Genomic DNA, 71860 nt, shown 5'->3' with positions numbered 1-71860 from the left:
ACCAGGTGGGAGGAGACAAGAGCTATCATTCTCACAACACACACACACGCACACACACACACACACACACACACTAGTACAGTACTATAATGTGTAACATTGAACACTGTATATAAATTATATATAAAAAATCTATATTGAAAAATCTGCAATACATTATATAATATAATGTATATAATGTATTTCAGATTTTTCTATATAGCTTTTTATATATAATGATTATACTGTATTGCAGATTTTTCACATGAACCACTTGTATTGTATTTTCTACCAAAGAAAAATGAGATCTTAAGTTTTGCAGTTTTGAGAAAAACATTTTTTTGACAAAACATTTTGTGCATGTTTCAGTCATAACAGTGATAAAAAGCATAAATGCCAAAATATTTCATCACAATTGTTTGGGTTATAGGAGTGTGACTTTTTGGTGAATTTTTCAAAAAGCTACCTCCACTTCCCACGTATATTAACTATAAATAAAAAAAAGGTCAACATGAATGTGATCACAATTAAATTAAAGTAAACATTTTTGGCTGTTATCATCATACATTATATTTCTGTAGCAGCATTTTCCATCATTTATGTATTTATTTATTTATACACACTATATACAAATTTTGAGCCCTTGTATTGATACCTCATTCCCATGAACGGAGCTCGGCTTAATTTAATCAGTTCCACTCCGCATGCTTCAGCAGCACAAAACAGGCGTTCAAGTAATCCAGTGATCTCTTAACTTTTGTCTCTATGCGTATATTACAGACTAATGAGTGACAGTAGAAAGGGCCAGAGCAAAACACCTCTTCCTAACCTAAAAGTACAGTACCTGTAATTAAATTTTTTAATCCAATTAGAGTAATGAACAGTAGTCTCGATCCCGCACAGAGTCAGACACGGTGCATGAGATTAAGTTCTTACCAATGAGCCCGATGTTGCCGTGGTGTCCCAGTTTCCTGGGTCTCTCAGTTATTTATGGCATGACTTCCAAGGCATGATGTCACACACTATTAACTAACTGGCGTGACTCTGGTTCACCAAGAGCGTCCTAAAGCTGGGATCACATTATCTGGAATGGAAGAAAAGTGCTGTACAGTAGATGATGCTTGCTCCTGTTAACTGTGATCCTGATCTGGACCCTGGTTTGTTTAGGATGTTTTGTAAGTTTTCACCTTAACAGCTAACAAATCGAAACACAGGAATTGAAATTAGTATTGCAGCGTCTGAAAAATTAGCTATTGGCATTTTTTTGGGAAAATTGTTTGTGTAGTCAGGCTGACTAACTATATGCCATTATATGCTCTGACTAACACGTTATTATTTCTGTAGGAATTTAACATATTAGTAACAGCATATAATGTATGGCAGATCATGTATAATGTATGTAATATATGACCCCTTTTTACTATATACTGTAGATTATATTCAGTGTATAAAATGTACTGCAGAATTTTTTATTAGAGGTTTTTTTAAATATATAATGGATATAATGCATGGCACATTTTCCTATATAAATTATATACAATATATATAATCTCTATTGCAGATTTTTCTATATAGATTTTTTGTATATAATGTGTATAATGTATTGCAGTTTTCTTTATAGATTTTTTATATAATGTATATATTGTATTGCAGTTTTCTATATTAATTTTAATGTATTGCAGATTTTTCTATATAGATTTTTTGTATATAATGCATATAATGTATTGCAAATTTGTCTGTATAGATTTTTTTATATATAATGTGTATAATATGTTGCAGTGAAGAGTTTTCTTTATAGATTTTTTATATAATGTATGTAATGTATCGCAGATTTTCTTCTACAGTATATAGATTTTTTTATATATAATGAATATAATATATTGCAGATTTTTCTATATAAATTCTATATTAAAATATGTTATAATTTATTCAATGTATTGCAGATTCTTCTATACAGAGTTTTTTATATATATAATAAACATAATGTAATGCAGATTTTTCTACATAGTTTTTTATATATAATGTATATGTACTGCAGATTTTTCTAGATTGATTTTTTATCATATATAGACAGTGTTGGGGGACTTTACGTTTTAAAGTAACTAATTACATTACAGAATTACTGTCATTAAAAAGCAATAAGTTACATTACAGCGTTACATTTTAATAAAAGTAACATTCTTCCATTGCAGAAATTTAAAACTCAAAAACTACCAAAATTGTCTGAATAACGGATTTCCTTTTTTAAAAATATAACTAAGTAACTGACTTAAATGTCAGACCTACAGTAACACATTAGATTACTCGTTACATTAACAAAGTAATCCAAGTACTATAATGTGTTACATCCAACACTGTATATAAATTATACTGTATATAAAAAATCTATATAGAAAAATCTGAAATGCATTATATAATATAATGTATATAATGTATTCCAGATTTCTATTCTATATATTTTTATATATAATGATTATACTGTATTGCAGATTTTTCACATGAACCACTTGTATTGTATTTTCTACCAAAGAAAAGGAGATTTTAAGTTTTGCAGTTTTGATAAAAGCATTTTTTGAGAGAACATTTTGTGCATGTTTCAGTTATAAGAGTGTTAAAAAGCACAAATGGCAAAATATTTTGTCACAATTGTTTGGGTTATAAAAGTGTGACTTTTTTGTGAATTTCTCAAAAAGCTACCTCCACTTCCCACAGTTTTGGCACAATAGATAAATCAGCCTGCAGTGTGTGTGTGTGTATATGTGTGTGTGTGGTCATTTAACTATGCAGTTTCTTATCAGTATCAAGATAATTGGTTGAGTTATAATAAGAAAAAAACACAGCAAACCTATGCTTTGATTGTAATTTTTTGTTCAGCAAATGTTTTGTATTATGTCAAACAGAAAGTGCCGGCAAATTAGATCAAAGAAAAAAAGTGATCTGATGAGTTTTGTTACACACATTCTTTTAATTAGAAAGATTGTTGAAGATGATGAAAAATATAAATAACAGACAGCTTCAGCATTGTCAGCCTTCTCCTCTACCAGTTTCAGTTCAACCCTAGTACATGACAACACCTCGCTGTTATACAGTAGTACAGGTACTGTAAGCATTAGCTTCGCAAACACACTGTGTGCATCTCACGTCTCTTCACACAAATCGCTCATTCCTACTTTTTTTCATATAAGTGTTATAACGTCATTTCTCTGCTTTACCACAGTGCTTACACTACAGTGTCCAGCATAGTTTTGTTACAGTAAGTATATACCATGGTGATGAGTGTCCAAATTCATATTCACTATTTCATCATGGACATTAAGCAACACATACCTGTTATTTATTACTTCTGGAGTGACTTCAAAGGTACCAAATGCTGCCAATAGCTGCTATAATGAAAATGAGATTTTGTTTCATGTTAAGGTATAACCTGAAATTCTTTTGTATATAGGAAGTACCTGCTGTGTTATAAAAGGAATAAAACACTATAGGGTGCGGTCTTAGAGAAAAACGATCGACTCCAGTCGGGTAACAGTAACACAGTTTTATTCCTTACTTACATATACATTCATTATTTATTCAATAATCTTCTTGAGTGGTGATTTTCTAAACTGTGTGACAATGTAAAGGATGAATATCTGTTTTCAAAGCTAGCGAGATTAGAGCCTAACATGAGGAGGCTAGCATGCTCCCTGCCATCTGATTACTGGGTATAATCCTGAACCTGTGTACCTGTGTCAGTCCAGTAAAACCCTGCTAACAGAATTAAAATAAGAAGTTTCCATCTGAGCCAGGTTTAGCAAAGCCACCGCCGGGCTAGCTGCCCATTGACGCAAGACCAGACACGGGGATCTGAGACAGGATTGGAGCTGGATAAGGAGGCTATAAAAGTAAGTAGGAATAAGAAAGAATGGTAAAGAAGTGCTGAAATGAAAAGTCCAGCTTAATGAAACCAGACTTGAATGGAAGATGAGCTTCTTTCGTAGAGCAATTCAAGGATCCCTACTTTACTCCTACTCCTAGTTTTACTCTTTAGCTCCTACTTCTAAAATCCAATCAAGCTGAAGAATCAGTTATTTGAGATCGGATTTCTATCGAATCTATCACATCAGGTCGATTCTTCTGCAAATCCATGGAGGCAAAGGTGCAGGCCTCGTCCGGAGCAGAGGGCTTACTACCACGGAGAGTGATTCAGGTCCCATTGCGAGGAGCTTCTACTCAGTTTGTAGGTAGCACCATTGTCATCCTCTCTACATACACAGTGGCTACACTAGCAATGAATTGTGGGAAGAAACTTCAGGAGAAAAAAATCAAACTGGTCAGCTAAGTGACTCCAGGACTGTTATTCATGGAGAGTCTTGTCTTGTCCATTTTTTCCCCTTTAATGTAAAGTTTTCTGTAGAATGTCAATGCTTGCTTTTGGTGAATATATTTATCATTGCAGTGGTGATGGTGTATTATGAATCAGTGTTTAACACCAACAGTGTTTAACGTTCCTTAACTGTTTAAAATGGAGTTGTTGGTTTTTTAAGCTGAGAATCCTCAAACTAGATAACCTCTTTGAAAACATGCGGGGGTTTAATTTGTTTTTGTAATAAGTCAGAATTGGCTTTATTTTCTTGATTAATTTTGGGACAACATATTCCCATAGATTACATTTAAGCACTTGGCAGACAGCCTTACACAGAGCAACTTACATTTTGATCTCATTATACATCTAAGCAGTTGAGAGCTAAGCATCTTGCTCAAGGGCCCAACAGAGACACCTTGGTGATTATGGGAATTAAACCTGGGACCTTCTGAACCATAGTCCAACACCTTAATCACTGAGCTACCCCAGAACCCATGAGTAGTCCTGAATGAGTTCTGTGTATGATCTGAGTTCTGGCTCCCAAGTGGTGCAACAAAACAGTGTTCACCCATCATGTGAAAATCACAAGTTCACAGTTCCCTAGGGAGTCCTAGAGATGGCATGCTTACTCTGACACACTGACGCTAGCCATTCATGAGCATAGTGATTTCCTCCATAAGTGTGTTTCACTGCATGTTGCATCATTGGCAATTACTATTGTATTTATTCCTATTTTACGACTGTGTTGGGTCCTCCGGTCGACATTTACACACTATGGGCAATTTGGAAAACCTGCTTTTGGACTGTTGAAGGAAACCAGTATACCTGAAGGAAGCCCACCAACCGGGGAGAACATATCAACTCCATGCACACAGAGCTGAGGCGGGAACCGAACCCGGACCCTGCAGGTTCAAGGCGTCCGTGTGAACCGTAAAGCCATCATGCCACCAAATAAAGACCTATATACAATCTACAATCCATCCAAAATAATGGACATGATGTAAAAAATGGAGCTTTCATTTGGTTTGCTGGAATAAGTTGTGTTTTACTAAAACAAACAATGAATGTGGTATGTTCTTTAATAACATTCAAGATTGTGGGGCACTGGAGATTTTACACATAAAGAATTATTATATATATTATTAAATGACAACAACAAGAACAGTCAATTGTTACTTTAAGTCATTAATCTCAGCTGTTCAGGAACAGTTTCACAGGTGCTGTGTTTATGAAGAGAAGAAGGACAAGCTGGTTTTGAACGTGGCTTTTGGCACAAGACTTATGATGTACAGTAGCCTATACATGTTTAATTATTATTTCTTTGTTTATTTATATGCATGACAATCTGCAGAAACAGGACGCACCCACACAACAGTGTTAGTGGTTTAGAATTACATTTAAAAAACCAACACACTAAAATTAAATTAAATTAAATTAAATTAAATACTCATTATTTATTTTCCAAAGCCACAGGGAGCCGCAGCAGAGGGAAGAAAGAACCAAACGCGGTTCTGGAGCCGCGGGTTGTCGACCCCTGGTTTAGAGGCTGTATGGAAATTGCCAGTTGAAACCAAAAAGGAGTCATCTGTAAAGACTCTTCACCATTAGTGTGTGCTTAGATCATAAGTTTTTGCCTAATTTTAAGGCATGGAATAATGTGTATTTTTGATGTAATGGATATATGTATTATCTATGCTAAGGAGCATGCTTTATGACATCTCTAAAAGTATTAAGTTTTGAAAAAGACCCATGCTATGGTCCATTCACATACTCTACAGGACAATTTGAGAACACCATTTAGCTAACTCTGCATGTCTTGGGACCATGGGAGGAAACCCACCAGGAACAGGGAGAACATGCAAACAGCCCCGAGGCGGGAATCGAACCCTCAACCCTGAAGGTGCAAGTGCTAACCACTGCACCACATCTTATCTTGTACTTATTATTCATTTGTAAATTATATAGTAATAAAAAATGTAAAAAGTAAAGTTTTGCCTTAATAATAATAATAATAATATATTTTTTTTATTAACAGTTTAATTTAACATTGAATAAAAAGAGAGAGAGAGAAGGAAACTTGAGGGCTTTTATTTTTATTGTCGCTGGCTTCACAGTCTACCGGAAGTGTGAAGCCGGTAGTCATGGCGCCTCTCTTTGGCGCATCATATTAGCCGTGAAAACAACTAACAAATTTAGATGTTTAATCTTGTGTTATTTTTTTCTCTTTTGACCTGAAAGGAGACGTGTATTAAGTGAGTATTCAGGTCGCTTACAGACTTCCGGTTTTAAACAGTGACTCAGTCGGGAAACGCTTTTATAACGTAGCGTCGCGAGCGTTTAGCTAAATAACGAGCTCGCGCATAATGGGGCTGTATCCTGCCTAGCTGTGTACTTCAAGTATCGGTGCACTACGTAGGGGATAAACAAACGGCATCATGTGCACTACCTAGTGCGGGTTGAGTTATTTGGGATACGGGCCGTGAAAGTGTATTAAATATGAATGTAGTGGGGCTCTTTCTTACTTTGTCATAAACAGTCATTTGTTTTAAGTCATTCATTTTATTTATATGTTAATTATCTATGTTTTGAACAATTCACGCTTTTTAGGATGTTCTTGGCGCTAGGGTTTCGCACTATGTGCTCTAGTTGAGCTAAGAATAAAATGTACAGTGGTGTGAAAAACTATTTGCCCCCTTCCTGATTTCTTATTCTTTTGCATGTTTGTCACACAAAATGTTTCTGATCATCAAACACATTTAACTATTAGTCAAAGATAACATAATTGAACACAAAATGCATTTTTTAAATTTGGGTTTACGGTATTAAGGGAGAAAAAAAACTCCAAATTTACATGGCCCTGTGTGAAAAAGTGATTGCCCCTCTTGTTAAAGAATAACTTAACTGTGGTTTATCACATCTGAGTTCAATTTCTGTAGTCACCCCCAGGCCTGATTACTGCCACACCTGTTTCAATCAAGAAATCACTTAAATAGGAGCTACCTGACACAGAGAAGTAGACCAAAAGCATCTCGAAAGCTAGACATCATGCCAAGATCCAAAGAAATTCAGGAACAAATGAGAACAAAAGTAATTGAGATCTATCAGTCTGGTAAAGGATATAAAGCCATTTCTAAAGCTTTGGGACTCCAGCGAACCACAGTGAGAGCCATTATCCACAAATGGCAAAAACATGGAACAGTGGTGAACCTTCCCAGGAATGGCCGGCCGACCAAAATTACCCCAAACAAAAGCCCCCAGGACAACATCTAAAGAACTGCAGGCCTCACTTGCCTCAATTAAGGTCAGTGTTCACGACTCCACGATAAGAAAGAGACTGGGCAGAAACGGCTTTCCAAGGCGCAAACCATTTCTAAGCAAAAAGAACATCTCAATGATTGCCAAGACTTTTGGGAAAATACCTTGTGGACCGACGAGACAAAAGTTGAACTTTTTGGAAGGTGCGTGTCCCGTTACATCTGGCGTAAAAGTAACACAGCATTTCAGAAAAAGAACATCATACCAACAGTAAAATATGGTGGTGGTAGTGTGATGGTCTGGGGTTGTTTTGCGGCTTCAGGACCTGGAAGGCTTGCTGTGATAGATGGAACCATGAATTCTACTGTCTACCAAAAAATCCTGAAGGAGAATGTCCGGCCATCTGTTCGTCAACTCAAGCTGAAGCGATCTTGGGTGCTGCAGCAGGACAATGACCCAAAACACACCAGCAAATCCACCTCTGAATGGCTGAAGAAAAACAAAATGAAGACTTTGGAGTGGCCTAGTCAAAGTCCTGACCTGAATCCTATTGAGATGTTGTGGCATGACCTTAAAAAGGCAGTTCATGCTAGAAAACCCTCAAATAAAGCGGAATTACAACAATTCTGCAAAGATGAGTGGGCCAAAATTCCTCCAGAGCGCTGTAAAAGACTCGTTGCAAGTTATCGCAAACGCTTGATTGCAGTTATTGCTGCTAAGGGTGGCCCAACCAGTTATTATGTTCAGGGGGCAATTACTTTTTCACACAGGGCCATGTAGGTTTGGATTTTTTCTCTCCCTAAATAATAAAAACCATCATTTAAAAACTGCATTTTGTGTTTACTTGTGTTATCTTTGACTAATAGTTAAATGTGTTTGATGATCAGAAACATTTTGTGTGACAAACATGCAAAAGAATAAGAAATCAGGAAGGGGGCAAATAGTTTTTCACACCACTGTATAACGGTAGACCTAAGTCACTAACTAATTGAATTGAGTCTAAACAGTGTCAGTGTGTCAGGTGATCATCCTGCTAGATGTGTAGGAGATGGGTACAAAGGGTGATTATAATAAGTGTGTATGATTTTATTTTTTTCTCTCCATAGGTGATGAAGCGAGGCCGGACGGAGCAGATCCAGCACGCAGTGTCCCAGTACCTCAAGAGACGGCAGTATGCGGACGTGGACGGTTCACTGAAGGGGGTCAAGCTGTCTCAATCTGCCGAGGAGATGGCAGCCAACCTCATGGGTACTGTACCGTACTGTACATGTGTAGAGTTCCTAATCTAACCGGTAAAAATCCTGCAAAAGGAGTGCAGCTCCTTTAAAAATGGGTTTGGTCCAAACACACTGACTCGTCCTGACTGCACAGACATCGCACCTCTTCCAGAAGACCCGGGAGCCTCCCGCGTACTGATAAGCGCCTTCACAATGCCCGCAAATCATATACGGTATCCAAGAAATATCCCAGACCCCGCCCACTAAGACAAGTGATAAGCACTCAATCTTATAAATAGTGATTCGCCACACTGGCTCCAAAATCGATTTTTAAATAAATAAAAAAAAAATTATAATACAGATGAACCGGGCGATCAGCCAGTGTCCAGAATTGCAAACTCGTACTCAGACCCACTCATTACACACTTTTACACTAGTCTTAAAACACCACAAGCGCTAATTCGTCAGAAATCGAATGCGTTAGAAGCCCCATGTTAGTAGCCGCATGTCTGAGGCGGTTTCTTTATAATCCTACAGGTGGTACACTGTGAACTATTTACACATCTTTATCTCGTGTGGTAGGAGTGAATTATTTGTTTAGAAATAATACTAATTATTGCGGATGACAGATACGCGCTGCTTAGTTAAATATTAAACTCTTGTATTTGATGTTAGTTTGGATTGTTTAAATGCTCCAAAAGTGAGAAAACTAATGTTATAAGGAACAGGCTGCATGTAATTACTCATTAAACCCTTTTTTAAAAGGTTTCAAATTGTAACAAAATCGCGGAGAAATTTAATACTGAATCAGGATCGTTATGAAATAATGATTGTTATACAATCGCAATTTTAATCGAGGTATTTTGATAATATCATATGCGCGCGGGGCGGGGGGGTTGTGAGGCTTGGTGGTGTGATTGCAGATTCACGTCCCTAATGAGCACACAACAAATCCTTTTTGTTGCTCACTGAGGTAAAAAAAAATTTTCTTATTTTTTTTATATAAACTTAACTGTATACATCATCAAAGGGTTGTATCGTAATACCTAATATACTGTAGAGAGAGAAAGCAAAACTAAATAAAAGTAAAAACACTTTTACTTTTACGTGTGGTTGTTGAGGTTCACTTACAGATCACGCCAGATCACTTTTAGAATCACAGGTGACACTTTTGAATGCAACATTAGAAGCAAATCTAATGCTTCTTTTTTGTTTAGTTTTTTTAAAAATGATAACTTCATGCATTTTAAATAATTAGTTTGTCTCTTTCTCTCTCCAGTTCAGACAGAGTCCAGCTGTGGGAACGTGGTTTCTGCTGCTCCGTGCCAGTTGGACCCTCAGCAGTACGAGACTCAGTTCTCCAGGTTACGGAGCTTCCTGCTGGGTGAGTTAAAGAAAACATGGAAAAAAAGACATAAAAGTTAGCAGTCATTACATCTTAAACTGCACAGCTGGTGTTCGTCAGAGAAGTCAGTCAGAAACTGAAGAAATGTTTCTACTATCAGTAGATGATTGAGTTAATGCCGGAGGTTCACGTTTGTTTTTGTTTGTTTGTTTGTTTGTTTGTGTCAGATGCGGAGGTGCCGTTGGCGCGTGAGGTGAGCGCCGTACTCTTCCCTCTGTTCCTCTACCTGCACCTGGACATGGCACGCTGCGGCCTGAAGGGCGCCGTCGACTACTTCTTCAGCCGCTTCCACTCCTTCTTCCAGCAGGACGCCGAGCAGAGGGCCGTCATCGAGCATCTCCGGGGAGTTGTCTCGCCTCAGGTCAGTCGTCATCGCCAACACCACGGCATGCTCGGCGCGGGGTCTCCGCAGCCCCGGTCCCTGATGTTCTGTATGGTTGCCATGACGACATACACCTGATACAGACAAAACGGCAGCGTGATTACATGAGTCGGTCACCATGTCTTACTGTGATCCTGTCGCCATGACGCTGACCGGTTTTAGTGGACATCTGCAGAATCGGATAAATAAAAATTAAAAAATTTAATATCAAAGTCATTGTTAATATAAAACTGGGTCTAAAATTCATTTAAAGAAATAAATTGCATTTCAGTAACGGGTCACTAATTCACCCTAATTCCTCATCGTGTAGGACGTGGCCTCCAACTCCAAACTGTGCTCTCTGTTGGAGCACAAGTACGTGGTTCACCTGACAGACGAGGCATACATGTACCTGCTGCGGTACCTCCAGAGTGAAGACAACAGCGCCCTCTGCAGGGTGCTCAGCACACACCTACAGGTCATCAACAGTTGTACCAGTTCTATGCCATTCAAATATATTATTATTATTTATTGACGAAAGGCGCTGTTCTCTATAGGTGGAGGTTTCTGCTGCGCGTCGCTCGGACTACCAGCTCTACGGGGGGGCGAGTCTCGCTACAGGAAACTCCACCTCCACGTCCTGTTCCAGCAGCTGGTTGGGCATGGACGGCACGGACAGGGCAGAGTCCGTGGACGTTGCTGCAGGGTTACCGCCTCAAAACGAGGCTGCCCTGGAGGCGCTTCAGGACTGTATCCGGCGTGTGCGTGAGGGTCCTCCGTCCCTCACCACGGTCGGCTTTTACGCCTTCGAGAACACGGAGCAGCTGCTGAACGCCGCCGAGGTGTCGCCTGACAGCCGCCTGCTCGCCGCCGCCTTCGACAACTCCGCGCTCAAGCTGTGGAGCCTCCGAGCCAGGAAGCTGAAGGCGGGGCCCTGTAGAGCCAACGTGTCCAGGATACGCCTCGCCTGTGACCTGGTGGAGGAGGAGGTGAGCGACAGCGCCGGAATCAGTTTCCCTAAAGGTGTGTGTTTTTGCGTTTAATCTGACGCTCATTGTCATTCCAGACGGAGGAGGAGGAGCTGGGCAGCGAGATGAAGACGCTGCGCGGTCACAGTGGCCCGGTGTATGGCGCGGCGTTCTTACACGACTCCTCCGGTCTGCTGTCGTGCTCGGAGGATTGCACCGTGCGCTATTGGGAGCTGCGCGGTTTCAGCAACGCTGCCGTGTACCGAGGCCACGCCTACCCTGTATGGGACATCGCGGTGAGCCCGTGCGGTCTCTACTTCTGTACAGCGTCACGTGACACCACGGCACGTCTCTGGACTCCGGCGCGCGCTCACCCGCTCCGACTCTACGCCGGACACCTCGCCGACGTCGACTGCGTGCGCTTCCACCCGAACTCGAGCTACGTCGCCACGGGCTCGACCGACAGGACGGTCCGGCTGTGGAGCACGCAACACGGCGGCTCGGTGCGTCTACTAACAGGACACCGGGGACCCGTACTGGCCCTCGCTTTCTCACCCGATGGCAGGTCTGACACCACATACCTCATAACAATAATAATAATAATAATAACAACATAGGATTAAGAATAAACAATAATCCGTCTTTACCCGCTCAGGTACCTGGTGTCTGCAGGCGAGGACCAGCGGTTGCGGTTGTGGGACTTGGCGGCAGGGGGCGTCCTGAAGGAGCTGCGTGGACACACGGGTGCCGTCACCAGCCTCGCGTTCAGCCCGGACAGCTCTCTCATCGCCTCGGCCGCCCTGGATAACTCGGTACGCGTCTGGGACGTGAGGAACGCCCACGGAAGCGGGGCTGCGCCAGCGGACGGCTCCAGCTCGGAACTCGTCGGAGTTTACACGGGCGAGACGAGCAGCGTCCTAAATGTCCAGTTCACCGCCTGCAACCTGCTGCTGGTCACCGGCACGGCGCAGGAGAAACAGGAGCAGTGAAGGCGTGTGTGAGACTCGTGTTGTATCTGTGGACAGAGTGAATCTGATTCTCCATCGACACCCTGATGCACTAAAATCCGCCCACTACGTCTAACGGCAGTGTTTATTTTGTGTTTTGTTTTTTAAGTGAACTGATTTGAGTTTATATCAACCAAGCAGCTATTTCTAAATTGTCATACAAAGCTCTGAATTTCACAAGACGATGGTGTGTTTATGTCTCGGTGTCTGTTAGTGTTTTTGTTTAAAATTTTTATATCTATTTTTTTGTATCAATGTACAGGGCTTAGTGGTTTCGCGTTTAAGAAAATGAAAATGTTTGTTTGTTTTTTTTTATTTTATAAGTTTGTTATTAGGGCATGTTTTTGTAACACCTGCTACGAGGTGAGATTTTTTTTTTTTTTTTGTTCATGACTGCACATCTCAGAATGAAGAATAAACTCTGAGGTAAAGGTGAAGCGTTTAAGTATGTTCGTGTATGAGTCATATATTTGCCTTTTTAAATTTTTTTTCTTCCATCTTGCTCCATCATGAACGTGCACATGGTCGGTCACAAATCATGGGTTTGATTCCCACCTAGGGGTTTGTGTGCATTGAGTTTGCCTCTTCTCCCTGTGCTTGGTGGGTTTCCTCCCACAGTCCAAAGACATGCAGATTAGGCACATCGTAGTGTGTGTATGTGTGTCCTGCGTAGAATTAACACCCCATCCATGGTGTAATTCTCCTGGGGTAGGCTCCAGGCGCTGTACAAGAATAAGCGGTATAGAAGATGAACAAATTCATTTGTAATGTTCTTAAGCGCCCTCTGTTGTACATGAGGTGAATTGCAATGCAAACTGAACATCTTCGCTTTATGTTCACCTTTTAATGCAAATCCACCGAACACTTCTTTCTCACTAGGTGGGGGGGGGCGGAGCTAGAATGGAGGGGAAAATGCTCCGGTACTAATATTTTAACGTGATGCTTGCATGTGTGTGTATACACTAATTAATGTTACGATTGATGTCGCTCTCTCTCTTTGTCGATGCTGTATGAAAATACCAAAATACCTAATCCAGTAAATCTTAAATTAAATTAAAACCAGTATCAGTGACATAAAAGTGCAGAGAAAGTGTTGAGAACTTTGGTTCTGCGAGTACCGAGCCCTGAGGTTTTTGCCCACGCTCAGGATGTTCGATTGGGTCAAGGCGCAACATTTGAAACATTGGGACTTTGCACAAGGAACTCCCAGGAGCACACGGCAGAACCCGGCCTGAACAGAGCTAAATAAAGCTGAGAGAAGAGCTGGGAAAAAAAATCCCGTCACTTTAAACCACCTCACCTTGAGCCCTATATTACTAGATGTCTGTCAGATGATTTCCGTCAGCTATTTATTAAAGGGGAAGCTGGTAAGAAAGTTAAACGCAGTCGAGTGTATAAGAAGGTGAAGATGTCTCGCTGTTCTTACAATGCGTGCTGCATGCTCTGCATTCCTGGCGGCCTTTGAGTGATAGTGAAGAGGGTGTGAGAGGAAAAACACGTCTGACATGTGGCGGTGAAACCGATTCTGACAGTAATCTCAAAAATCTCTAAAAGATGCTGTTTTATGCTGGGACTGTGTATAGTATGAATCCTGCGCTGGGTGTAACACTGTTTGGAGGTGTTGAATGTTTGTGAAACTTTGTACTTTTTTTTTTATACACCAGTTTGATTCTTATAATGACTAAAGATGTAAATATGTATAGAAAGCTGAATGTTCCTGGTGTCTGATTGATTTAAAAAATACAGCACTAAATAATAATGGAAATGTGAGGGCATGGAGCAAAACAAACATTTGTTTTTTTTTGTTTATGCTGATAGTAGGAGTTAAGATAGCAGGTTTGGGAAATATTTTGAACATTAAAATGAAGATTATTTTAGGGTTACACCCAAACTGTGAGTGGGCATCAGTGGTGACTCAGTGGTAGGTTTCTCGCCTGCCTTGCAAAAGGCCTGGGTTCGATTCCCAGCCAGTGCCCAAACCCCAGCAACTGGATGCAGTGCTGGTCCCAAACCTGGGTATAATGGGAGGGTTGTATCAGGAAGGGCATTCGGTGTAAAACCTGTGCCAAGTTGTTGTGTGGATCAGATGATCCGCTGGGGCGACCCCTCGGCAAGTCAACGGTTATTGTCACTTCAACCATACACAGTTGAGTACAGAGTGAAAAGAAAAGACATTCCTCCAGGACCAAGCTGCTAAAATAAATTAACAAAACTATCTAAGAACTATACAAAAGACAACATAAAGTGCACGTGCAAATGCGCAAACAAGAACACAAATGTATGGTTGTCAAAATGTTGCCGTAACGTTATAGGTCTGAGTTTGTTTTCATCATTAGAACTACTTTGATGTAACAAAATGTTAGATCTTTGATGTGCTTTGATGTGTCGGGCCATCTTTGACCACATGACTCTACAAGTCCAAAACTATGCTGCAAATGCAAAATTCGAAACACCTAAACAACATACGTCTGATTATAGGTTTGTTTCAGCAACCAAGCTGATGGACTGAGCAGGACTTGAAGTTCTTACCTTATCGCTGCATGCTTACCACTGGACCTCTCGAAAACATGTTGCTGAGAACAAAATCAAAAGAACAAACGCCATAAAATAACTGCCCCATGTCAAAACGTACTAGATGGCTGCAATTTCTTGCAGTTCTTTGGAAGTGGACATGAAGATGCACCTCAGCGGAGAGAAAATGAAACAGAATGGTTATAACATATCAACATTAAGAGATGCGTGACATGAGATGCACTCACTGGTGGCAGGAAACTGTTGTATCCGTCCCAATCTCGGATCAGAAATTCTAAACCCTTTTGGGAACTTACGGGATCATGAATTTGATTGGAAGTTGTGTTAGTGGATATTAATCAAATGCTCCAAATAAACTTAAGGTTGTGTTTGGGTCACTCATTTAACATCATCTTAACATCATTTTTATCAAAGTCATTCTCTCTCACTCGTTCTCTAGACCACCTATTCTGTACTGGGTGGCTCACAGGTGGCTTGGAGCCTATCCCAGGAGACTCGGAGGACTAGAGGCATACACCTTGGATGGAATGCAATCCATCCCCAAGCACACAAAAACTCACTTACACATCTTCTATACCGCTTTATCCTATATTCAGGGCTGCAGGGGGCCTGGAGCCTATACCAGGAGACTTAGGGCACGAGGCAGGGTACACCCTGGACAAGGTGCCAATCCATGACAGGGCACATACACACCCAATCACAATACGGGCAATTTGGGAATGCCAGTTACCCTAATAATAATTAGAACTTTATTAATCCCAGAGGGAAATTTCTGCATGTCTTTGGACTGTGGGAGGAAACCGGAGTACCCAGAGGGAACCCACCAAGCACGGGGAGAACATGCAAACTCCATGCACACAGACCACGCAGTGGGAATCGAACTCTCGACCCTGAAGGTGCAAGGCAATAGTGCAACCTCTAGACCATCATGTCACCCAAAGACTTTTTAACTTTTAAAAACAACTTTGTCCCAATGGTGTCACCATATGACAACATTCATCCAATTTTAGAGTTCCTCCGAACCCGTCCTTGCACAAACTAAGAAAACCCCTAATAGAACCCTGATAGCAGAAATGCCAGCAGTGTGAGCTTGGTGTACATGTTCTGGCTCTGACGGCTCCTCAACCTCAGCTACATCACTCCAGCTTTGCCGCTTATGACTAGGAGACTAAAAAATACCAGAATTATCAAAACAGGAAACAGTCAGCTAGATGACAAATCCGATCAGATACTGTTTCGGCGTTTCTGGTGTGTCTCTCAGATCATGTGCATTCCCGTGACACTCTATTTAAATCCATCTCAGCCAGTTTTAAACCAATGAATAAAGGTCTACGACTCAGTTATGAGCAGAAAATAAATAATAATAGTCCTTGTTTTTGTAGTTTCTTCATGTGTAATTGATGTTTTTCCAACTTTACAGCATTCCACATGCGTTATAGTAGCTCTCACACCTCTCACAGCGGGAGTGTCCACAGGTGTGGCGACTTTCGCAGAGGACGTCAAACCAGTTTCGTCTCTAGAAGATTGAACAACCTGCTAAGCCTGTCCACACACACACACACACACACACACATGCGCACACTCATACAAACAGCTGGGTGTCAGTCAGTCAGCAGGGTGAGCTTGTGACAGTCGTATTGTGCCTTGCTAGGCCCTTGTTTTACGTTTTCTGTTCGCGAGAGTCTGTGTGTATCCTGCAGCAGGTGTGAGGATGCCTTCTGCTTCCACTCTGTTCGGCGCCTCGGGCAACAAGATCCAGGCCGAGAGCACGCAGGCTGATGGCAAGACCTACGAGCAGCTGAGGCAGGAGTGCCTGCAGAGGAAAAAGCTGTTTGAGGATCCTGATTTCCCCGCCAAGGACTCTGCTCTCTTCTACAGCCAGAGCGTCCCCGTCGACTTTGAATGGAAGAGACCCGGGGTACGTACACAACCATAGTGTAGAGAACAGAAAGCGGAGTGTAAACTCAAGAGAGGATTGTCAAGAGCACACAAATCCTATACTTGAGTAAATGTAGAGATTCCCTATGGCAAATATTACTAAAGTAGAAGTAGAAAAACATTTACATGTACACTTGAGGAAAAGTAAAGAAAAAAGTAGTCACCTTTACATTTACTTAAGTATGTAAAGTACAATGGCTTACAGTAGGGGTTTTTATGGTTAACCTTCAACCCCCTTCACTTCTCACTTCTGGACATGCTGTTTTCAGCAGTCTCTGCAACAAGTTCTGCGTATTATTTCAACCACTTTCGCCATGCAGCAATGAAGTAGATGTACAGATATTTCTTGGACAATGTAGTGGAGTAAAAGTAAAATGTCCCCTCTAATAAATCTACTCAATCGAAGTACAAAAAGGTGAAAGATGCACTTAGTTACCCCCCACCTCTATTAAAACGTGTGCAATTAGGTAATGATATTAACTGCTTTTGAGAAAAAATCAGCGTTCTTCTGGCACAGTGTTAAGGCTTTGGGGTTAAATCTGAAAAACTGTGCCAGAGAGGTGACGCTGGACATCCTGGGCCTTGAGAGGAAAGATTAAGCCTAAGCATGACCTACTGTATATCCAGCTCCAAAGGGACACTTATACCTCAACAGTTGATTACTCAATCAAGTAATCGTCTATATTCCTTGATAAATAAGAAACGAATCAAGTTTAGAACAAAGTAATCAACTTATTATGGGACAACAACCCTTATTACTCATAGCACTGGCTTTTAAAAGTGGGGTCCAGAGACCCTATAGGAAAATACTCCAAACATATTGAGGGAGTTTGTACAGGGATGGTGCAAATCACAATCCACCATTTCAGTATAATCTCATTCTAAGAAGCTTGGTTATAACGGCTGTACCGGACCAGGTCTGCAGGTCTCAGCCGTACACCAGCATAAATATAGCTTTGGATATAATGGACCAATAGTAAGGTCCCTTAGGTTGCTGGAGGATGTAATTTTATTCGGTTATAATGGAACATTAGCAGTGTCATGTACTATTTTTTGAACTCTATTATCTATCCTTAGAACTAAGAGGTGACAAATGCCTAATGTTAACAAGTCTTGCGGAGACGTAACAATGACCCTGAATGTGCAGTTTTATCAGAGAAAAAATATCAGCTCGAGGTGTCATGCAATGTGTGTTGAATATTGTAAGTAGGCCAAGATTTGCTGTAAACACCACCAACTCCAGACAGTCAGATAAATTGAGATACTTTAGTATACCTACCAAAGTGCAGTATAATTTTAAAGAATAATGTAGGTACTGTATTTCTTTGTGTGTGATATGACCAACTCTGGTTGTAGCGGACTTCACAGACTACCGTACCAAACCCCTTGATGTCTGTTATCTTGAGATTATACCATACCAACGTTATACCGGGTTTTACATTCATCCAGTGCTTGTCCTGTGTATGGTCTCAGAAGTGCCTGCAGCCCATTCCAGGGAACTCGGGGCACAAGGCAGGGGACACAGGTTGGGGTGTCGACCCATGACAAGGCACACATACTTGCACAACCAATCACACACTACGGGCAATCTGAAAGCGCCAATCAATCTACTATGCATGTCTTCGGACAGTGGGAGGAAAGTCACCAAACATAGAGAGTAATTTATTGAACTCACAGACTGCTATGATTGCCTTGCGTTACTGTGATTGACCGTGGAAAGAGAGAAAGAGTATGCCCATCCTACTTAAAGTCACAGCAAATTACTCTTACCCCCTAGCTGCAAAGACCTGTGACACCATCAGTATTCCGTCTCACAATCTACAGAAAATTCGGTGGACGCCAATCTGCTGGAATGCTGCTTGTTCAGCATGCTGATAGGGTGAACGTCTGCTTTAAAGGAATAGATGGAATAGTTTTAGCAGACATACAGATATGCAAACATTAGACTTGAAATGTCTTACTGGTTAAAAATTTGAGTGAATTTAACTCAAGGGTCGTGGTGGATTTATGGGAAGACTCGGAGTAAAGCAAGGACATGTCCTGAACTTATCCAGTGCAGGGTCACAGCGGGCGTAAAGCCTATCCCAGAAGAGTTAGGTGTACAAGGCGGGGTACACCCTGGACAGGGTGCCAATCCATTGTGGGAAAAAAACACATATACACTATAGGCAAATTGGGAACGCCAATTAACCTAGTCTGCATGTCTTTGGACTGTTAGAGGAAACCAGAATATGCAAAGGAAACCCAACAAGCATGGGGGAGAACGTGCAAACTCTGTGCACACAAACCTGAGGTGAGAATCGAACCCGGACCCTGAAGGTACAAGTTAGCAGTGCGATTTACTACGCCACCATGCATCCAATGCGAAACCAAACAGTTTTTTGAATTGAATTCTTAATGGATGTGTAAACTAAGAAAATTAACCTGGTTTAACAACATAAAAACAACAAACATTTCTCTTTCACCTCCTCCATCTGTCACTGTTACAACAGGTTTTTCTGGTTCAGTCAAATGGTTGTAGAAGAAAAAAAAACAAATATATACGCAGTGCAGATTGAATAAAAGAAATGGGTACAATTGTTTTACTGCGACAGGCTGCAAAGTGCCTAAATATACCATTAATAAACTGGTTGTTTATGTAACAACCTTGCAGGAACCTGATTTCTCCTCTCATCTGTTCCAATCGCTCAGCATTCAGCATCACCAGTGTACTAATAACCGGCCTGATCATCTCTCATCATCTGCACATTTCTCACTGGTTAGATTTTTTTTTTTAAATGCTGGAATGGGTTATCAGGATCAGGCGAAGTGATCAGGACCACAGCTGTCTCACTAGTAGCATGGGTAGCTCAACAGCAAAAAGTTACACACACTGGGTGTGATGAGCACAATGAGCAGTTCTCAGTAATGTTTTGCAAATACTTCCTTGGATCTCATTCAGCAGACTGGTTGGAGGCGGAAAAAAAGGGCATGTTTATTTAAAGGTAATACTTCGCACGCCCTAGCATGCTAACATGGCATATTGGAAAGAGTGCTACCAAGAATTCAGATTTAAAATACTGTGCAGCTACTTTGAGCATGGTTTAAACTTTTGGTGTAAAGTTCATCCCTTCAGCATGTTAGGGCAAGGTTTCATTTGTAATGTTAACATTTAACATATTACTATACATTTTTTAAACAACATATTCGTCAGTGGGGATGGTTAGAGCCATCATTAAATATATATATATATATATATATATATATATATATATATATATTATTATTATTATTATTATTTTTGAAAATGTATTTAAAGATGTGTAACTCAGGTCTTATTCGGGATTAATGCACGTTTGTCTTACTTTACTTGTGAGGACCTTGCAATTAATGCAGGGTCCCTGCAAGTATAGTAAGACCATAAACCATAACAATCAATGGAACTAATTAATGTTGTGCTACACATAGCGATAATTATAACCCTTAGCAAAATAAAAGTAATTTTTTTTATTGTTTAATAGAAAAGACTTAAAAGGCATTTTTCTTTGTGGGGACCAGCCAAATGGGGACCAGGCAAATAGGGACCAGGCAAATGGGGACCAGGCAAATAGGGACCAGGCAAATGGGGACCAGGCAAAAAAATCTGATATTCCTTTACTTTTAAAGACAGCAGGTGCTCAACAAGATAACAAACATGTACACACACACACACACACACACACACACACACACACACACACACACACACATTCCTTTAGACTGTAATAATTTTAAATACTCACACTAGTTGAACTGCATTTTTTACTTGGGCGTTCACCTGTGGAGGAGTATAAGTGTGTGTGTGTGTGTGTGTGTGTGTGTAAAACGTTTTTTTTTCAATATTATTTTTACTTGCAAAAATTACAAATGTGACCACACCTTAATGTCACTCCCAGCCTCACTTACTTTAACAGCATTCCAGTGTCATATACATTTATTTCCTTCTTATTGCACCTCATCTCTTTCCCTCTCTCTCTCTCTCTTTATGATGTAGCAAATCTGCAAAGATCCCAAGTTCATTGTTGGAGGAGCGGACAGGACAGACATATGTCAAGGACAGCTAGGTGAGCATTGGATGAATAAGTATTTAATTGCTTATGTGTTTCTTTTATTACACAGTTTTTCTTGGAAGTGCATCTCCCTTAGTTTTGCTACCTCATAATGCTGCAGTGTTCTGTGTCAATGTATACAGGAAATGTTCAAAGCCTTTTTGTTCTTTTTCAGTGTTAATGAGGAACAGTGTTGTACACTACGCTACATTTTTCCCCTAATGTGTCATATGTGCCATGCATACAGTAAATATTTGCACATTCAAACATGTCCAACTTTTGTAGTGTTATAACCTGGAACGTAAATAGACCGGATTGGGATAATACTCTACCCCTTGCTTCTTCTGATCTGAAGTCATTAAATGCATCGTTTCAAACCATCATTAGGAGGCAGCGTAACACAATTGGAGAAAAGCGCTATCCACCCCTTCCCCTTGCCTGAGCTCAAAGACACCTATGATTGGCTAGTGTTGCTACTGTTGACATAGGAGTACTCTCTCAGAGCTTTGCAATAAATTATAACTTTGATATTGACCCTATTGTGTGTGTGTGTGTGTGTGTGTGTGTATGTGTAGGAGACTGCTGGTTGTTAGCAGCCATCGCCTCACTGACGCTACACAAAGACATCCTGTCGAGGGTCGTACCACCTGACCAGAGTTTTGATCTCGGCTACGCCGGCATCTTTCACTTCCAGGTGACTCCCAATAGCTCCGAGGTTTAAAATGATGTTACATTTAACCCTTTAATAAATAAATGACTGAATAAACTGGTGTGTTTATATGTGTTATAGTTCTGGCAGCATAACCGATGGCTGGACGTGGTTATAGACGACAGACTGCCATGCGTGAGGAACAGTCTGGTGTATCTCCATTCTGCCGAAAACAACGAGTTCTGGAGCGCACTCCTAGAGAAGGCCTATGCCAAGTACGACTTTTTTTTTGTTTTTAAACCACTTACACTACCTTTATTAGTTTATTTTTCACTTCCTAGTTTGCACTAATGTATTAGTTTAGCCTATTTCCACTGGGCTAACACATCATTAGCTTTCTTTTACTGCTCTTGATTTGATGTACTAGTTAGCTTTTCAAGTTATGGTTTGCTTGCTTGGTTAATTTATACCCTTTTTATTTTTTCGCTACAAGACCAATCACTAGTTGCACTGAATTTGTCTTTCCTGATAATCTGCTTTTGCCAAACAGACAAGGTTTCTATCTATAGGCTAGCTTTCTTTACTTAGCGGAACTCACCAGATTAGCTTTATTTCTCTGACTGCTAGCTAGACTTAAGCTAGGTTATCTTTTGCCTGCTAGTTGCCTGCTTTCTTTTTCTAGCCATGCTTTCTTCCCTATGAGGTAGTAAAATAGCCCCGCGCTGGGGATTGGTGGCTGAAACTGTTAAGGCTGTGGGTTATTGGGTTACTGATTGCACGGTCAAGGGTTCGAGCCCTGCCACTGCCAAGCCCTTGAGCAAGGCCTTTAACCCTATCTGCTTCAGGGGACCTGTATTCTGGCTGACCCTTCACTTTGACCTCTGCTACCTAAATGGGATATATATATATATATATATATAAAAAAAAACTAATTTCACTGTCATGTGACAAAAGCTTTTGTCTTTAATATTATACAATATGTCTGTGTTGCAGATTGAACGGGAGCTACGAGGCTCTGAAGGGAGGCAGCACCCTAGAGGCCATGGAGGACTTCAGTGGTGGAGTCGGGGAAGTGTTTGAAACCAAGTCTGCTCCAGCAGACCTTTTTGTCATCCTAAAGAAGGCTCTGGACAGAGGCTCAATGATGGGCTGCTCCATAGATGTAAGAATAGGAAGAAAAAAAATCCGAAATTAATGTTTTCCCATATTCCCCCCAACACCCATGAGTTTTTTTCATCTGATATTTTCAATGGTACTTAGACCACTTTATCTTGACATTATTCTGGTCAATGTTTATCTATCACAGTGTAACTGCAGCTGCAGTAATTACAACAGTTAGTTCTGTCTGAGTAATCGGATTGGACAACGAGCTTTTGACAAGTAGTGATATAGAGCATGACAGCACTGGGACGTTTAACCACAGTACCAGTCAAAAGTTTGGACACACCTTCTAATCCAATGCTTTTTGTTTTGTAATTTATTTTCTAAATTCCAGAACAATACTTGAGATTTAAAAACTATGAAATAACATATTTGCAATTAGGTTATTAAATAACAATAACGACAATTGTTATTCTAAGACACAAAGGCCAGCTGTTCTGAAATAGTTGTCAGATGCATTCAGCATTGTTTAACATTGTAGAAAGAAAAAAAAAAGAAATCAGGAAAGATCACGAAATTAGGTGTCCCCAAATTTTTTGATTGGAGTATATATATTTTTTATTTCATTGTTTTTTTTTTACTATTCTACAACCAATTCAGATGAGTGAAAGTAGGTCGGTATGATTCTGGTTAATTAAACTCTCTTGGATAAAGCGGTTCAACAAAGGTTCTTTGGACAGGTCAGAATTTTCGCTCCCTAATGTGGTTCTACTTAATAAGGAAACACTTCTTTATAGGGTTAGGCAACGAATAAGAAACACTTATTACTGTAAGCAATTCTTTATTCATTTTCCATGCATATTTCTTTCCCTCTAGATCACAAGCTCAGCTGAATCAGAAGCTCAGACAACCACAGGCCTGGTCAAAGGTCATGCCTACTCCATCACCGGCCTGGCAGAGGTAATTTCACCAGCTCTCATTCGAACCATCTGAATATGTAGTTAACATCCTTTACATAAGGGCTGACAAACTATCCACAAAAAAATCGATTTTGTGCAGTTTCTTAATCCATTGGTGTGTCTCTGATCCTCTGCAGGTGAACTACAGAGGGTCAAAAGTGCGACTGATCCGTGTCAGAAACCCTTGGGGTCAGGTGGAGTGGAATGGCCCCTGGAGCGATAAGTATGATTATGATTTCAGCATAAAGCATAGACTTAATCCATCCATTTAGGAACCTGTGTAGTCCAACTAGGGATCCTGGAGGCCAATTGTGACCTCTGTATTAATTCCCATCTTTACAACCGTAGTAGGACCTCCGGTCAACAATCACACAAGTTACAGGCAATTTGGGAACACCAATTATCATAATCTGCATATCTTTGGATAATAACCAGGATCTGTAGGAAACCCACCAAGCACGGGGAGAACAAGCAAACTCCATGCATACAGACTGTTTCAAGACACAGCCAGTCATCTTTAAACAGTGAACAGAGTAGATGAATAGTGTAATGCTATGGAGGCGGCCATGTTGGCCAACCACAATAAGTTTATTCATCAGGGCAGTTTGGTACTGTATCCTTCCACCTCTTAGACCTGGACTCCCATTGGTTGAAGGTGGAATTATACTGCTAAGATTATATAGGTGATAATACCGTATAGTTCCGGTTGAAGCAAATGACTTCTCTTACTTCATTGTTGACTTTATTGTTGATGTCAAACACTCTCTGATCAGGTTTTTATTGCTTTAATATCTGCAATCCTAGTATCTCTTCTAACTTCACAGTTATGCACAGTACATAATGGAATTGATTTCTAAATCAATCTTACATTTCCAATGTTCTTTCGTTCCTTTGCAGTTCCAGAGAGTGGAGTGTTGTGGATAAAGCAGATAGAGTCAGACTGCTTGAAAACGCCACAGATGATGGGGAGTTCTGGTATGAGCTTTGCTTTGATTCTGCATTTTCCTCTTGGAAAAGCTAAATTTTGTATAATTAATGGTTTCCAGTCATTCATTAAAGGTTCTTACATTCTAGCTGTGACTCAGCGGCTAAAAGGTTGATCTGCTGGTTTGTGGGTTGTGACTTCCATCAGAAATTTTACTATGTTATAGGGTAAAAAAACATATTATACCCTAGTATCACCATCGTACTTCAGACATGGCCATGGTAGGCACCATAGGACTTTATAGAGTATCAGGGTATGTACTGTAGAATATAGTATGCTTGTATACAGTAGTACATACTGTACTGGATTATAAAAGTCAGAACGTACTACTAGCAGTACCATCTTTCTCTAATGTAATATTAGGAGTTCCAACCTACACTATGGCATTTAATTAATGTTGCATATATGCAATGGTGTAATATACTATATAAATTTGTCAGTATCCTGGTACAGTACATAGAACCATGTACCATACAGCATAGAGTAGATGTACCATTGTACCAAATAAGTATCATGGTTGGAACATGTACCCTAGTGTGGTGCTATCTCAATTAATTGTATGTAACTCACTTTGCATAAAAGCCACACGAATATATACTGTAAATGTAGCACAGAACCCATTCTGGTAAATGACCCCCAAAAGAAGCAACTGAATCCGTAAGACTATAGAGTGTAAGGAACTGGTTTCCCAAACAAGGTTTGGTCAAATGGAGTCTCTTGTTGTGGGCCAGTGTTGACTACACCGGTTGTTGTGTTGCAGGATGGAGTTTGAGGATTTCAAGTCAAACTACGACAGGGTGGAGCTGTGTAACCTGACTCCAGACTCTCTGTCAGATGACACCAAGAAGAAGTGGAACGTGAACGTTCTGGAGGGTAGCTGGATTCGGGGCTCCACTGCTGGAGGCTGCAGGAACTTCATTGGTAAGCACAAAGTTTTAAAAAAGCTAGGCCTAAAAACTTTTAAGGCAGTGCCTGATAAAAGAAGTAACACAACAGACACTGAGTGCTAGCATGTGGTTACTGGACATACAGCAGTTTTACCCATAATGATGCCCAAAGTATCTTTCATTTCTGAGTTTCCAAACCCAAGAAGTCATTCACCGGTTTGTCTCCACAATCATCTCTGCAATTGTTGATTGTTTACACAGTCTTAGAAAATAATATCAATATCAATATTTAACCTAGAAGAAGGGTTCCTTCGTTTGAAACAGTAAAACTATTACTATTACTATTTGGGTCAGTAAATTGGGTTTAAAATAGTTGGGTATTAATAAATGGGTTAATAATAGTTCTTGCAAGAACAGTATTGTGTCAAGTGCATTTGCAAAATCCGTCAAGCACCATAATGAAACTGGCTCTCATGAAGACCTTCCCAGGAGGGCGAGACCAAAACCTACCTCTGCCGCAGACGAGAAGTTCATTAAGCATTTCACTGCATATCGTACTATGTATGACTGTGTATGTGACAAATAAAATTTGAATTTAGAGTTATTAGCCTGAAAAACACCTCAGATTAGAGGCGTTATGAAGTCTTTACAGAGCAGAAGTAGTAGACACATCTCACCATTAACTGTTCAAAGGAGATTAATGCATTTTTTGGACGCCTTCAGCATTCTTTTACAGTGTAGAAAGAAATAAAAATCAGGAACCATCATTAGAGTTAGAAAGTGACCCCAAACTTTTGAATGGTACTGTAGCTGCCCCTGTTATTTCTTCTTTGGATACTGTACTGTATATGAAGCCAACAAAGTGCGGCATGGTGATGTAGTGGTTAGCACTGTGGACCTGCACCTACAGGGTCGGGGGTTCGAGTCCCACCTCAGGTCTGTGTTTGTGGAGTTTGCATGCTCTTCTAATGCTCGGTGGGTTCTCTTCAGGTACTTCAGTTTCCTCCCACAGTCCAAAGTCATGCAGGTTATGCCAACTGGCATTTCCAAATGGCCCGGAGTGTGTGAATGACTATTAGGAGTCGAGCCGGCAACCTGACCCAATAAGTAACCGTCACAGAAAAGACGGATAGATCTCTAGGGTGGGGGGGATCCATCGCCCGATATACCAGATGACACACAAAGCTAGCAAAGACACTTTAGCTGCATCTGGCACAATAACATTCAGAGTGTGACAGTTGCAGAGAGCATGCAGGGCCTTTTTGCTCAATCACAAAGTTTTTGCCTGAACTGTTTGTCTTATCATGTTGCTAAAATTGTTGAAGCTTTTGCAAGTTTTTTTTTTCCAGAAGCATATTCAACAGTCTAGTTTCTGTGATGTCTGATGTAGAGGAGCCAGCACTTGGTGGATCATTTCTGATTCAGAAAGTGTTAGTGAGCACACAGCCTCTTTCGGTGAACGCCGGATTGAAATCACACATTTGTTGTCTCCGCAGACACCTTCTGGACGAACCCACAATTCAAGATAAAGCTGGAAGATGTGAACCACACAAATCAGTGTGGTGTCATCGTGGCCCTCATGCAGAAGAACCGGCGCAAACTGCGCTCTGAGGGGCTTGACCTGGAGACCATCGGTTTCGCTGTCTATCAGGTCAGAGGGTGTGAGAGTCTGGATAAACAACTGTAGAGGTTGGAAGTGAGTTTTAAGCTCTGTTTTTCCTCCAGTGCCAGGATAACGAGGACCATGCAGAAAAAGATTTCTTCCGCTTTAACCCTTCGAAAGCACGGAGCCGCACCTACATCAACACACGTGAAGTGTCCGAGCGTTTTTTCCTCCCTCCGGGCAGCTACCTGGTGGTTCCCACCATCTTCCAGCCCCACAAGGAGGCTGACTTTCTGGTGCGGGTCTTCTCCGAGACCAAGGCTGGAGCACTGTACGTACGCTGTCACTCTGTGTTATTAAATCTACTTGTATAAAAAAGGCAATGCATTCAGCCAGTGTACAAATAAAATGCATACTCTGAAGGGTGTTCAAGTTAAACAGACTTTTGAGAACTTAGTTATGAGAGTAAAAATCCCCTGCTACACTTATGCACCTATAGCAGTGTTTCATTAGTGGAGGGTTCAAACAGAAGAAGTCCCATGGGAATTTTACACTAAACCTACTGTAGAAGCTTATATCTGTGTTCCATAAGGCATATGGACTAAATGCTCTGTCTGTGAACAGGGAGATGGGCAACACTGTCCAGGCTGACCTACCTGATGTGAGTGACCTTTTTTAACCTTAAACTTTTCTTAACTCATTTTTTATCCACACTTTACACGTGATCATACTACAAAGGTGATCTAGAGGGCCGAGTTTTTACTTTTTTACTGTCCTTGTAATAAGATCATTCTTTAAGTACAGTACATGTCACATTAAATATTATAAATAAATAAAAAACTTTAACATTTTTAAATTTGTAGCCACCGGAGCCGTCCAAACCCGAAGAGGAGACAAAGGAGGAAAAAGGCCTGAGGAAGCTGTTTGAACAGATCGCTGGCTCTGTAAGACAACAAAGTTCTAACAAAGATGCTTACTTAAGGTCTAAATCCTGTATAATCCTGTTAAGCAAGCTTTAATGTGCAAAAGTGCAATAACAGATTTAGTGACACCAATAAAACTTGACCAATAAAAACGTGACACTAATGAAAATGACAAAAAAAGAAAGATTAAAAAAAGTGTGACGTGAGATAAATCATCCAATAATGCAGCTCAGCCACTGCAGCTCATCTGCTCCCATAGACCAACACTAACTTTTTCTCCTTTCATAGGGTGCCATTACTTTTGTCTTAACTGCTGTGACTTGTTTACTACAATGTTTGATTGAAGTTCTCGCTCTGTGCATATAGGACCAGGCCATCAGCGCCCAGGAGCTGCAGGGCCTCCTAAACGGAGTGCTGAGCAGGAGTGAGTCTGTCTTTATTCACACTAATGCACAACACAACCTGGCATGATTCATCCTGCTTCTTCTTCTAAGCTTGGTTTGTTATCATTTATAACAGGGAAAGAGATCAAATTTGACGGTGTCAGTCTGAGCACATGCCACAGTATCATCAACCTGATGGACGTATCCTCTAACGCTGGTTCCTGGGACATGAAGTGCAAACGCAAAACGCTGATACTGTTAATCGTTTATGGGAATGCTATGATAAATATTATTAGGCTAAGTTAGATGATGCTGGTTATTTCCTTGTTTATTCCTCGGATGTTATGTGTTAAGTATCTGATGTGGAAGATGTTGAGATTTTGTCAGATATTCCTTAACCAGGAGGAAAGGTGGATGGTTCAGGAATGATTGAGTTTCAGGAGTTTAAGGTCTTCTGGGAAAAGATGAAGAAATGGATGGTAAGAATCTGAAATGTTTTTGTTTCAAATTTCAAGGAGAAGCTAATTTCTTTCCAGAAATCTCCAAATGATATGCCTTACTTTATATAGTATATGTTATATTTAAAGTATAAATTTTATGTCTAAAGGAGGATAAATGTCATGTTTAAAGAGAGATCAATTTTATGTTTAAATGAGGATACATTTTATGTCTAAAGAATAATGTCAAAAGAATAAGTGTTATGTCTAAAGAAGGAAAATGTTATGTTATATACATTTAATGTTATTATGTAATACATTTCAATCTATAGGAAACTAATTCCTATATTTATTAAATTTATTAATATATTTGAAAAAAAAAGAATTTTATATATATATATATATATATATAGTCAAACTCAATATATTATAAAGTATATTGTTGAATATAAAATTACATACATTAAGATATACATTTAAATATATATTTTAATATATGAAAAGCGGCAATTGCTTATGTATTTTGAATATATTGTTATTAATACAATATATTATTCTGTATATTGTGAATATGTTTTTGAATATGAATATCTTTTTCTCTGTTAATTATAAGTTAGTATCAGTAAGTGTAGCAACAAGAAATATTAACATTATAAAATCTTTTCAGTTTACCAGTATATCAGAACAATAAATCATATTTAATATACTGACAGTTACTATATAGAGGGAAATATACTTTCTTTGCATAAATGTTATGTCTAAAAGTTAAACTTAAATGATTTATGGTCAAAGCCAACTTAAATTACACTGTGCTAAAAGCAGCACGATATATAGCTACTAAGGCCTTGTTCAGACTGCCAGACGTTTTTATCCGACGTTTATCCGATCAAGAAAGGCATCAGCTTGGAAGCAGGTTACTTTTATTTAGTCTTTGACAATCGATCCTACAAATCAGATTCGATTGCAGTCTGTACAAAGTTTACTCAAGCTCATTTAACAGGAAGACATGACAAGTTGCACTCAAAGTCAGTAACAGTTATAAGGCTTATTTTTACCCTCAATTATTTGCCTGGCAAATTAACCCCATGCTGATATCTAAAAGTTGAAATTTACTGATGTTAAATTCTATTATTAAATTTTCTTAATAAGGCCAAGTAAGATGATTGGCTGGGTGGGGGTGGGGGTAGGGGGCACTAAATATCTATAAAACACCTTGTCTTAGACATTTCATTTGGCTTACACTGTTTTAATGCTTTCATTTAACTTTATTGAATAAAATTCTAGGTAGCTAACAGTCAGGGGAAAGTTTTGAATATTTTAATATTCAAACCTTACAAATTCCTGCCACCTCTTTTACAGATGTTGTTCCTGTCGTTCGATACAGACCGGAGTGGAACCATGTCTACTTATGAGCTTCGGTCTGCTCTCAAATCAGTAGGTGAGCACACAGTCTGTTGAGAGTTTATCGCAAAAATATGCTACATTAATAATAATAAAAATAATAATAATGAGAAGAAGAAGAAGAATGAGAACCACTTTAGTTGGTTATTGCTGCTATATTGTTGAATGGAAATAATGGATTTTTGCTGCTTTAGCCAGTATTGACGTAAAATATTATTGTAATTGTTATTACATAAGATTTAACTTATTTTATTCAGTGGAAGTGTGTGACAGTATAACGGTACGCAATAGCCACGGTTTGGTACATGCTTTAGTTTTACAGACATGGTTCGCTATGTTTTTGTTTACAGTGACTTAAAAAATTACATTTGTATAGATGTATTATAAATGATACTTATATTCATGTGCAAACTTATACACTATATGGAAAAAGTAGTCCGTTAATTATTGAATTCAGGTGTTTCAATTAGGCCACCTATCACCAGTAAAGGGCAGTCTTAATGCTTTAGCATACCAAGACATCTTGGACAATGCTATGCTTCCAACTTTGTGGCAACCTTTTGGGGAAGAGCCCTTTCCAATTCCAACATGACTGTCCTGCAGTACACAAAGCAACGACTATTGTCAAGAACTAACCTGAGATGACCAGAAGACGTAGCTTTAGCGGTTAGCCCTTTGTAGCGTGAATGGTAAACCCAAACGCGGATGAAACACGAGTAGGCAGGATAATCACGCTTTTAGTCTAAGGACTCTCACAGATGGGGAGTAAGGGAAAGACACAATCTAACCCGCGTCCTATAAATACACACTCGATCAGGAATTGAAACCAAAAAGGTGAGTACTCACAGTTAGAAGCAGGAATCAGACGTGGCATCGGCAAAACTCAATGACTGAGCGAGGTGCTATGGTTTGTTTACCTCTTTTATACTTCCTGGTTTGCGACCGCTTAACTTCCGGGTCCTAGTGCCGGTCGCGTTCCGAGTGTGCATGACAGTACCCCCCTGTCCAGGACCGGCTCCAGACGGTCCTGAGGTGGAGGATACCCTGTGACGGTAGTCCCGGATGAGCTCAGGATCGAGGATGAACCGTGCTGGGACCCAAGATCGCTCCTCGGGGTCGTAGCCTTCCCAATCGACCAGGTACTGGGTGCCCCTGCCCCGAGGTCGCGAATCGAGGATTCGTCGCACGGTGTAAGCGGGACCGCCGTCAATGATTCGGGGAGGAGGAGCAGGGGGGGTGGGTGGAACCAGAGGTGAAGTGATGAAGGGTTTTAGCTGTGATGTATGGAAGACTGGGTGGATCCGGAGCGCCGCAGGCAGCTGGAGCCGGTAGGTGACAGGGTTAATCCGTAACGTGATGCGGTATGGTCCGATGAACCTTGGTGATAGTTTTCTTGATTCGGTGTGCAGATGGAGGTTTTTAGTTGATAGCCATACCTTGTCACCTACGTGGTACAACCGTCCCGGTGGGTGTCGGCGGCGATGCTGGGCGACGTAGCTGGTGTTGGCTCGCTGGATGGCGCGATTCGCTTGATTCCATATCTGCCGACACCTACGGACCAACTGTTGGGCCGATGGTACGTCAACCTCCGGTTCTTGATGGTCGAACATGGGAGGATGGAAACCATGGCACACCTCAAATGGGCTTAGGTTGGTGGCTGAGGAGACGTGTAGGTTGTGGGACAGTTCGGCCCATTTGAGGTAGCGGGCCCAGGAGCGCTGGTGATCGGACACGAAACATCTCAGGTAGCGCTCCAGTTGTTGGTTGGTCCGTTCCGTCTGACCATTAGTCTGGGGATGGTAACCGGACGACAGACTACAGGTGGAATTGATCAGACGGCAGAAGGCCTTCCAGAACCGGGCTGTGAACTGGGGCCCTCTGTCCGAGACGATGTCCTTTGGGAACCCATGCAGTCGGACTACGTGTTCCAAAATCAATTCTGCGGTGTCTTTAGCTGATGGGAGTCCGGCTAGGGCCACCAGGTGCACGGCCTTGGAGAACCGATCAACGATGGTTAAAATGGTGTCCTTACCTTCTGAAACCGGCAGGCCCGTGATGAAATCCAGGGCGATGTGCGTCCAGGGCCGTCGAGGAACTGGGAGTGGTTGGAGTTCTCCTGGAGTTGGTTGGTTTGTGTCTTTTGCCCTGGCGCACACCGGGCACGCCTGAACGAACTCGCGGACGTCTCTCCTCAAGGAGGGCCACCAGAACGCTCGTTGGATAAATGATAAGGTTCGTCGCGCCCCAGAATGTCCGGCGATGGTGGACGAATGCCCCCATTGGAGAACCTCCGCTCGCAGCTGTTGGGGTACGTAGAGTCGTCCAGGCGGCACACCTGCCGGTTCGGTCTCCGCCGCCTGTGCCTGGCGGACCCTGGTCTCCAAATCCCAGTGGAGGGGTGCGAGGATTCGGGATGGGTGGATGACAGGCACGGGTTCCGTCCGGGGGAGGTCGTCCTCATACTGGCGTGATAGGGCGTCGGCTTTGGTGTTCTTCGACCCCGGACGGTAAGAAAGATGGAAATTATATTGTTCGAAAAATAGTGCCCACCGTGCCTGTCGTGGATTGAGCTGCTTAAGGTTCTTGATGGTGATCAGGTTTTGGTGATCGGTCCAGACGATGAATGGCTCACTGGCGCCCTGGAGCCAGTGACGCCATTCCTCCAAAGCCCACTTTATGCCCAACAGCTCGCGGTCCCCTACCCCGTATCGCTGCTGAGTGGGGTCAAATTTTTTGGAGAAGAAACTGCAAGGGTGCAGTTTCTGGTCTGGACCTCGCTGGGAGAGAACCGCGCCGGCGCCCACATCCGACGCGTCCACCTCCACAATGAAGGGTTTATTGGCATCCGGATGAAGAAGAATCGGGGCGGTGGTGAAACGATGGCAGAGTTCCTTGAAGGCTGAGATGGCGGTGGGATTGAGCTGAAATGGGTGAGGTGAGGGCCTGGTCAATGTGGTCAATGGTGCTGCAACTGTACTGTAGCCCCGGATAAAGCGACGATAGAAGTTCGCAAACCCGAGAAACCGCTGAAGCTGTTTGAGTGTCCTGGGTAAGGGCCAGTGACGTACAGCTTCTAGCTTCTGCGGGTCCATGGCCACACCCTGGGGCGAGATGACAAAACCCAGGAACGTGGTGGAGTGCTGGTGAAAAGCACATTTTTCCAGCTTGCAGTACAGTTGGTGAGCGAGCAATCTCTTTAAAACAGCACGTACGTGTTGGATATGTTCCTCCAGGTGGCGGGAGTAGATGAGGATGTCGTCCAGGTAGACGAACACCCATCGGCCCAGCATGTCTCGGAGGACGTCATTTATGAATTGTTGGAAGGCCGAGGGTGCGTTGCAGAGTCCAAATGGTATGACCAGGCTCTCATAATGTCCGGTGGGTGTGATGAAAGCCGTCTTCCACTCATCACCCTCTCTGATGCGCACCAAGTTGTAGGCGCTCCGGAGGTCCAACTTGGTGAATATGGTGGCACCAGAAAGGGCGTCCAGGGCTGAGTTGGTGAGTGGTAGTGGATGTCTGTTCTTAATGGTGATGTTGTTTAGCCCCCGATAGTCGACACATGGGCGAAGTTCGCCCCCTTTCTTCTTGACGAAGAAGAACCCCGCGGCGGCAGGCGAGGTGGATGGCCGGATGGTTCCCTGACGGAGGGCGTTGGTGACGTATTCCTCCATCGCCTGCGTCTCCGAGGTGGATAGCGAATAGAGATGGCCGCGGGGAGGGACGGAGCCCGGCTGAAGTTCTATCGCCAGGTCGTAAGGGCGATGAGGCGGGAGATGGGTGGCGCGTTTCTTACAAAAAACTTCAGCCAGGTCTCGATAGGCGATAGGGATGGCGTTGGTGTCGACGTCGGGGGCCTCGGACTCCCTGGAACACGTCCCAGTCCGTGCCTGTAGGCAGAGTTCGGTGCAGGTCGGCCCCCACTGGAGAATCCGGTTCCGGGTCCACGAAATGATCGGGTCATGCTGTAACAGCCAGGGATAGCCGAGGATGATGGGCGGTGATGAGATGGTGGTAAGGTGAAATTGGATCTGCTCCTGGTGTTGGTCTATGGCGAGCGTGATGGGTTGGGTCTGATGGGTGATAGGGCTGGATGATAAGGGCCGACCGTCGACCGAAGTGATGTTTACCGGCTGGGATAACGCCTCAGTCCTCACCCCCAAATCTTTGGCATAATTAGAGTCAATGAAGTTACCCGCGGCACCGGAGTCGATGAACGCGGCGCTTCGAACTCGTTTGTGGCCAATTTGGAGGTTTACCTGAACCGTGAAACGTGAGATGGTGGCGTCGATTGTGGAGGAGAGGTGGAGGGGGCCCGGTGAGTCTCTCCTTCCACTCACCGGGGCTGCGCGTTTCCCGGGCGAATTGGACAAGTAGCTCGGTGGTGCGCCGCCGACCCACAGTAGGCACACAGCCCCTCTCGATACCGTCGTTCGCGTTCCGCCACGGTCAGGGAGGCGCGTCCTAATTGCATGGGTTCCCCGGCTCCGGTGTCAACCACGGCAGGAGGTGGAGATCCGATAGGTCCAGTAGTGGAGGTGGTGAAAGCAGTAGGTGGTCGTGGCGTGGTGTAGGAGAAGGTAGGTGCAGGCGGCAGGGTCCTAGGGGCTGGCTTCGGGCGAGAGAGGATGCGTTGATCGATACGGAGGGAGAGCTGGATCATCCCCTCCAGGGTAGCAGGAAGCTCTCGCCCGGCGAGCTCGTCTTTGATACGTGGAGCCAGTCCCTCGTAGAAGGATGTCCGGAGCGCGGCATCTCCCCAGTCGGTCTGCACAGCGAGGGTCCGGAACTCAGCAGCGTACCGGCTCACGGACGATCCTCCCTGCCGCAGATGATAGAGCTTGGTGTCGGTCTCCACCTCGCCCGCTGGGTGTTCGAAGGTGAGTCTGAGTTGGCGGGTGAACTCGTTATATGAGTGCGCGGTGTCTGAATCCGCCCGGAGAACTGCCGTGGCCCACTCAGCTGCCTGCCCGGATAGCAACGAGACCAGAAGCGCGATGCGTAGCCGATCGGTGGAGTACCTGGTGGCATTGAACTCAAACACCAAATCAAGCGCTGTTAGAAACACATTACACTTCCCGTCCGTGCCGTCCCATTTATCCGGAAGTGCCAAAAATACATCAGAAGGAGGGGGGGGGGGTTGGTGCGGCGCCGCGGCCGCCGCGACGGGAGACCGGCTAGCCGCGCTATCCACAGCCGCCCGGAGATCCGCGTTCTCCCGCCGGAGCTCCGCGACCTCGCGGCGCAAGGCCGCGACGTCTTGGAGGTCCCGGCGCAGATTAGCGATCTCCCCGGTTAGCGTGTTGATGAGCTTGGCATGCTGATCAACCACATCGCAGAGGTGCGCGTAATCCGCTGGGTTCACCGCGGAAGGCTCAGTCATTCTGTCAAGAACTAACCTGAGATGACCAGAAGACGTAGCTTTAGCGGTTAGCCCTTTGTAGCGTGAATGGTAAACCCAAACGCGGATGAAACACGAGTAGGCAGGATAATCACGCTTTTAGTCTAAGGACTCTCACAGATGGGGAGTAAGGGAAAGACACAATCTAACCCGCGTCCTATAAATACACACTCGATCAGGAATTGAAACCAAAAAGGTGAGTACTCACAGTTAGAAGCAGGAATCAGACGTGGCATCGGCAAAACTCAATGACTGAGCGAGGTGCTATGGTTTGTTTACCTCTTTTATACTTCCTGGTTTGCGACCGCTTAACTTCCGGGTCCTAGTGCCGGTCGCGTTCCGAGTGTGCATGACAACTATAAAGACATGGTTTGATGAGTTTGGTGTGGAAGAACTTGACTGGCCCTAACACAGAGCCCTGACCTCAACCCCATCCAGTACCTTTGGGATGAACTTGAATAGAGATTGCGAGCCATGCTTTCTTGTCCACCTATGTGCCTACCATATGTCTGAAGTACAGTACCAATACACTACAGTTTATTAGGAAACAATAGTGCATACCATAGTCAAATTTCTTATATGTCAGAATTTCAACTATTATTTATACGAATTTAAAAATGCCTGAGAATTTTGGTCTGTCCACGTGCCATCTTGCACATCAGGCGAAAAATACTCACCAACCTCGAGATATATCTGTCATTTCTATGGCAGTTACTTAGGGTCAGATTGGCAGCTCGACGCCCGATTGTCATTCACACACTATGGGCAATTTGAAATGCTAATTAGCATGTCTTTGGACTGTGGGAGGAAACCGGAGTACCCAGAGGAAACCCACCATGCACAGAGAGAACATGCAAATTCCATGTAAACAGACCCAGAGGCAGGAATCGAACCCGGACATTGGCAGTTTAAGGTGACAGTGTTAGCCACTAAGCCGCCGTGCCACTCAAGACATTATAGGCAACTTAAAATCGGAGAAAGTTTTGGACAGGCACAAGCTTCAGGATCTTTGATGTGGCAATCTGGTTATACCTCTTTGTGCTGGTTTTTAATGATGAAACCACGCTTGGCTTTTAAAGGACAATATAGTTGCAGAATTATATTTTTCAGTTGTTGTTTTTTTTCTATAAGTGGTGATTAAACAAGATAATGTTTTTTTTTAAGGGATGCAACTGAATAATCAACTCCTTCAGCTGATGGCGTTGAGGTTTGGAGATGAGAATTTCCAAATCGACTTCGACCAGTACCTCACCTGCATCGTCCGCCTGGAGAGCATGTTCCGTGAGTGACCTGAAACTCGAATTAATGATGAATTAGTTATATTAGTTAAATGAATTAGCAACTAATTGCATTGAAACATGCATTACATTAAGTCAGGTTTAACGTAGTGAGATTAGTCCTACCTGGTGCTACCTTTTTAAACAGCAGGAGTTCATGTGCAAAGTCAGTTTAATACAAATGTAGTTAAATGTGCTGAAAGCTAAATATTATGGTTACAGTAATTTAAATGTTATATGTATTTTACACACAATATACGTAATATGCATTTCGTCCCAGATTTCACATAAACAACTTACTGTTTTGTAGAATATTCTTTTGTTTGTAATTAAATCTTTAACTGTGGCTCAATTTCAGTGTTGACCAAATGAAGTTTAGTTAGCACTTGATGCTAAATGCGATTAATGATATTACTATTTTTGTCATAGGGAGTCTTTATTTTTTATTTTCCAAACCCATCTGAGTGAATGTTAATTATTAAAAGTTTTCTCTCATTTTTTGTGTCAATATACTGTAGCTTTTATTTTGTATTAGCAATAGTGCTATCATGACCATTAGCTGGTGTTTTAGTTAATGCTAGCATAAGAACTAGCCATAACACAGGTGAAGTAACACAGGTTTTGCTGAAAATGAATTTGCTTACATTTCACAGATTATTTTAAAATTATATAATATTGTCTGTTTACTTTTATTTAGTAAATATAACATTTAATCAATTCCACAGGAGTGGTGTGTGTGGTTTGATACCGAGTCGATTCTTTAAGTTGAACATGGAGAGCTGACTCGCATACTGTATATACTGCCGGGCCAAAAAATAAAAAGTCTCACACTTTAAGGTTTCATTGAACTCCTTAAGCTTTGATTATGTTGGACGGTGTGGAAGAAAAACTTCGGTCATTCGGTACATTCAGGTCTTCATTTTATTGCCCCATAACATTGCAGAGTCTAGACCTGAGTAACTGAAGCAACACCAGATCATAACACTGTCTCCAGAAGCCTGTACAGTGGACACTATGTATGATGGGTCCGTCATGTGCGTCCCTTATTACCCTAACACGGCCATCAGTCTGCAATAGACTCATACTGTGTTCATGGCTCAATTCCACTAATTAGAAATTTCCCTGTCAGAACCTGTTACAGACCAGTAATTTGACCCATATGGTTAAACTGGTGATGTTTCTGGCGGGGCAGGATATCAGCCGCTTCCCCACATTTTTTCTTAGACGTTGCTGTTTTTTTTTTTTTTATAGAAAATTGCACTGAGCCATTTAGAAGGATAAATAGTCGATTCTTTTGCTGAGATTTATCATGGCTTAATATTGTTTATTCACTGATACTTAAATGATTAATTGATGATCAACTTGAATCGGATGTATTAAAGCTGGCAACTTCTAATTCAGTATGTAATTTCATATTGTAGGAGTTTTCCAAGCCCTGGACACACAAAATAGAGGCGAGGTGACCATGAACTTTCAACAAGTATGTACTTGTCTCGTTTTTTATAAATGAACTAAAACATATTATTTCTTTCAAAAGAATAAAATGCTTTACAAATGATCAGATTTTCTCTGTTTAACATCATATTTTCATCTTCCTACAGTTTTTGTTGCTGTCCATGAATGTGTGAAGGAGAGAAACATGAATGAATGAATGAATGTATAAAACGAAACCTGAGGAAGTGACCCTGGCCCATGTGTTGCTTAAAGAACTATTCTGTATTATACAAGTTGAACAGCGTTGAGTCGAAGACCTTCTTGACCAGAAGTTGGACTCTAAATCTGCTCCTGCACATGTTAAGGTCTTTACATGTTTGCTTTAGTTTCATTTGGCCGACTGTGAATCATTTTTTCCCCAGATTTTTAGGTGACTTGTGCTGAGAATAAACGAATTCACAAATAAATTTGGTAAAATCTGTGTAAATGATTCCTCAAGAATAAACATAATAAAGTTGACACCTTAAGATGGATTTGACTTCAAACAGCCAGAATGAGCTGAATGACTTGTGCACATCTGAATCAATAGATAAATGCTTTTTTCCCATTATAAATACTGAATTTGTTGAATTTATGGGTTTAAATTCCGTTAGAGCTGATGATAAATAATTATAAAAAGATTAAATAGGTTAATTAATATTTTATTTATGCACAAAAAATTATATACAGAATATAAACCAAGTTAGTGTATTCATTTATTCATTTATTTAATTTAGATTGTAATAATTGATAAATAAATTCCAGTAAACAAAAGCAATAATTAAGCGAATATAAACATAGATACAAACAAAAACTACCAAAAGGAGCAAAAAATAGATTTAAACAATATCCTTTTTAAGGTCGTGCTGTTGTGCTGAGCTCGACCAGACATAGATGACGTTACCTACTGTGACACTCTGACAGTATGTCATGAACAAAAGCTGATGGTAACGCTGCCTATGGTTACATTCGGTGAGGAACGTCTGTGATGGAACCACCTGTGCTAAAATTGAAAAAGCCAAATTTCATGAAGACTGTAATTGCAAATCGGGATTATGCCACTACATATTGGTTCCTAATGTTATTTAGCCAAATCATTAACACAATTTAAAAAAAAATTGTTAGTGTTTCAATTTATTTGATTTATTAAAGCTCTTTATGATCTTGGGTCATTTTGATGTGTTGTGATGTCATTTTACTTAAATATGCACTCTATAACTATATACATACATATATACATCACCAACTACTAACTACTTTTTTTTAACGAATATATCATTCATACCACATAAATGATAAAAAATAAAGTTATTAATTGTATTAATGGAAATACTGTATTTATTTCTCAATTGGTATGAATGTATTAATTCTAAAATGTGTTAATGGATTAATCTAGGAATACAAAACAAATATCAAATTCAAATTCAAATTTTATTTGTCACATACACAGTCATACACAGTACGATATGCAGTGAAATGCTTGGGCAACTGCTCATGACCTAAAATAAAGACTAATATGAGAATTAAAATATAGGGTAAATAAAACTAGAAAAGAATAAAATAAAATATATAAACTAAACTTAAAAAAATAAATAAATAACTGTACAACAAAAATACACAATATAGAAAATATTTGAAGAATGTATAATGAAATATAAAACAATAAGAGCAGCTGAACGAGCAGGTATATTTATGTAATTTTTGTATGGAATGGTAGTTGTAATGGTAATAAATATTAAATAAACGTCGTTATTTTGATAATAATTATAATAATAATAACAACAACAACAATAATAATAATAATAATAAAAATTATTATTATTATTATTATTATTATTATTATCATCATACTATTTGGAACTTTCCGAACTTCACCGCTAGATGTCGCCATTCAGCACATTTACGTTTACTGACGACTCCAAATCGACTAAACCAAAATTCATGTAGGGGTTAAACAATGTTTATTCTAGTAAATTTTATAAAATTAACTCCACTTTGTATTTATTTTAACAATTCTAATAATATATATTTTTATCCATGCTCATTTAAAGTGAGATAAATCCGTTTATAAGCGGTGTTACAGTGTTACAGTCCCCCCACCGCGCTGCTCTGATGGTTCAGTCCAGACCTGGCCGAGAGCGCGTGCTCACTAACAGTCTCTCATGGAGCTTTAACTATAGAGACTCACTGTGGTCTTATTAAAGTCTTATTAAAGTTTAGGGATTTCACTGGTTGTTGTTTGTGTCGAGGTGAAGGTTATAAAAAAGAAAGAAAAAAAGTGAAGATTCGCAGTTTAAGCGAGTGTTTTCAGCACAATGGTGAGTATGTTTATAAGGGAGTAAGTAGGTTAGCATGTTAGCATGAGTGTTTGTGTTGGACCCTTCAGGTCTGTTAGCTTTAAGAGATAAAGTTATAGATATTTCATTTAATTAGACATTTAATTATTGTCACTAGGCAAGAACAAAGTTAACGAGATGTTTACATCACATTATATATTATTATTTATTTTATTATCACAGCACTGACAATGACACATGGTGTGTGTGTGTGTGTGTGTGTGTGTGTGTGTATAACCTCAGGGTCATTATTAATCCACCAACCTAAATGTCCATAAATTAAAAAACTTATAATAAGTCACCTGTAAATTCATTTATCAAGTATTTTAATATCTCACAAGTAAGTATATTGTAAAAAAACTAAGATGTTATGTTATTGCATACATAATGGTATCAAAATGTTCTGTAACACGCCACTAGATGGCAGCACATGGCTGCACACCCACACACACACCCATAGTCACAGGGAGCACCAATCCTTATAAGTCAGCGTGCCAAACGACATCGTCCTGTAAAAATTGGGAGCTGTGCAACTGGTGATCTTTCATCATGGACAGCAGTTGTGGCAAATCTGCCACAGAGACGTCTGACATGATTCTGCAAGTCGTTCAATGTGTTTTAAGTGGCACAAGCGCTACCAAGAAACCGTTCAGCAACTTGTGCATGATGATTGTCGGAGAACAATCCACAACACTGCTGCCGTTGTCTGTGTGTCGTACTGAATAGTCCAGCCGATCGTCACATGTGATTTGCGACAAGTTTGTCCCCAGGAGTAGAAGAAACATTGCATCGAAGTTGCCGAGAACTCATTACCGGTGATAAAATGTGGGCGTGCGTCATGTCCACGGTTAAAAAAGGCGAGGCAGGTCCTCAGCTCGACCGAGTGCATGGTCATCATCGTCTTTTTTTGACATTTGTCGCATTGTGCATCGCAAAGAGGCAAGATCATCAAGAGGAAATTCTAGTAAGGATATTTTTAACCAGTAGCTAACAAAATGAAATGTGATCTTGTTTTTTTTTTTTCTTCTCTAAAGCCTCACAGGAAAAAGAAATCGTTCATTAGTAAGAAAAATGCCGTGTCGTTCCACCTGGTGCACAGGAGTCAGAAAGACCCGCTGGCAGCCGACGAAAAAGCGCCTCAGCATGTCCTCATACCTGCTGCCACTAAGGTCAGACAAAATAAAGTTTATTTATTTATTTATTTATTTATTTTATGGAACGTACTTGAGGACACATTTTTCTTAATTATGGGTGGTTTGTGTTTACAGGTTGAGACCGAGAAAAGAAGAGAGGAGCAGAGGAAGTACGGCGTGTTTTTCGACGACGATTACGATTACCTGCAGCACCTCAGAGAGGCGTCTCAGCCTGCAGAGCTCGTCTCCGCATCACGACCATACAGAGACTCACGATCTCTGGGGTTTGGAGAAGCAGAAGAAGAAGAAGCAGCCGTGGAGGTAGATGAGGATGAAGAGGCGGAGGTTGTCATGGAGATTCCTGTAAGGCTTGTTGCAAGAGTTTATAAATATATGAGTGTGGCGCGTTTCAGTGTTTTGCTTTGTTTAAAGAATAATCTGTATGATGAGAGGATTTTGGGATGTTCGAGCAGGCAAAGTATTATGGTTGGAAAGACTCTGGATAAATATTTAAGGAAAACATTGTAGAAAGATAAATATATATAGATAGATATACTTTATTGATCCCACGAGGGAAATTATTGCTTTACAGCAGCAGCAGGTTATACAAACAGTAGTGTAGGGCAGGACCGGAAAAAAAAAAGCAGAATATAATTACTTGCAACTTTTATAAATTAATGCAATGTTGCAGATGATGTTACATAGATGGTACACGGTGCAAACTCACAATTCAAAAAGAAAGAAAAGAAGAGATTTTTTTAAATATACAGTAGATTTAATGAATGAATGCATAAAGCTGTCTTTAACTGCATAAATTTTTATCATCTGAAAATGTAGGAGTTGACACAGTCCCAGTAGAGGAGGTGTGACGTGGAGTAATGTACGCATCACTGAAATAGCTTTAGACCGCTTCTATATTGAATCAATCAGGATCACTTAAAAGTTTGAACACCTTCTGAGTCAATGTTTTTTGTGATTTATTTTCTATACTCTATGACAATACTATGGGTTTCAAAACTATAAAATAACACGTATGGCATTGAATAACTGTTAAGTGTATTTGCAAACCCCATCAAGCTCCATGATGAAACTGTGTCTCATGAAGACCCTCCCATGAAAGTAAGACCAAAACTGACCTCTGCTGCAGAGGAGAAGTTCATTTAGAGTCACAAGTTACCTCAGAAATCACCAATTAACAAACAGAACCTCAGATGAGAGCCGTTATGAAGGATTAACAGAGCAGAAGTAGCAGAAACATCTCAATATTAACTGTTTAAAGGAGATTATTAAATATTTTGGATAAACGCCTTCAGTATTGGAAACGACCGATTAATTTTGACTAGTAGTGTATAAAACAGATTCTTAAACAAAATATCCAGCATTTCTGTAGCTGTTGTGCTTTCATTTTCCATGTACAGTATTAGCATGTCTATAAATAAGATATTAACACTGTCTGTCTGTCTTCATGTTCGTCTCTGTCTCAGCAGTCGGCCTCCATCAAACTCCCGTCGTCTGTGTTCGCCTCAGAGTTTGAGGAGGAAGTGGGTTTGTTAAACAAAGCTGCTCCCATATCAGGTGAGCGGATCGAATTTCCTTCATGCTTAATTATTAGTTTTTTAAAAGTATTGTATGGGTTTTAAACACAAAAGTAAGTACATCCCTCACATTTCCTCACAGCAACATCGCTGCCGTTGTCTGTGTCGTACTGAACTTTATTATATAGTTCACTTATAGAAATGAAAATTGGATCTACTTTAGAGTAGTCGCAGTGTGTGCAGCTTCTACATCAGTACAGATTTACTGTCCTCCAACATGCAAACTGTCTAAATAACTGTCAACGAAAATTAGTACACCGTAAGTGAACACGTCAAAACGGTGTCCAAAGTGTCAGTATTTTGTATATGAGCTCCGTTGTTCTCTAGCATGGCCTTAATCCTCCTGGGCCTGGACTTCACTAGAGCTGCACATGTTGCTCTTCCACTCGTCCATAATGACATCACTGAGCTGCTGGATGTCAGACAAACGGCGCTTAACCACCTTTTGTTTGAGGACGCGCCCCACAGGTGCTCAATAGGGTTCTGGTCTGGAGACATATTGGCCACATACACTTAATGAATAGGTCATGTGACTTTGCATGGTTAAAGATGTACAGCTGTTATCACTTACATGTATTTTAACAATAATGGCTGTACAGTACGTTGAGGACAATAAATCTTGCCTGTTATACAAGCTGCACAATGACGACTCTAAAAATATATCCTAATTTTATTTCTATAGTATCGTCCTTCGAGAAGATATACTGAAATATTTGCTAAACAGTGGGTGTACAGTGGAACCTTGGATTATGAGCACAATTCATTCAGGAAGCAGGCTCGTATTCTAAAACACTCGTAAACCAAATTAAATTTTCCCATAAGAAATAAGGGAAACTTAAATTATTTGTTCCACAGCCCAAAAAAATTAATACATAAAAATAATTAACACAAAATATTAAGTAAAAATAATCAAATCAACCTTTGTACGTACTTTACCTTTATAAAAAAAAAAAAAAAAAAGTAAAAATAAATCCTGACATAAGTTTTTTTCTGTTTATGCGCGCAGGCGCTGTGTGAACCGGCACCGTGTCACATTACGCGCGCGCACACATAACGACAGGCTGAGGGAGAAAATGCGTGCACGGATGTTGATTATACCAGTAAGAGACGAGCACTAAGACCCAGCTGGGGAGACGATTACCCACAATTTCGCAGCGCAAGAGAGAGAAAAACCGTTGGCTCAATTGTGATCACGTGACGCTCGGCGTCAAAACAAGAAGCGCATGCGTGATACATGATACTCGATACTCATTAAGCAAGACTTGCTCGTTTTTTAAGTCAAAATTTATTAAAAATCTTTGCTTGTTTTGCGGAACACTCGCAAACCGCGTTACTCGCAATCCGAGGTTTCACTGTACTTACTTTTGATAGTGGGTGAATTACTCCTCTTCTATTTTTCTGACGAGACTAATAGTTTGATTCCAGGAGAAGTCCTTAAACACTTAAACTTTAATTATTGTTTATTATTATTATTATTTATATTTGTTGTTTCCTGGAGAGTCAAGTTAATTTTAGTGAGTAAACCCGCCTCAGTCATAACAAACACCCTCGCTCGTCTTGTCTCAGGCCCAAGGCTGGACATGGACCCGGACATAGTGGCTGCTCTGGATGAAGACTTTGACTTTGACGACCCTGAGAACGTCCTGGACGACGACTTCGTCATTAAAGCCAATGACGTGGTGTCAGGAGACAACGACATGGGGTGAGTTCTCATCCCGCAGGTGGCCTGATAATGTAACATCCCGACCAGGAGATCAGACGGAGTGAGTCGTTTAACACCAGCGTGGATGTTCTGGTTCTGAATGATCTGTTCAACCCCACAGTGAAGGTGGTGATGATGATGAAGAGTGGGAGTCCACGGACGAGGGTGAGAGCGGTGAAGAAGGACGCGACGACGATGATCGGAGCTATGACTCGGCAGGTGGCGTGTCCGATGAGGACGGCGAAGGGGACAGGGCGTGGTTCATGTTCATGGACTGTGAGACGAAGAGTCGGTTCACTGATTACTCGCTCACGTCGTCTGTGATGAGGAGGAACGAGCAGCTCACGCTCCTGGACGAGCGCTTCGAAAAGGTGGAGTTAATCACGGTGTTGTGTTTTATGTTTTTTCAGACCGAAGCCATGTGATTCAATAATGTGTGTGTGTGTGTGTGTGTGTGTGTGTGTGTGTGTGTGTGCAGTTCTACGAGCAGTTTGACGATGATGAAATCGGCGCTCTCGATAACGCAGAGCTGGAAGGATTCATCAACCCGTCGAGTACACGGCTAGAGGACGTCATCCACGACTACTTCAAACAGAAGGAGAAGGAGTGAGTGAACACCTCTCTCTCTCACTCTGTCTCACTGTCTCTTTCTCTCTCTCTCTCACTTTGTCTTACTGTCTCTCCCTCTCTCTCTCTCTCTCTCACTCTCTTACTGTCTCACTCTGTCTTACTGTCTTTCTCTCTCTCTCTCTCTGTCTCTCACTATTTCACTTTCTCTTACTGTCTTTCTCTCACACATTTTCTATCCCTCACTCTCTCCCTTTCTCTCTTTCTCTTTTACTCCCATTCTCTTTCTCTCCCACTCTCTCACTATTTCACTTTCTCTGCCTCTTGCTCTCTGTCTGCCTGTCTCTCTAACATTCTCTTTCTCACTCTTTCTCACTCTGTATCATTCTCTTACACATTCTCTTATATCTGTCTCTCACACGTTCTTTCGTTCTCTCTCTCTCTCTCTCTCTCTCTCTCTCAGTTCAGTGCAGAAGGTCTTTATTGGTGTGAATGGTAACAAAAATATTATTGTTACCAAAGCAATTATACAGCATTAAATACAATTATAAATATAAACATATATGAACACGTAAAGCATATCAGATATGAAACAATATCATAGTAGGTACACAACAATAATATTTTTTTGGAAAAATATACATCAATATTAACACCAATAACAACAAATATGTGAACAGTAGTGATATTAAAGTGTAGTTAGTCAGGGATGTTCAGGGTGTGTGTACACTGTGTCTCACTGTCTCTCAGGCTCTCACACACTGACATTCTCATTTTTTCAGTTAATTTGGAAAAATTGGGGATTTTGTGAGATGATCTCAGTGAAGGTCCTGATATGTCGATTCTCTCTCTAATCCCTCGTCCACTTTTGATTAATTTTTTGTTTTTTCAGGATCCAGAAGCCGGATCAGCTCGGCCCTCCTGAACTGCCCTCTCTGAAGGAGGAAGACGAAGAGGAGGATGAAGAACAGGAAATGGAGACGCTGGTCATTGAGGAGGCACCTGAGGAGAAGTGGGACTGCGAGACCATCATCAGTGAGTAAAACTATCTGTGCAACACGCGCCTTAAAACATGTAGAAATGTGCATTACAATATGTAGTGTGTGTGTGTGAACTCCTCTCAACACTTCTCTCACAGGCACGTACTCGAACCTGTACAATCGCCCGAAGCTGATCGAAGACCCACCCAAGGTAACGTCAGGTCGCCGAGCAGGAAGGAGGCATTGATCTAATAAACAGACGGTGCTTTGTATGGCGGATTGAGTGTATGTGTGTGTGTGTGTTGCAGCAGAAGCAGATCCGCGTGTCCAGTAAGACGGGGATTCCTCTGGACGTGCTGCCCCACAGAGGTCTGACGGCGAAGCAGGTGGAGCGCATGGAGAGGATCAACGACTCGGACCTGCCGCGAGCCTCCACGCAGCCGCGCTCCCGAGAGGAGAGCAGAGACGACCGCAAACTCAGGAAACAGGCCATCAAAGAGGAGAGGAAGGTGATTCACCTGTGTGTGTGTGTGTGTGTGTGTGTGTGTGTGTGTGTGTGTGTGTGGAATTACATCATTCTCAAACAGGGTAAAGCTGCTGGTCATTACAGTCATAACAATAAATACAAGAGTTGGGGTACAATATTATCGCGATACCTCGTTGCTGATCCAATTCAAATCGTGATTTTGTAATTATTACAAATTTATGAATATCCTGAATCGATATTACAATCCCCAGATTTTTTTAAAGTTTATGAAAATGATTTTTAAAATGATTAATTAAATCAGTTTTCTCACTTAACTACTAACTTCAATTACAAGAGTTTAACATTTACCCGAGCTTCTACCGAGCAGCGCGTTTCTGCGTCATCCTCCATAATTATTATTTCTAAACAAACTCGGCAGATAATTTACTCCTATCACACGGTAGAGCGCCACCTGTAGGATTATAAGGAAATGTGGATATTTTACTGCCTTCAAGATCTTAAAACGCAGGTTGACGGTGAGCTTTTAGTAATCGAGTATTCTACCAAAAAATTTAATCGAGTAATCGGATAAAATGTACTTTTGCTTAAATAAACAGCAATGTAAAATATAAGAGAAACAAAGATTAATTGGTTTTCTTATTGGAAAAAAATCTACTTTTATTTTTTAAATGCATACGGCATTTTATCAAAAATAAACATCATTTTTCACAATACAAGGAATATCTTACAGTTGACTGAGATTAAGTGCTTTACAGTGCCATACATTCTTATTTTAAAGCCTTTTCTCAGACGCAAAAACTAAAAAAAGGTATTTTAAATGACTTTAAGTATGAAAAAAACACACTGAAAGTATCAAAGGCTCACACTGAAATAAATAATTATACAAAAACACTAAGTTGTACGACTTAACTTTTAGAACTAAAAGTTTCTAAATCTACATTTTTGGCATAACATAAACCTTTACTGACAATTTCTGTCGTTTTCTCTTGCTGCTTTCTTCTTCTCTTGGCTCGCTGATATTTTTATCGCTCCTTTCTATTTTCTAGCCCGGAACAGAATTTCAAATTCGAATTACTTGAGGAATCGTTTCAGCCCTACTTCTAATGCACCTGACTTTCAACTAATTTGCACTGCTGGTCACACGTGTGTTTAAGACTAATTCACTAAAAATTTAGTTTGAAAAAAAAAAGCTGGTCGGGGGCTTTTAACACGTGCAATTTGTGATAATGTAACGCCATAAAAATGTGTTTCTCTTGTGCTAGATGCTCAGAAGCTCAGATGGAAGAATCTTTTATTTCTAAGGCTGATCGGCCGATCAAACTGAAAACCAACCGATTCTGGTCACTGGCCAATTGACAAAAAAGATAATTTATTATTTCAGATGAGTCAGTCTGGCGATACGTGAATCACTGCATAAAAGAATTGCTACATAACGGAATAACATGTTATTTTTCAGATATCTAGTAAACAGGTGAGCGTCAGTACAATTTTAAATCAGAGTAAGTCGTTATGAATCAGCTGCTGCTGCTGAAAAAAAAACATAAGTTCTTTATTATTATTATTTTGTAAGATTTAAAGCATTTCTAGTGTTTGGAGATTTCTCTAGTGGAAATATTCTTATTACATGAAACCAGCAGCGAAATACTGGGGCTTGTCGTATGTTTCATATCAGGACACTTTTGTCCTGGGTTGTCCTCTTGTTTGATCATGACCTTGGCCGTAGTCTCATGGCTGCGTCACAGTTTCAAGGCCCTGCTACAGTCGTGCCATTGTTTCCTGGCTCGAAGGTTCATCTCTATCAGCAGTGCCACGGTTTATAACCCAGGTGATAGTTCACCTGCTCTGCACTGCTCACTGCTCCGTCTTCTCCCGCGCTGTCAGACCCAGCCAGTAGATGGCAGAACAACGCTCATCTCCAGCACATTCTGATGTTAAATTGCTAAAACCTGTCGAACTGGTTCCGTCCCATCAGATATTAATAATACACACAGCCCCCGCTAATATCTAAATTTGGTTAGACTCCGGTGATAAAGAAACCAAAGATGAACAGAGATCATCATGTTTTGAGCTCGGTGAAAGGTGTGATCAACACAGATATTATCCGTGGTTAATGGTTTATGGATTTGATTTAATTTATATTTTGTATGTTAAAAAGGTTAATTGTGTAATGCAAACAGTTAAACATTGATAAATCACGTAGGGGAATTTTTTTTTTAACAATTGTGATGTGGCTTTGTCCAATTGTCTAATTAGAGGGGAAAAAACCCTTCAGGTATCAGAAGATTTTAATTCCTTTACCACAGCAGTTCACTTCTTTATTTGTTTGTTACACTCAGTAGGTACTTTTTAGGTTTATCGTAATCATCCCCATGATGATCCCCTTAACTTCCCAGCAAGCGCTTTACTTTTCTAAGCACTTGTGTGATTTATACAAAAGACATGAAGCTCATGCAGCTATTCAGTTCAATTCAGTTTTATTTGTATAGCGCTTTTAACAATTATCATTGTCGCAAAGCAGCTTTACACAATCAAAAGAATTATTTGTGAGTGTGTATGAATCAAAATGGTCAGGTTGTCCCTGATAAGCAAGTCAAGGGTGACGTGGCAAGGAAAAACCCCCTGAGATGGTAATAGGAAGAAACCTTAAGAGGAACCGGGCCGCTCCACTCATTTGCCCATTTATGGATTTTACCCCCGGGGCATAGGCGGAGTCTGCTCAAGGGTTTGTCCAGTTTTTATACAGTCTGAGGAATTTCCCTTAGCTGTTGTGTACAAAGTACACCGATCTTTCCCAGATTATATGCCACAAGCTCCTGGGTGTGTTCAGCCTGTTCTTTAAATGTCTATATGGTGTGCACTTCTAGCTTTTCCCTGCAGTTAGAGTTAGAGACAGTTGTCTTACCTTAGAGAGTCAAACCAAAGCACAGACACAAATGAATAGGGATGCGATGCCAATCACATAGACCATACATTCACCTTTTTTTTTTTTTTTTTAACAAATTGACAGTTTTTATTTATTTTTATTATTTTATTTAATATTAACCTCTGAAAGTGTTTGCATTAGAGTTTTAAACATATTACAGTTTACTAAATTAGTTCACTAAATTAGTTTATTTAGATATTTATTTTTTGAGAAATCATTGCCCAGCCTCAAAGCCCAAATAAATTGCGCTGTGTTTCCTCGGCAGGAGCGACGGATGGAGAAGAAGTCTAATAAGGTGGCGTTTAAGCAGGAGAAACAGAAGCAAGAGAAGCAGATGGTCAGCCTGAGGGCTAACGTACAGGGCATGAAGCTGTCCTGATCTCCAGCGGACATCAGAACACTCGGGACTGATCGAGACCAGAGGCGGGGTTTTCCTTTAGTGATCCGAATAAAGACTAAAACAGTGACCGAGATTGACCGATATCACTGCACTCTGCATTGATGAACACAATTTATCACTCTGCATCTGAAGTTCGAGTTCCATCACATCAAGGTCTTTTCACTATATCCTCCTTGACCCAGCGCCTACTTGTTTAGGAGCAAACCTCCAAGTATGGATCATCCTGTACTGTCAGGGAGTGGACTCAAGAGTGTACAGAGTGCTTCAAGCTTATCTAACATTACTATTTGTTGACATCATGTAAGGTTTATTATTAAAATAAAAACCTTGCCTTGTTTTTGTACGTTGTATATTTCACAGTATGTGCATATTTATATATTGAAGTCTACATTCATAAATCAGACAGGGAATAAAACCTCAGGCAAAAGAATGTACGAAGACACGGTTATTAAGAAAATTAAATCTTTATTCAATGTCGCATCACAAGATGAACATGAAGTATGAGGTATACAAACTTATGTACATTCGTAGAAAGAATAATTTTAATTTTTAAATAATATACACGATTTAAAAAGAAGTTCCTTTTCCATTTTTTCACTGGTCGTTATTTTTATTATTTTTTTATAAACGAACGTTAAAGGTTATGTTTAGAACCGATCTACCAAGTGAGTTCTTTATCCTCCACAAGAAGCTACTAAATTATTCATTAACCAGGTGATAGTTGTTAAAATAATTAGAACGAAGCACTGATGCTGGTGTGGGTAATAGTGTGTGCAATACACATCTTTATGGAACGTGTTACTTTGAGCGGTGTAACACCTCATGCATAGGGCAACAATAAAAGGTGATGACTTAAAATAATGGAGCATTGGTTATTCATTCACTTTCATTAGTCACGGTTTCCTAATGGAGCATGAACATCCCATCAAACTGTAAACATTTCACTGATTTTGAAAATGATCTTTATCTTGGAAGACTGTCTAACTTGTAAAACAACGTTGTAGGGTACAGTTATTGAGGTTGTGACAAGATGATTTTCCATTTCAGTATCAGTAAACGCGCGCCTGAGTCAGCTTAAGCTTAAAAATGTAAAAGCACATAATGGAATAGAACAGAAATAGGAAATTATAATTATAAAAAAAGTATTTTCTTCATTTTTGTGGACACGTACAGTACATGAAGTGTACAGGATTTGCCCGTGTCTTGCTTTCCATACAGTAGGAAAGCAAACGCTAGCTTAGTGCCAAATTTCACCGCGCTCGAACGCTGCACTGTGACACATGGACAAGTCCGTGTCTTTGAACTTTGTCCCTGTTTTATCTCCATCATAAAGTCTCACCTGTTCATATCATAAAAACACAACACATTAAAGTTCGAGTGCGCCTTCAGTGCTGCTTCGTGTTTTTTATAGAGAGATCAGCGCTTGAGGTCAAGGAGCAGCTAGCGTATTTGACTGTTAGCTTAGTAGCAACAAAAAAAATTATCACAAAGTAAAAGCAACACTCCAGTATTAAGTTAATGAAAACTGATAAGTGTAACGAAGTGTACATGATCATGCTGTTTAAGACTACTTGAGTGGTGATTTTACAAATTCTTTTCTTCTACCCATCAGTATTTTACCCAAAAACATGAAAATATTCTGTGTCTAAAGAGTAAACACCTATAAAAGTTACATAAAAGGACTAAGATAGAAGCTAATTCATCCAAATTCTTATTATATTTTAGTAATTTGCAAGGTTTGTTAGCTAGGTAGCTAATTTAGCCGAATCAGTTTCAGGTTTCAATACACTGCAAGGTTTTTTCGTTAGCTAGCTAATTAAAAAAAAATTAGGATTCAGTACCTTGAAAGTTATGTTAGCTAGCTAAGTAGCTAGCTAGCTAATTTAGTCAAATCCCTTTCAGGTTTCAGTACATTGCAAGGTTTAAAAGCTGGCTATTTAAAAAAAAGTAAGAAAGAAAGAAATAGGATTCTGTACCATGCGAGATATGCTAGCTAGCTAGCTAGCTAACTCAGCCAAATCCTTCCCAGGTTTCAGTACCTTGCGAGATTTTTACATTAGCTAGCTAATTTAGCCGAATCCCTTTCAGACTTCAGTAACTTGCAAGGTTTAAAAGCTAGCTAATTAAAAAAAAAAAATAGCATTCTGTACCTTGCAAGATATGTAAGCTAGCTAACTTAGCCAAATCCTTTTCAGGTTTCAGTATATTGCAAGGTTTGAAAGCTAACTTATTTACCTTTTTTTTTTTTGATTCAGTACCTTAAAAGTTATGTTAGCTAGCTAGCTAATTCAGCCAAACTATTTCCACTTTCCAATTACTAGCCGTAATTCTTTACCAAATCTCCTGGACTCATTTCTAGGAGCACGTGCCCCCGGTCATAAACCAAACACTCGCTGCTTGACAGATTGTCTCTGTACCCGTACTGATTGTAAGGGCTTACTGATGTCACTCCGGTGCTTCCTGAGCCTTCATACATGTCCTCATTCTCAGAGCGATCTGATAAGTCACCGCTGTTGGCGGAGGTTTCCAGCTGGGTGGTGCTTTCCTGTAAATCGCAAGGCTTGTTGGAAGGAATTTCGCCAGTCGGTTCGACTCTGGGGTTTTTAGCCACAGGTTCTGAGTTAGGCGTGATCAGAGGAGTGTGTGTGGATATGTCCTCCTGTTAAGACAGAAAAAAAGAATTGAGGACAAATAACAAACCAATGTGATGACACACCAGGAATGCAGCATGACCAGTCCATTATTAAACACACACACACACACACACACACAGAGTTTGTTTAAACATTGAGTACAGTAGTGAGGTACTCTTCCCTGTAGTTCATTCTGACCTCTCTTTGATAAATCTAATTGAATTCCAGAGAGCTAAAATACGTTAAAATAAGAGGAAATACAAGCCAAATTGAATCTACTGCGGCTTCCATTTCTGTTTGTTGACGATCACAAGGGAAAAAATATTATTTCATACTGTTGACTAGTCATCCCGCAGGAAAAAGTTACTTCGTTCCACGTTTAATTAAGTTTTGGTTTGTTATGTTTGAATTCTTTATAAAAGAACCACTAGTTCTGTCTGCTGTACTGATTGTGAGAGAAACAACAATGGAGTGTTGGTATGTTGGTTCTCTGTTTTTTTCAGAGGTATCCAAGTCATGAGTCAATGCTCTGAGTAAAACACAGAGTAAATACCTCGTCCCATCATCGACCCCCAAACAGTACGACATACCACATGCAATATACAAGTAACATGTATATGGCAACGCTTTCTGTCATCTGTGTCATCAATGACACAGGAAACAGAATCGAGAGATTCTTTCTCAATGACTCTTCTACTCTGAAAAAGAACAAACGACTCGGACCAGAAGATATGAGAGGTGAGCTACTCATTCTGTTTATTATAATATGTCTTTAGCTGCATTATAATATTTTCATTACTGGAACTATAGCCAACATTTGTGTATGTAGACATATTGGGGGTCTTTTTTATTGAAAATGCACCAGTTTATTTTATTTCTGATCAAAAGAACGGAATGAACTAAATCATTTAAAAAAAAAGATTTGTTCATTTTGATGAACAAGATTCAAAGGACCGAGTCACTAAAATGATTCAAACTTCCCATCACTAGTGTGTACTGTAGGTGTCCATATTTTATGCCTTGTGTGTGTCTGCTGGAGGTGGGATGGAGGTGCGCAAGGCCCTTAACCCCTCAAATGCTCAGATGTATAATGAGACAAAAATGTAAGTTGCTCTGGATAAGAGTATCTGCCAAATAATGTTTGTAATTTGGCCATTTTGGTTTGGTTGTATTTCATATACTGTACTTGTAAATAGTGATTTGTACAGTAGGAAGTCGGCGCCATTTGACATACACTCCATGAGGAGTAGGGCTAGTGTGTTGAACTTATAATAACAAACAGGAAAGTTCTTTTAACTGATACCAAGGTGAAGTACCTAAAGCTACTGAACCTAAATAGATACTTCACTTTGGGATTTGTTCGAAGGACATTTCTGTTTATTATTTTCCCCTGGTCAGCTTCCGAAACTCAGGACCTCTTTCGAGGAATTCACTCCGTAAACAAACACACTATTGGTCTCAGCCGCTTTACTTCTCCCTGTTGCGGTCTGACCTACACCTACTGTGGACGCTGTAACAATACGGAATGAGGATAAAGTCAAGGAAACAAAGACCGATAATACAGTACAAGAACATATCAGAAGACACTACTTACATATTTTAGATTTCTATAATAAATAATTTGCAATATTAGAATATAACAGTATTTTTACAAATAAATGGAAGAAACTCATTTTCGAAGGAGATCTCTAGTTGCCTATGCAAGTGGTTCCCTCATCCTGGGATTCATAACCCATGATCACTTGATCCAACTGGTTTAATTCAAATAATAATAATAATAATAATAATAATATCATCATCATAATACCCACTGTAATAATGTTTCTTGTGCAACTTACTCAACTGTGTAATCACTAATAGTGGGAAATGATTGCACCGCAAACTTACCAGAAATTGTGGGAACATGGAAAGGTTTTCCTTCTTGATTTTCTTACTTAAAAAGATCACCAGGAACACAGTGGCCAATGATAAAAGCAAAAACAGCAAGAAAACCACCAGCACAGGGATCACGATACTGATGACAGGTGGACCTGAGGAAGATCACACTGGATATGTAACAGTACAGTAACAGATAGAGAAGACTGTAAGACTTCAGTCAGTCACTGTTCTCACCAGGATTAAGGGTTTCTGAGTAGCAATAGAGTTCTGTTCCCTGTACACGAGTTTGTCTGATCCATCCCGAGAGGGTGATGCAATATTCCTCTTGCTCTTCAGGGAACGACACACTGCTCTCACACTCGCGCTCCTCAACAGAGCAAGTAGCGTTTTTACTTATCTAAAAGAAGTTAAAAGGCAGATTTAAAGCAGCAATCTCTACTGCATGTTCAGATTCAAGGACACCGAATCCCACACTATGGTGCCGGTGTTGTTGGGCCATTGAGTTTTAACAAGATTATTTTTGCATTTAAAATGTTTAGTAATAAGGATTAAGCACAGTTAACTCAGGGTGACTTCTCTTTTTAATGCAATACCCACTCACACCCTGTATACAATTCCTGTTTCCACACCAGAATAGTGGTGTTGCACATTACTTCGTTGCATAAAAGAACAAAACAAACATTATTGAATGTTTATTTGAATGAATTTACATATTATGTCTCGTACAAAGCCATGATGTTTGCTCCAGTTCAGTAGGTGCCGGAATCTCACAAACGGGCCAAAAGCTCCAAAGGAAAAGTAACACTCTTGCAAAATGCGAGTATTTATACAGTAGAAGATGCGAGTGGTTTCTATTATCTGCAAAAGCTGTGGTTTATTCTTAAGGAAATTGTTCATTTTAGTTTGCAAGTTTACGTTTAAAATTATTTTTAAAAGTTTGAATCTATTCGGAATCGAAAACTCAAACAAAAAATGAAACTGCGTAATTGATAAAATTGCATAGCTTCAAACGTTTTCATAATTTACATTTTTGGATGGCAAATTTGTTAAAGTGTTATCTGATTATAATAGGTCTTCACCAAAAAATGCTATAATGCCAAAGATAAAATTTGCAATAAAATCACATAGATTTACATTTCCATAGTAATTTCATTTTTAAGCGGTGGAAATTTAGTTTCTAGTATAAATTTGGTTTTTATTGCAAATTTGATCCTTAGCATTATTGCAATTTTCACTGGATTTTTTTTTTTTTTTTACTTATTTCTAGTGTAAATCTATTTTTTGTTCAGGTTTTTATTTTAAAATCAATGACTATGACAATGGCTTCGGTTGTGTACATGAGCAATAAAATTCCCATTTAAATTTGGCAGAAGGGAGAAATCAAAAAGACATATGAAACAGGCTAGAGCAGACAAAGGACAGACTGAAGACTGAAAGGACAGGTCCTATTTCTTGTTAAACAGGTCTACAGCATGTAATTTAGTAGTAATGGTTCTGTGGAAGGTTAGTTTCCTGCCAAAGACATGTATAAGGCTTTGTTCAGATTGTAAGCCAAAAAAAATCTGACTTGAGTCACTTTAGGCTGGTAATGTGAACATAGCTTGTGTACAGTATGTTGGGAACGTAGGACTGAAATTGACTTAAGTGAGATCTTGGACGTAGACTAAATAGGCCTGGTTGTTAGCAATACAGTAATAGCAGTATTGAATTTACTTCTTTAAATCGCCACCATGTTGATTAAAGTTAATTAATTATACGTTAATTCAGAAGAGAGATTCAAAATTCATTTGTTGTGCTGGAACCCAACCCTCATCATCCACCCTGCTTTAAAGAAACAACCCACACACTCTAAACACCACGGTGTGAAGCTGAAGGAGATATTTTCTTAGCCCTTGCCTTTCCGCTGATGAGAGTGTACTTGAGTTTGTCTGTGTCCAAGAGATTGCGTAGAGCAGGTGTGTCTCTGTACAGGTGCAAAGGATTGACGAATTTAACAAACAAATTCCCATCACGAGGAAACAGCGTGACTGTGGGGAACTCGAGGTCACCTGGGAACAGAACAGAGAGGCAGGGGTTATCATTCTCGAGTCTTCAGTATTGAAAAGAAAGTCCTGAAGGTGGGGAAAAAATATGTAACTTACAGAAGATTGTTGCTGTTGTCTTATAACTGAAAGAGAAAATTTGTGATTCCGCAAAAACAGACTCCCGTCCGCCATCTATGGCTTTGACTTTCACAAGGTAGCGGTTGTACCCAGTGTCCTGCAGCAGGTCAGATATGTTGAATCGATGATACTTTGTGATCTTTGTCGGTATGGGTATCCTGTAAAGGATGTACGAAGAAACACAACGTTTGTGATCAGCCATTATTCCTACACAGTTCACATTTTCACAACTGTGGTAGGGTCAACATTCGGGCAATTTGGAAACGCCAATTAACCTAACCTGCGTGTCTGTAGACGGTGGGAGGAAATCAGAGCACCTGGGGGAAACCCACCAAACATGGGGAGAACATGCAAACTCCATGCACACAGACCCGAGGCGGGAATCCAACCTGGACTGCAGAACTCATCATCACACCCAATGTTACCACCAAGAAAGAATATATTTATTCAACAAGAGAGAAATTATCGGATTAAGTGTTTACATGGCTAATATTTACCTACTGAATCGATTATTTGCATTGGAAATTAATTCTAATCGAGTTGGAGTCAGGCTGAGGTGTTTTTGTTCACTATTTCCATGGACAATTAATATAAATAAGGAAATTGTCAGCATCGCTCATATAACCTTCTCAAGTGCTAATATGGGGAACTGGCTTATGGGGAACACCAGAATGACACAATAAATGAGGAAAGACAGACATTTCACACTTTTTCTTCATCAACATCCTGCACATTAGATTCCTGATGATGTTTCATAAAGCATCTCAGAATGCTTTCTTTTTCAGCAACCACATCAAATATCACACCCCAGCCAACATCTGTGGACAAAGCCAACTGTAATGATAATCATATAGATGGAGTCTGACTCATCCTGGTGATTTCACTTCTGGCTGGAGTTCTCGTCACATGGAGCTCGCTCATCAGGACGGCACCGTGTGATCTGCTTAGGAACATAAGTGTTGCCTGAGGACGGTTCCACCCAACGACTATGAAGACTGCCTTACCGTGTGCTACAGTCTGCGACTGCCTTACCGTGTGCTACAGTCTGCGACTGCCTTACCGTGTGCTACAGTCTGCGACTGCCTTACCGTGTGCTACAGTCTGCGACTGCCTTACCCTCTGCTACAGTCTGCGACTGCCTTACCGTGTGCTACAGTCTGCGACTGCCTTACCGTGTGCTACAGACTGCGACTGCCTTACCCTCTGCTACAGTCTGCGACTGCCTTACCGTGTGCTACAGTCTGCGACTGCCTTACCCTCTGCTACAGTCTGCGACTGCCTTACCGTGTGCTACAGTCTGCGACTGCCTTACCGTGTGCTACAGTCTGCGACTGCCTTACCCTCTGCTACAGTCTGCGACCGCCTTACCGTGTGCTACAGTCTGCGACCGCCTTACCGTGTGCTACAGTCTGCGACCGCCTTACCGTGTGCTACAGTCTGCGACCGCCTTACCGTGTGCTACAGTCTGCGACCGCCTTACCGTGTGCTACAGTCTGCGACCGCCTTACCGTGTGCTACAGTCTGCGACCGCCTTACCCTCTGCTACAGACTGCGACCGCCTTACCCTCTGCTACAGTCTGCGACCGCCTTACCCTCTGCTACAGTCTGCGACCGCCTTACCCTCTGCTACAGTCTGCGACCGCCTTACCCTCTGCTACAGTCTGCGACCGCCTTACCCTCTGCTACAGACTGCGACCGCCTTACCCTCTGCTACAGTCTGCGACCGCCTTACCGTGTGCTACAGTCTGCGACCGCCTTACCCTCTGCTACAGTCTGCGACCGCCTTACCCTCTGCTACAGTCTGCGACCGCCTTACCCTCTGCTACAGACTGCGACCGCCTTACCCTCTGCTACAGACTGCGACCGCCTTACCCTCTGCTACAGTCTGCGACCGCCTTACCCTCTGCTACAGTCTGCGACCGCCTTACCCTCTGCTACAGTCTGCGACCGCCTTACCCTCTGCTACAGTCTGCGACCGCCTTACCCTCTGCTACAGACTGCGACCGCCTTACCCTCTGCTACAGACTGCGACCGCCTTACCCTCTGCTACAGTCTGCGACCGCCTTACCGTGTGCTACAGTCTGCGACCGCCTTACCGTGTGCTACAGTCTGCGACCGCCTTACCCTCTGCTACAGTCTGCGACCGCCTTACCCTCTGCTACAGTCTGCGACCGCCTTACCGTGTGCTACAGTCTGCGACCGCCTTACCGTGTGCTACAGTCTGCGACCGCCTTACCGTGTGCTACAGTCTGCGACCGCCTTACCGTGTGCTACAGTCTGCGACCGCCTTACCCTCTGCTACAGTCTGCGACCGCCTTACCGTGTGCTACAGTCTGCGACCGCCTTACCGTGTGCTACAGTCTGCGACCGCCTTACCGTGTGCTACAGTCTGCGACCGCCTTACCCTCTGCTACAGTCTGCGACCGCCTTACCCTCTGCTACAGTCTGCGACCGCCTTACCCTCTGCTACAGTCTGCGACCGCCTTACCCTCTGCTACAGTCTGCGACCGCCTTACCCTCTGCTACAGTCTGCGACCGCCTTACCCTCTGCTACAGTCTGCGACCGCCTTACCGTGTGCTACAGTCTGCGACCGCCTTACCCTCTGCTACAGTCTGCGACCGCCTTACCCTCTGCTACAGTCTGCGACCGCCTTACCCTCTGCTACAGTCTGCGACCGCCTTACCCTCTGCTACAGTCTGCGACCGCCTTACCCTCTGCTACAGACTGCGACCGCCTTACCCTCTGCTACAGACTGCGACCGCCTTAACCTCTGCTACAGACTGCGACCGCCTTAACCTCTGCTACAGTCTGCGACCGCCTTAACCTCTGCTACAGTCTGCGACCGCCTTACCCTCTGCTACAGTCTGCGACCGCCTTACCGTGTGCTACAGTCTGCGACCGCCTTACCCTCTGCTACAGTCTGCGACCGCCTTACCCTCTGCTACAGTCTGCGACCGCCTTACCCTCTGCTACAGTCTGCGACCGCCTTACCCTCTGCTACAGACTGCGACCGCCTTACCCTCTGCTACAGTCTGCGACCGCCTTACCCTCTGCTACAGTCTGCGACCGCCTTACCCTCTGCTACAGTCTGCGACCGCCTTACCCTCTGCTACAGTCTGCGACCGCCTTACCGTGTGCTACAGTCTGCGACCGCCTTACCCTCTGCTACAGTCTGCGACCGCCTTACCCTCTGCTACAGTCTGCGACCGCCTTACCCTCTGCTACAGTCTGCGACCGCCTTACCCTCTGCTACAGTCTGCGACTGCCTTAACGTGTGCTACAGTCTACGACTGCATTCACATAATGAAATTCCCAAGAACCAATAGGTTCCCAATAGCTTTTCTAACTGCATGGCTTCCCTGTTGAGTCTGGTTTCTTTCAAGGTTTCCTCCTGGAGTTTTCCTTACCACCGTTGCTCTCGGCTGTCTCATCAGGGACAAGGATATCCCTATCTCTCTCTCTCTCTCTTACTCAACTCACTCACTCACCTCACTCACTCACTACCTCACTCACTACCTCACTCACTACCTCACTCACTACCTCACTCACTACCTCACTCACTCAACTCACCTCACCTCACTCACTCACTCACTCACTCATTGCCTATACCGCTTTATCCTGTATACAATGTCGCGGGGGGGCATGAACCTATCACTGGAGACATGAGGTGGGGTACACCATGGATCGGGTACCAATACACCGCAGGGCACACACACATACTGCACATACAGTACACACTCATTCACACACTATGAGCAAAGTGGCAACACCAATTAGCCTAAACTGCATGTTTTTGAACTGTAGGAGGAAGCTGGAGTGTCTGGTGAAAACCCACCAAGCACAGGTGTTTTTCTTTGTTTTTCTTGCATATTGCAATAATGAATAATTGTTAAAAGCGGTATACAATTAAAATACAATTAAATGGAAAGGTTTATACTTTAAGTGGCTCAAATCTGTCTGTTTCTCAAAACATCTGACAAGTCACCAGAGTTTGGACAATCCTGAGCACATCATAATAGATCCAGTAGTGTGTTATACTCACCCAAAATCTTGCTTGACCTCTAACAGGAATTCAGCTTTTTCACTGAGATTAGTAGCCGTCCACTCCACCTCGACTCCATAACTATTACACGTCACAATCACATTCGAGGGAGGGGGAACTGAAAGACAGGAAGAAACAAGAGTGAGATGTTCAGTTGAACGAGTGAAGAACATAATGAGAAGTGTGAATCAAGAATTAAATCAAATAACTGCTCAAGCACCAGAAGTGAAATCAAAAAGTTCATCTTTATCTGATCTACTTTTTCGACTTCCCATCTATGATTCACTCTCCGATTACCGAACAGGGAGTGTATTTGTCTGACGACGAAAGAAGGACAACTTGGTGTAAACAAGGCGTAAGATACTCAATCTTACAGAATGTTTATTTCTTTATATTAATAAGTTAGACAGAGAGTTCATAGGCTTATAAAATAATACTCTAATCAGATTGTTTTTAGTTGTAACCTTTTACCTATTTATACGAACCCCTTACTCATCAAGTATGACAGGTACTTTTGCTGGTGTTACTGTAAATAATGGACTTCTTAGAAGAAACTCCAACGTACCAGTGACTCTATGGGATTCTTTGTTCTGGTTTTCCTCAGTTGCTTCCACACCTGGCCTATACAAAGCGCTGCTTTCAAAACCAACTAAAAATGAACAAACGACACACTCGCGCAGAATCGAATGAATAGCCATTTTAAAAGAACCAATTAAATGTTAGATAGTCTCAAAGCTCGATGGTAAGGTTATCAACAAGGTGCCTCTGGCATTTCCATTGTTGTCCAGTATAAAGTGTTATGTTTTCACATGCCTGCATCTGAGCAAACAAAGCAAATGAATTTGGACTGTACCAACAGAAAAGCCTGCTGCATGGTCGATAAACAAAAATATTCATAATATATCCCGCGGCTGTACTGTATCAGCACTGGTCTCCCAGTCCTTTGTTCATTATCGCAGGATCAGGACTGACGACGCGGTCCAACCGAATCTGCTTGTCTTCGTCTCTCGCTCCACCTTTCTGTCTTTCTGCAACGTTGCCATCCATTGTTCTCACCATTTGCTCTTCTATCGCTAACGTTAGGACTGCTAACAGAAAAGCAACAGGTGTTCACCAGTTTGAGGAACCGCTGCTGCGTTGAGTTCTGCATTTTGAATGTCACGGTCTGTTTTATGTGTTAACACAAGGCCACGTTCAGAGAACTGCATGTAGCGTTTTGCAAAAAAACTATGTAAAAATTTTAGTTTTTAAATCGCACAACGAGTAAAAAGTAGGAATTGTGTTGTTGTTTTCTAGATGTAAATTTCTGTTAAAAGCTGCTTTGTGACGATGCTTGGGGTCTGTTGTTACAAGCCGTACACAATCAAAAATCGATTTTAATTGTTTTGTGAGTTGGTCCAGGATAAGGTAGAGGTTCATGTTTTTGGTTGTAAAAGATAAACCGGTGAATTTCTGCTTCACTGGTGTCAGGGTGCTGCTGTACAGGGTGGGTGAAAAGCAACTAGGTGATAAAAATTGATAATAAAGTCCCAGGGACGTCATTTGGGATGTTGGGGTCAGGGGTAGCTCAGTGGTTAAGGCATTGGACTACATTTCAGAAGGTCCCAGGTTCAAATCCCATGACCACCAAGTTGTCCCTGTTGGGCCCTTGAGTAAGGCCCTTCACCCTCAACTGCTCAGATGTATAATGAGATAAAAATGTAAGTCGCTCTGGATAAGGGTGTCTACCAAATGCCTAAATGTAACTATGGCTGAGAGACTTCTGAATCTCCGTGCCACCAAGTCCTCCAGTGTGTGAGGTTTTGTCCTGTACACCTCCTTGTCCTTTGCATAGCCCCACAGGAAAAAAACTGACATGGAGTGAGATCTGGACTTCTTGGAGACCATTCATGAGGTCCGTCCCAGCTGAAATCCTAGGAAATGCTGGTCTAATGGCGCACGCACAGTAAGAACAAAATGGGGTGGCGCACCATCCAGCATCAAAATAAGGTCGGCAAAGTTCTATAGCCATTAATTTTCACCCACCCTGTAGACAAATAATCAACACCTTCTGACCAATCAGTATTGAGAACTCAATAGCACAGTAATTCGGGTTTTTTTTTTTGAAGCAGGTTGTTGGTTGCATCCTACGTAAAAGTATATTTCTTGTTCGTGTTTGGATTCGCATCAATTGCTTAGAAGTTTATTATTTTATTTTTTTTAGATAACCAGCAAGACAGGTATGCTTTCCTCATCCTGGAACAGAACTTTGGGAATTTTTCTTGCTACCAGATACTAACACCCACACATACAGTACATACTCTGGCTTGTTTTGTTATATATTGCGCAACATAAAAAATAAAATATATATATATATACTCAGTGTATTTATACAGGTACGGAATAAACTGTGTTGATTATGTAGGGATAAGCAGGAATGACCGCTTATATTATTGCCAACTAGTCCTGTCAAACTCATTTGTTTGTCTTGGGTTTGACTCCTGCGCAACTTAGGAAACTCCACACTTCCTCATACAGAATGTGTTTGTCATCTACCGAAGTCTGTCGATGCTTGCTTTATTTGATGGAGATTGTAGCTCTTTGCTGTGCATGTCACAATATCAAAATTACTGCACTGTATAGTGAACCAAAAAGAAAAAATAATAAGTGGTGGATTCAGGGTAAAAATGATTCCTGGAAACACTCTTTCAACTTTCCAGTCCTAAAATATAGCCGTGATACCATAGGAAATAAACTCCATAGATGAGACACTCTGGTCATACACTACATTCAGCCTATGCCAGGGGACTTAAAGCACGAGGCAGGGTACATCCATCACAGGCACACACACATTCATTCATACACTACGGGCAATTTGGGAATGCCATTTAACCTAATCTAAATGTCTTTGGCCTGTTGGAGGAAACCGGATAACCTGGAGGAAACCCCGAGGTGGTAGTCGAACCCGGACCCTGGAGGTGCGAGGCGGAAGAGCTAACCACCAAGCCAAACTTGTGAATTTTTTTTTTTTTGTTATTTTTTTATTTACAGGTAAAGTCGATTATGTATCCTTGTTTACATGCGTGACACAGTAAAGTTCCGTCTCAGGACTCTGTTGAGTGATGTTATCTGTCTTCGAGGGTGGAAATGTTTTTCAAAGATTTTTTTCTTAAATCTTATAGATAGCTGGAATTCTTTCGGACTGACGTGTCTTTAACCCACTTAAAACATGAAGCTTAAGGCTTGAAAGAAGGACAAGGCTAGATCAGATTTCACGCAAATTGTCCCAGTGCAGCACGGAGCCGAGTTTTGAATATCATTTAACCTCCTTGTTCTCGAACACGCCTTTCGTCCGAGTTTAATTCAATCCTGCAACACACAGTACAGTATTTTCACATCATTCTGGCACGAGCATGAGAAAACGGAGACAGTCCCCTTATTTGGCGTTTCCTGTTTTTAATCTCAGGAGCCTTGATTTTCTTGTGAAACGATTACCCTGTGAGTAAAGGTGGAATAAACCATTCACGCCTTTATGCGGGGGTGTTGAGCTCCTGTAACTCCAGGCTATTTTCAGCACATCAAAACACACTCTTACCCTCTTGAACTTGTCAATAGCATCATAATATACAGTATTACTCCAATTATATGGAAACTTAAGAATAATAATCCACGGCAGGATCTGCGCAGGCACCCGGTAGACCGTTTACCGACATAAAGTACGGATGTGGTTAAAAAAAAAAAAAAAAAAATCCAAAAGATCAACATGCCCATGCTGTTTTGTTTGTTTGTTTGTTTGTTTGTTTAGCACCTGCCCTGTGCACATTTTAATGTAATTTGCTTATGAGACACATGACTTGCCAACACTACCAAGAATTATTCTAATTAAATTAATTATAATTAAAATTATTTTTCATGCAATTTACAATAATGTAACACCCACAACAGTTACAGCTCCACACGGCTACGATTCACGAACCCGTTTTTAAAATTGTTTAACAAGAAGTTTAGCCTATATTCATCACAAATACATTACTGCACAGTAAAATTCTTTATTCTTCGTAAATCCCAGCTTTGTTAGGAGGCTGGGGTCAGGGTGGAGGGTCGGACATTGCAGGCGCCCCTGGGGCAGACTGGGTTAGGGGCTCAATAGCAGCAGGCTGAAGGTGCAGGGGCTCGAACCGTCCAGTTCCATTCCACACACACCGTGGAGGCTAGACGTATTAAGAAAATATACTGTACGCCTTGCATTACTTTTTCCCTGTGCACCAATCAGGTGATTAATTAGTTCTCGCCTATCTGGTTGCACTAATTACACTCATTAGACTAATTAGCTGTTGTAGTAAATGAATGAAACAAATATGTGGCAGGTGTGTCCACCTCTGTCCAAAGGCGGCTAAAACTTGAGAATTTTCAAGTTGAACCTTGTGAACTTCTCTAGCAAATTTTCAGGAAGCAATCGACCAGCCATGGAAGAGTTATTATTTTTATATGTATGTCTAGCTGAATCCAGCAGGGTTTAAAGAATTGTTGTTGCGGTCTTTCAGCTGCCCCCATAAAGGGGTCGCCCTGTCGGACCATAAGAACGGGAGACAGCTCAGTGCAGGTTTTATCCAAGCTTGGGACCGACACTGCATCCAATGGCTGGGGTTCGGGCATTGGGTGGGAATTGAACCCAGGCCTTCTGCATGGCAGGCAGAATTATTCCTATTAAAATGTAAACTTTTAATTTCACTTTTGTCCCAATACGTTTGGCCACCACTGTAAACGCCAACAAAAAGCCATACCTCAAGTTGGCTTGGCTCGTTAAATATATTTTCCTGATTGTGTGCTACCTGGAACTATTTCTTAATACGAGGAACCCATGGTTAGAGAGTTCATTAATGGTTCTCCCAGAGATACAAACTGTTGAAGTTTTAAACATACTGTACAGTAAGGGTGATGTAACCTACAGAAGCTTGTCCACCATCACTCAGGGTTTGGAAAAGTCTACATGTGGGTAGCCCAAATCCAAACTGCCTTATATAATAAGAAGATGACTTCATGTAAGATACACTTTACAACCGAATGTATTTGGACATCTGACCACTTCAGATTGCTGAACATCTCAATCTACCATTATGAGTTTATATAAATAATTAGTTGACCCCGTTTGTACTGTTATACTGTTATACTCCACTCTTTTGGGACGGCTTTTCACTAGATTTGGCAATATGTCAGTGGCGACTTGTGCTCATTCATCAACAAGAGCGTTACTATAGTTAGCATTCCAGTTCTACAAGGTGTTTAGTAAAACTAGCTACACTGGTTTTTCCAGTTTGCCCCTAACAGACAGTGTTTTGATGGAGCTCTACAGGATGACAATCTTTCTTACTCATATCTTTCATTTCACGTCATGTATTGAAGAAACAAAAGTCTAACACAATGACCATCTGCATCAACTGTATTTACATGAATACTTGGCCGTGGTTCAGGCAGTGCCCTACCCCTCAGCCGCTGGATGCCGTGCCAGGCCCAAATCCGGGTAAAATGGGGGGGTTGTGTCAGGTAGTAAAACCTGTGCCAAGTTGTTGTGCGGATCGAATGGTCTGCTATGGCGACAACCGAAAGACTAACGACAATTTGGCCGTGGTCCAATTTATATTTACTTAGGATCTTTAATGTTTAATTGTTACTTTTATCTGTGTATCCTTTTTTTTTGCACTGAAATCTTTAGTGACTCTATTTATGTTATTTTATTTACCAACCATTAACCACTCTGGATTAATCACTCCCTCATTTACCTACCGCTTTATCCTGTATACAGAGTTGTGGGGGATCTGGAGCATGAGGTGGGGTACACCCTGAACGGAGGTACCAATCCATCCATCGCAAGACACACACACTCATTTACACACTACGCGCAATCTGGGAACACCAATTAGCTTAACCTGCATGTTTATGGACTGTTGGAGGAAACCAGAGAACCCAGAGGAAACCCACCAAGCACTGGGACAACATGCAAACTATGTGCACATAGACCCCCTCGTACCCTGGAGTTGCAAGGCGACAGTGCTAATCCACTTTTCAGTCCAACTGCATTCGAGATACTAAGATTGCTAAGATTAACACAATTTCACTCTTTAATTAAATTACTGCTTTTTAGTTAAATAGAAAGTTTCCTTGCCATTTCACTTGTTCGACAATCTCTTCGGTGGAAGTCAGCTAGTATCATACAAAAAATATCACAACCATAAATTTGTTTATTGATGGCGCAAAGTCAATGAATAAACATTACAGGACAGCAGTAAATTATGTTTATCTGCACCTGATGGTCCCAGCACAAGGTTCAGTCCCAGTTCATCTATTTTGCAATCCATATTCTAAGAGTGTTCTATATGCTATAAATCAATGATAACAGCTAATCCTGCCAACTGGTGTTGATCGAAGGTTGACCTCAGCAAGAGATAAAAAATAAATAAATAAAAGTCAAGCTTAACAACATGCAATTAAACTGATAGGGATAGAAAAAATACAGTCTATAGATTTACATTAGTTTAAACATTTACAGTGAGTAATCCATAAATGTTGCACTTTATTCTTTATTTAAATTCAGAATTATACACTTTATTTTTATTTTTATAAAGAACAACCAAACGGCACGATCCAAGTGTCAGAGGCATGTCACACATGAAACATGAAACCATCAATTAAAGAATTCATGCGATTGTTGTTTCCTGTAGACGCATTAATATCAGTTTTGATTCTGTTGCCAGGAAAACGAAACGCCAAACCTGTTTAGCACTTATCGACAAAGAAAAAAAAAGGACTTGCAGCCTTTTATTTATTAACTTCTTTTGTATGCGGTATTGTCTTTTCAAGTTCAGTCTTAACTTAAGGCCTGTCGGTACATGTAGCCTAAAGCAGGCACTACACTCTCGGGAACAAATTTCCAAACTGAACTTTACCTTGTTACTATGGCTGTACAATCATGAGAATACTAACTCAACTCTATCTAGTGCACACGTGACCTTGATGGTGTCTCACTAGACATACACACGTGCAAAAGTACAGGTAGTGTATGTGTTGCGTTTTGCTGGAAATGAAACTAGACACAACATGTTGTGATAGTCACATGCTTTAATGACATATATTTAATCATTGAATTCTCCCTTTTCTGCTTCCAATCCTCTTCTAATTTTAAATGTTGTTAGAAAAAATGGGGATGTTCAGAGACTGTCAGGACACCTGGTATAGATTGCCATAAATAATTTTTATATTTAATTAAATTCAGCAATTATGTTAAAATTTTGATTGCATATATATCAAATATAGCCTATATATATATATATATATATATATATATATATATACCATGTACCATAAGTGTACATAGAACAATTGTATGTACCGTATGTAGCATTAATTAATATGTATATGTTTGTACATACATAGTACTGGTATGGTATGGTATAGTACAGGAAGTACCATATTATTGAATTTACGGTAATATTAAGAGTTTTAATATCATCTGAATGCCCTTATATGACATCATGCATGACACTTTAGAGACTGTTAAGTATAATCCTTTTGCCAAACTTCTTCCTGGTTAAAGACAATAATATTAGGAAACCACACTATGTATGTAATTAATGTTACATACATACAATTGTACCATACTATATAAATATTATCATTATGGTACATACACAAGTATACCATATACTATTTTTTACAGTATCCTGGTGCGTGTTCTATAGTACTATGCTATAGCACATGTACAATTGTACCAAAGTATATAATACTTGTAGACGCATGTAAATTCTGTAACTTCAGGTTGAGGATGTAACATTAATTACATACCACAGTGACTACTGAAACGTAACATGGTAAGTGCTATCCAGGATGGTACAGTAAGTGTGTATAGAAGAATACATACTGAAAGCAAAGTGTATACATGTACACAGTGCATACAGTATGTAACATTAATTAAATACCACAGGGCTCAACAGGTAAAGTCTGATATGGTCTAATATGCTTCTTAATACTACTAATCTTAAGATCTGAATGCTGGATATACTCATATCACATCAGACATGATATTTTCTCTTAACTTCATTGTATATATACTTCATTGTATATATCCTTGACTGTTAGGTCTAATTCTTTTTGCCAAACTTCTTCCTGGTTAAATACATGAGCTATGAATAAGGAGAAATACAACAGTAGAGTCCAGGTCTCAGGAGGACACACACTATGATATGTAATTAATACTGTACATACGATTGTACCATAATCTATAAATATCATCATTATTCTACATGAACATGTATAACATATGTACATTATACATGTAACATTATAAGTGTATAATACTATGTGCGTATTAGTAAAGTGTATACAGTATATAGTAATATATACAGTTTATAGTAATTTACAGGCTTAGTATGTAACATGAATTAAATACCACAGTGAGCACTGAAGCGTAGCAGGTATCTAATATGGTATGTGTGTATAATTGTATTTGATCAGCTGTTAATATTTTTATTGATAGGTTTAATTCCCAGTCTGAGGTGCTATGGAATGATGAGTGTGTAACTTGTACAGTAGACTCAGTGATACTCACCGGTGGTGTTTGTGGAGTGTGTCGACCTGCTCAGTACAGTCAGTACAGTCAGTGTCTCCAGGATCCGGAGCACAGGAGCGCGCATGGTGCCGAGCTGGAGATCACTGAGACTCAGTCAGACCGACCCGACATCCAGGAACCATCATCATCATCATCATCATCATAATCATAATAATCATAATAATAATCTAAACCCGCGGAATAACTCCATCCATCTGTCTGTGTGTGTGTGTGTGTGTGTGTGTGTAGAGATTCAGCACTCCTCTCTTTCCTGATTAAACTTCACGACTGAAGCGCGTCACGTCTCCGGACTTCCGCGTCCTAACGGCAACATTATCACGGCACCGGGGGAGCTTTAACACCGCGCGCGCGCGTGTGTGTGTGTGTGTGTGTGCGCGCGTGTCTAAGGCGAGTTTAAGATGCAAGTTCTGCGATGTTTTCAGTCCGTTCTAAAACCACACTTCAATCATGTTTTAAATGTCTTTGATGTTATTTGAATCAACCAGGCAACCTAACTGACTCACCTGTGCGCATGCGCACTCTCATTCACACCTGTGCACACTACTATGATTTGACTTACTGATTCATTTAGACCTCATACAGCACGTCTCTCTCTCTCTCACACACACACACACACACACAGCAGGAAAAAACTTTTATATTATTAATATTATCGTATATACTATATATATACATTTAGGGTTAGTGTATGAATTTAGTTTTTTATTTCCTGAAGAATGTATAATTTTTTTGCCTGACTGTATACTTGTGTGTGTGTGTATATATATATATATATATATATATATATATATATATATATATATATATAAATATACTGTACTGTATATATATACACTGCTGTTCAAAAGTTTTAGAACACTTGCAAGTTTCTTTTTTTTTTTGTTTAGTGATTTATTTTCTACATTCTACAACAATACTGGGGATTTCAAAACCATAAAACAACACATATGGGATTAGCCTTTCTGTAATAGTTCTTGCAAGAACAGTATTGTGTCAAGTGCATTTGCAAAATCCGTCAAGCACCATAATGAAACTGGCTCACATGAAGGCCATCCCAGGAGGGCGAGACCAAAACCTACCTCAGCAGACGAGAAGTTCATTTGGAGTTATTAGCCTGAAAAATGACCAATTAACAGCACCTCAGATTAGAGGCGTTATGAAGTCTTTACATATATATATATATATATATATATATATATATATATACTGTATATAGGAGAGGAGCTGGTCAATGTCGTGAAGAGAGCTGGGACCATCGTTTCCAAGGCTACTATCAGTAATACACTAAGACGTCATGGTTTAAAATCTTGCATAGCACGAAAAGTTCCCCTGCTTACTGTAAGTCAACCCATGTCCAGGCCCGTCTGAAGTTTGCTAGGGACCATCTGGATGATCTAGAGGAGTCATGGGAGAAAGTCCTGTGGTCTGATGAGACCAAAGTAGAACTTTTTGGTCTTAACTCCATTCGCCGTGTTTGGAGGAAGAAGAATGATGAGTATCATTCCAATAATACTATACCTATAGTGAAGCATGGGGCTGGAAGCATCATGCTTTGAGGGTGTTTTTCTGCACAGGGGACAGGACGACTGCACTGTATTAAGGGAGGATGAACGGGGCCATGTATTGTGACATATTGGGCAAAAACCTCCTTCCTTCAGTCAGAGCATTAAAGATGGGTCGTGGCTGGGTCTTCCAACATAACAATGACCCAAAGCACACAGCCAGGAAAACCAAGGAGTGGCTCCGTAAGAAGCATATGGACTATTTAAAAGCAAAATAACTGGTCTTTGAGGGTCAGAAATCTGGCTGATATACAAGTGATCAAATACTTTTTGACAGTAATTTACAAATAAATTGTTTTAAAAA

The 71860-nt window shown here is 41.0% G+C and overlaps 4 protein-coding genes across 6 annotated transcripts; 3 read left to right on the top strand and 1 right to left on the bottom strand.

The window, feature by feature from the left end:
- Positions 1 to 6457: 6457 nt before the first annotated feature.
- taf5l (TAF5-like RNA polymerase II, p300/CBP-associated factor (PCAF)-associated factor) lies at positions 6458 to 13414 on the top strand. Its single transcript, XM_053477338.1, has 8 exons — positions 6458 to 6576; positions 8686 to 8827; positions 10076 to 10180; positions 10369 to 10562; positions 10894 to 11040; positions 11120 to 11551; positions 11629 to 12095; positions 12186 to 13414. The coding sequence occupies exons 2-8, from the start codon at positions 8689 to 8691 to the stop codon at positions 12517 to 12519; spliced, it is 1818 nt and encodes a 605-aa protein (XP_053333313.1). The 5' UTR covers positions 6458 to 6576; positions 8686 to 8688; the 3' UTR covers positions 12520 to 13414.
- Positions 13415 to 16630: 3216 nt separating this feature from the next.
- Positions 16631 to 39047, top strand: capn9 (calpain 9). Its single transcript, XM_053477337.1, has 20 exons — positions 16631 to 16987; positions 21020 to 21089; positions 21650 to 21768; positions 21865 to 21998; positions 22717 to 22885; positions 23701 to 23784; positions 23921 to 24006; positions 24681 to 24758; positions 25529 to 25689; positions 27152 to 27306; positions 27381 to 27589; positions 27883 to 27919; positions 28122 to 28202; positions 28548 to 28605; positions 28701 to 28765; positions 28975 to 29043; positions 30361 to 30439; positions 36968 to 37084; positions 38502 to 38560; positions 38682 to 39047. The coding sequence occupies exons 1-20, from the start codon at positions 16781 to 16783 to the stop codon at positions 38706 to 38708; spliced, it is 2064 nt and encodes a 687-aa protein (XP_053333312.1). The 5' UTR covers positions 16631 to 16780; the 3' UTR covers positions 38709 to 39047.
- A 1644-nt stretch (positions 39048 to 40691) lies between these two features.
- On the top strand, positions 40692 to 51019 carry ltv1 (LTV1 ribosome biogenesis factor). Of its 3 annotated transcripts, none has more exons than XM_053477341.1 (11): positions 40692 to 40871; positions 41924 to 42058; positions 42158 to 42385; positions 43510 to 43597; positions 45184 to 45319; positions 45441 to 45690; positions 45798 to 45925; positions 46779 to 46921; positions 47025 to 47077; positions 47175 to 47375; positions 50542 to 51019. In XM_053477341.1, exons 1-11 carry the CDS (start codon positions 40869 to 40871, stop codon positions 50653 to 50655), a joined length of 1479 nt encoding a protein of 492 aa, XP_053333316.1. In that variant the 5' UTR covers positions 40692 to 40868; the 3' UTR covers positions 50656 to 51019. The 3 variants fall into 3 exon arrangements, with proteins under 3 accessions (XP_053333316.1, XP_053333317.1, XP_053333315.1); XM_053477342.1 differs by having other exon boundaries at positions 43507 to 43597; positions 47178 to 47375; XM_053477340.1 differs by having other exon boundaries at positions 43507 to 43597.
- Positions 51020 to 51153: 134 nt separating this feature from the next.
- On the bottom strand, positions 51154 to 70385 carry ifngr1 (interferon gamma receptor 1). Its single transcript, XM_053477343.1, has 7 exons — positions 69974 to 70385; positions 61393 to 61510; positions 57329 to 57507; positions 57084 to 57235; positions 55422 to 55584; positions 55197 to 55339; positions 51154 to 53335 (listed from the first exon to the last, which is right to left on the bottom strand). The coding sequence occupies exons 1-7, from the start codon at positions 70056 to 70058 to the stop codon at positions 52994 to 52996; spliced, it is 1182 nt and encodes a 393-aa protein (XP_053333318.1). The 5' UTR covers positions 70059 to 70385; the 3' UTR covers positions 51154 to 52993.
- Positions 70386 to 71860: the final 1475 nt, after the last annotated feature.

The sequence above is a fragment of the Clarias gariepinus genome, chromosome 18, assembly GCF_024256425.1.
Source record: "Clarias gariepinus isolate MV-2021 ecotype Netherlands chromosome 18, CGAR_prim_01v2, whole genome shotgun sequence".
In the NCBI taxonomy this organism is placed as follows: Eukaryota; Metazoa; Chordata; class Actinopteri; order Siluriformes; family Clariidae; genus Clarias; species Clarias gariepinus.
The sequence above is the reverse complement of the archived record's forward strand: the minus strand, read 5'-3'. Positions and strand labels throughout refer to the sequence as shown.

Coding starts and splice junctions, on each gene's coding strand:
- capn9 (XM_053477337.1), top strand. CDS start 16,781: ATGCCTTCTGCTTCCACTCTGTTCGGCGCCTCGGGCAACAAGATCCAG. Junction 21,090..21,649: donor CATATGTCAAGGACAGCTAG/GTGAGCATTGGA, acceptor GTGTATGTGTAG/GAGACTGCTGGTTGTTAGCA. Junction 22,886..23,700: donor TGATGGGCTGCTCCATAGAT/GTAAGAATAGGA, acceptor CTTTCCCTCTAG/ATCACAAGCTCAGCTGAATC.
- taf5l (XM_053477338.1), top strand. CDS start 8,689: ATGAAGCGAGGCCGGACGGAGCAGATCCAGCACGCAGTGTCCCAGTAC. Junction 10,181..10,368: donor GTTACGGAGCTTCCTGCTGG/GTGAGTTAAAGA, acceptor TGTTTGTGTCAG/ATGCGGAGGTGCCGTTGGCG. Junction 10,563..10,893: donor GGGGAGTTGTCTCGCCTCAG/GTCAGTCGTCAT, acceptor CTCATCGTGTAG/GACGTGGCCTCCAACTCCAA.
- ltv1 (XM_053477340.1), top strand. Junction 42,059..42,157: donor TCATACCTGCTGCCACTAAG/GTCAGACAAAAT, acceptor TTGTGTTTACAG/GTTGAGACCGAGAAAAGAAG. Junction 46,922..47,024: donor GGACTGCGAGACCATCATCA/GTGAGTAAAACT, acceptor CTTCTCTCACAG/GCACGTACTCGAACCTGTAC.
- ifngr1 (XM_053477343.1), bottom strand. CDS start 70,058: ATGCGCGCTCCTGTGCTCCGGATCCTGGAGACACTGACTGTACTGACT. Junction 61,511..69,973: donor ACACTCCACAAACACCACCG/GTGAGTATCACT, acceptor CCTGTCTTTCAG/TTCCCCCTCCCTCGAATGTG. Junction 57,236..57,328: donor GACAACAGCAACAATCTTCT/GTAAGTTACATA, acceptor TTCTGTTCCCAG/GTGACCTCGAGTTCCCCACA.